General features: G+C 44.9%; 2 protein-coding genes across 2 annotated transcripts; one reads left to right on the top strand and one right to left on the bottom strand.

Moving 5' to 3' along the window:
• The first annotated feature begins 14,580 nt into the window (after nt 1-14,580).
• On the top strand, nt 14,581-30,438 carry LOC142564873 (acetylcholinesterase-1-like). The gene is made up of 4 exons (XM_075676063.1): nt 14,581-15,065; nt 19,706-19,895; nt 25,311-26,318; nt 28,686-30,438. Exons 1-4 carry the CDS (start codon nt 14,711-14,713, stop codon nt 28,831-28,833), a joined length of 1,701 nt encoding a protein of 566 aa, XP_075532178.1. The 5' UTR covers nt 14,581-14,710; the 3' UTR covers nt 28,834-30,438.
• Nucleotides 30,439-44,974: 14,536 nt separating this feature from the next.
• LOC142564189 (uncharacterized) lies at nt 44,975-71,770 on the bottom strand. Its single transcript, XM_075675090.1, has 5 exons — nt 71,650-71,770; nt 65,924-66,085; nt 64,181-64,233; nt 56,697-56,834; nt 44,975-45,243 (listed from the first exon to the last, which is right to left on the bottom strand). Exons 1-4 carry the CDS (start codon nt 71,723-71,725, stop codon nt 56,730-56,732), a joined length of 396 nt encoding a protein of 131 aa, XP_075531205.1. The 5' UTR covers nt 71,726-71,770; the 3' UTR covers nt 44,975-45,243; nt 56,697-56,729.
• Nucleotides 71,771-72,089: the final 319 nt, after the last annotated feature.

Genomic DNA, 72,089 nt, shown 5'->3' with positions numbered 1-72,089 from the left:
GAAGCTCCTGTGTAGCCAGCCGTTCCTGCAGTTTATTATGGGAGTTTGCTGCGCGTGCCACGTCGGACTGTGGCTGTTATCCCTGATGGAATTTGGTATGTCACTCATGACATGTTCAATTTCAAGTGTCATGGGTCCAGTCACACTGCCGCAGTTATTTCACCTTGCCAATATTGTTTTTAAATCTGCACGTGTCTGGTACGGCAGACGGCCAGTAACACTAAAAGAAAAATATTGGTAGAAGTGGGCGCGAACTTGCAGGACGAGGCATCAAGACCAACAACCAATCAAGAAACGACACGGGTTGTGGAAGGGCGAGCAGAAAAAGAGGAGGAAAAATGCGAGGTACTTTTTTTCTTAGAGAAGAAGGCCGCTGTGCGGAGCGGAAGAAGCGAGGCTCTCTGGGTGCGGGCCGGTGCTTCAAGACGTCAGCGACGACCTAGCTTCCGTGCTACCTCCAGCCTGTGGTCTTCACTAATCCTATGTAGGTGGGGCTCTATACAAGAACTTTACACTCCGATGAGGCGACGCCCTGGCCGAGATGCGGATGATCCTCCAGAAGCAAGCAGCGACTTATCATCAGAAGACCTCCTCATATACCGAGTGGCAGATTACCATTGACCTAAGTTTGCTTGAAAGAACTAAAATATGGATGCGCCTAGCCAGAGGCGCGTGAAGTTTCCAATAATACAGTACGTGTATTCGCAACAATATTATTAGAAATAATAATATTAAAAGACAAATTACCACAATATTATTCGCGTGAGAAAGATTGGTGGCGGATGCATACTTTCGAGATGTTTGGTGACTTTATTGCGATTAGCAATCAACCTATGGTGGGTTAGCTTTATGGTGGTTACCATAATAAGCTGCAAATACATAGTGACACTTAACCAGAGGTACAGACCCCGTGTTCGAAGTTTGCGTAAAAGACGTTCGTTGAAAAACGGCATATATCCAGTGACGCAAACTCAACGACACAGTCTGCATTTGGCATAAACGATATTCATTGGAGCCCGCGGGTCCCAAGTGCATCACTCAGTTTGGTCGCAGACTTATTTCTCAATCGATTCCTTAAGAACAGCTGCCCATAAGACCCTGCTCTGCCCAGTAACCCAAACTGGATGATGAAACGGATAGAGGCGCAGATAGGTAGAGAGATAGCGAGCTGAAAGCATTTGAAATACTGTATTTTAGGAATGCGAATCGTATTCGAAACAGGATTCAATCGCATCAGAGAAGCACTAGAATTTTGAGGCGTGATGGAACAAAGAGGACATGTGCGTATAGATGAGCAAATATTCTTTGTGTAAAATATTGTACGCTGTTCTATGAAATATTTTCAGTATCAAACAAATATTTTACAGATGAGCTTTCTATGCTAATTTTTTCAGAGGTACCTATTCCTACGAATACGATAGCGCCTCGTCCACAATCAAAATAAGTAATTCTGGTACGTACCCGTGATTTACTTATTTGTGATGTCTCTGTCTATCTTTTTGCGCAAAGTGTTTCAAAATACATTTGCTGTCCATACAAGTAGCATTCGTGAGAACGACTATGTACTGCAGAATGTCGTAGCACGTGCAATTTTTCTGATGCTCGCAACATAACCACCGGCATATTCATTGGAGGTTTATTGCCTGACACACATTAGCTGGTAAAAATAGGCGTACATTTCTCCCTTACCAGGAGAGAGAGAAAAGTAGATTGAAGATGTCAAATAGAGACGTGTAGCTTGGCGGATGGTTGTTGTATTGTGCACTAAAATGTTTTAATGTTGAGGAAAAGTGGGCAAAGGCAAAGCGATAGCGCGTTATAGGCCAAATCTCATACCCAGTCTTTTCCCAGCCTTTGTTTAATGCCCATCGCGATTTGGCGTATATAGGTGTAGGCGTAAATTGTTTCGGTTTGCGTTGTCGTGCGGTTTGCAAAACTGTCAGTTCAAGACGGTCCACAGCAACAGCCATACTCCAAGTACACGAAGAGTTCTGGCCGAGGAATGAACTAGGCTTTGTGCATCCACTGCAATATTTTCAATTTTACTTTAATAACTAAACCCCGAATCTTTCGTCAGGTGTCAAAGCGAGGGAGCTGCGATTGGTGATTCATCTTCCTGTGGTGTGCGAACAGTGAAAATACTCTTAAGGTATATCTTAGATCTGATAAACTGCTATAGGTGTTTTCTGCCATAGTATTGAACAATTTATGTTAAATTTCAGGAAAGTACCACCTATAGGATATGGCCTCTTTGAACCAATTCACCTTGCAGAGCCTGCTTCACTCGACGAATAGCCTCATTCCTTTGATAGCGCATGGGCAGCCAAGCAGCTGCAAACAAAATAAATTTCGAACACTTCGTTAAGAAAATTTGTGCCCTATAATCTAAGGTAGCTCAGTGGCAGTGATAGCAGTCATTGTAGCTAGCGTTCATCCAGTCGAATCGCGGTTGTGTGCGACAGGCCTGCTTGTACATTTACCATAGAATCCCCCAAATGCTTACGCATAGAAAAGAATAAATCTACAACATGGTAAAATTGACCATGCTACGAACTGGTAACTCATAAATGCGTCCTTTTGAAAAGCGCGACTACACTTCTGAACCATGCGTAATCTGGGGCGCTATAATGTAGCAATATCTATTTCTTGGTTTTACGTCTTTGCTATCATTGATGGCTGAAAAACGATCGATCTTTGTGATAAGGTAGCAGCAGCGCCGTTCAGATTGCTGGTGAAGCAACATAGGGAAAAGATCTGGAATGGAACGTTCACATCATTGCTATCCTGGTATTGCAAACAAATGCTTAGATGACACCAAAAATATGATAGAAATGCGGCCTAGACAGCGAATGAGGCTACCATGTGAATATAAGAACTGATCGTGACGAAACGCGAAAATGAGCAAATTTAAACCAAAATTAAGGTTGTTAAACATACATATACAAAAAAATTGTACAGCTCAGACAGTCACTGAAATACTAGCTATTAAATAGCAATTATTTACTGCTATTGAAATCCGAAGCTTCAGTGGCATTCGGTGGTACCATTGGAACTAGGCTGGAAACAACCATGAAGCAAACACGACCACATACCGAGTGGCCCAAACCACAACTTGCGCTAATGAGTCGGCGTAGCAGGCTTGACAACCACGTAATGACGAGAGTCAGATATGGAAGCCGTAAGGACGAGAGTGTAATGACCACACTGCTATCACTACCCCAAGTCCACACTTAGCAGCCCAAACTATTAGGCTATTTGGGATGCTGTCAGCACGGAAGGTTTAATCACGATGCCATGACGAGTCAGTTGACCAAACAAGAATCACGAAAGTAAAACGACCACGATGGTCTCAGAATGACGAGTATATATAGCTAGTCGTTCAAGCTGGCAGAAAACTTGGGCCACTGAGTTGGCGTAAGTGACAGACAGACAGACTGACAGACAGACAGACAAAGAAACATACAGCCAGATAAACAGATAGATAGATAGATAGATAGATAGATAGATAGATAGATAGATATATAGATAGATAAATAGGTTACCTCAAAACGCGTGAATAAGGCAAAGAATTCTAATCCCATAAAAACGAAGACAGTTGCACCGCGACCACACGCACACTAAATTAGTCGCATATGGTCAGGGACGTAGGCTATCTTCTGGAGGGTAACATTATAGGATATGCTGTGAAAACGCACTATATGACAAATATCGTGATTAGTTGGACTTTCAGAACTTGTGCGATAAACCAAATAACAGTGGCTTATATAGGTTTAATTATTGATAAGCTCCTAAACAAATTATCATTCTAAAAATGTTTACGTCGTGGAAACGTGGCAGTGTAAATGTGTCCTCTACAGTGCTTCCAGTTTTCTATGGTTACCATATATATGTGTATCATTTAGTACTATGTTTTGGATGTTACATTTTTCTACTATAACCAAACTTAGAGCACGTTAATGCATTGGCTGTAGCCTGAATCCATAAAAAATTGTGAGCCTAAATGCAAAACAACTAAGCTGTTTGCGATTAACTAATACTTTCTTTGCATAGCTTGGCAGTGTTCGGAGTGCAAGTTGATAATTAAATTCTTCACGTTTATTACGCGTGGACGCTTCCTAGCTATGAGCCGATTATAACATATCTTAGAGGTGTTTACGCAATCTTCTACAGCAGCTTTCTTTACAAAAAATCGTCCAGATTTACCTTTAAATTGCACTGAAATCACTAATATGGGAGAATTTACACTCATATTGTGCCTAATCAGTTGTAAAGAACTGGTAGAACTGTTGCTGCACCTTTGGGAACATTTGAAACATTCTCTGGCTGCTTTTTCCGAATAGGGTTTCAGGTCACTAAAGGATGTGCACGCAGAAAGAAGAGTACATTTCGCAAACCCTAGTTCAGTTAACAAGCACTAACCATGCGTGTCCGAGACCATGAATTTAACACTGATTCTTTTTTGTAGACATACAGCAACACCTTTACCAGCTGCGGGAGGCTTACGACGACTTGGCTTACTACTGGAAGCTGAGTATGTGGAAGTTATTTGATTGTTAGTAGTCTCTTAGATTGCGTGCAGTCGGCGTCACAAGTATCCGCAACATGGGATTTACAAAAATAACGAATTTCTTTGCGGCTTAGTGCGGTGGATAGTAAAAAATTACCGACGATTACGTTACTTCCTAATGCGAAATTTGAGCGCAGCAAATAAGCTGTTTCACCTTTTCGATAGATTGAGGCAAAGAAATCGAGCAACACATGTATGCGCTATCACAGAATTTTTTTTTTATTTTTCACACGTATTCCTTTAACAAAGACTCCACTAGGTAAGCTTCTGCTTCGGCGGCACGCACCTCTGGATTCTGACGGCGACGGCGCTGGGCCTCTGCTCTGGCAGCTCGTTTAGCAGCAGCAGCAGCAGCAGCAGACGGAGGACTTCCATCGGTCGTCTCGCTCATGGCTCAGAAAGAACTGGCAGATAATTTCGCAGTGGCGAACGGCAGCGGCAATTTCGGCTCGGGCGGTGCACATATACAGATCCGCCGCCACCGATCTGGCTCTCTGATTGCCACCGCACAGGGCGAACGGCAGCGGCAATTTCGGCTCGGGCGGTGCACATATACAGATCCGCCGCCACCGATCTGGCTCTCTGATTGCCACCGCACAGGGGTTGCATTGGAGGAGGAGCGAAGAAAGGAATTAAGTTCGAGCCGGCGCTTTGACAACCGGAGACTCGCAGGAAGAGGGGGGAGGGGGGCGGCGTGTACACCCAGCGGCAAACGATGGGGGCAGAAGCGCGCGCAGCAAGCGGACAACACGATAAAGGGAGGAGGGAAGAGATTGCAGCGACTGACTGATGCCGCTGACGCCGATAGTGAGTCAACCCCAGCTGCGGAGTTGGTTTCAGGGACAACGCCGCCGATGCCGACACAAACAATATGATACCCTCGGTTCCGCAGCGCTAAGAACCAGGTCTAGCCGTGGGAAGGTGGTCACGTATTCGTCGACGTGCCGGGGCCTACGTGAAATAACCGGCGCGTCGGCAACTGAAGAGCACCCTATCCGCCACACAAGAACAGGGGGGGGACCCTTTCCTCCTCTTTCTGCATGGCGGCGACGGTGTTCTACGCAGTCACGTTATCTTGACTCTCTAGCGGCGTCAGCGGCATCCAGCGGTATCAGTCGGTCGCTGCTAGCGCTGGGGGGATGAAAGGGGGGCGGAGCTGGTTACGAGGCCGACGACAACGCCGACGACGACGCGAAACCCAGGAACGGACGCCAAAGAGCTGCGCTCTAAAACGTACCCCACTTGGGTGGTCCGTATACTGTATATGCTTGAAGTTCGCAGACAATGTTGCATGCCACAGTTTCGGAATTATAGTGCGTTTTCGTCGCAATTCGCGGTAAATAGCTCACTCCGACTGTATATGCGATGCTTTATGAATTTTTTTCAGAAATACTGAAGAACTTTTTAAAATAGGCAGTTGATATATGATTGAAAAGTGGGTCAGGCAGGATACGTCGCAAGAAAAGGAGTTATTGCCTGAAAGGGGGGTATCAAGCTGCAGCAACATAGCTTACCTTAAACGCAAATCAATGAGTGCTGATAATTTTGGTAAATAAAAAAAAAAACAATTGCAAATGTCAACATCAAAAACACTGTTCCATGGGAAAATGAGAAAAAGATATACGCAAATACTCGTACACTGAGCACCTCGGCCGGCAGCAACAAATCGGTGACTTCGTAGGGTGTACATGTACTATTAGGACATTTATCGATAAGGCGCCTCATCGTAAGAGAAATTCCACTATACAAAAAGCCGGAAGGACCTTGCATACGCTTGCAAAGATTCTGTATAAACAATGTCGTCGCTTTCTACGCTGACGACTATGTCGTAGTGATGACATCACAGAAAATTATAGTCGGGTCCAGCCTTACTTTCTTCATACATTTTACGTAAGTTCCCTATCAGTAAAACATTGGACCCGTTACGATTAGCCAATAAGACGCAAGAATAGGTGCGTAAACACGCATTTAATCAGGTCTATAACATTAGTGGTATACCTCAAGGCCGTATTGGTTTTCCAGGTTTAGCGCTAAAACCACGATTTTCTTCTTATGTCGACGCGCTTTTTTCAGTTATAGCGAGAGTACAAATAAAGCCAGAATAAAGAATTTTTTGTTTCCATCGAAGCACTTGCAAAAAATACGCATTTTTTAGTCGTAATGTCACATAACACTTTAGGTTTTTCACTTTTTAATTGAATCCTCCACATCCTAATATACGCACAAGTACGGGGAGGTATTTGATACCAATAGCTCATGTTCAGTAAAAGTTCAACGATGCCGGTTACCTTCACCGGCACAATTTCCACGCCGCGAAGAAATACCACGGCGTGTGACTTGTGCACAAGCGCATCATGACGAATTGTTGCCGTATAACGAACGGCGCTCATTGTTGGTTACCGCCAACTTTGATATCATTTATTTTTCGCGTTTCTTACGTCTGTGATGTTGCGAACCTGTACATAAATGCAATGAAATGGGCTTGATGAAGGCAAAGCGCTAAGTACGTCCGCCTAGAGATCCAGGCGAGTATGACTATATGAATTTATTCGATGTATTCATTCCCTCTGACTGCAGCCATCACAAGTGACAATGACCGCGTTGTCTACAAGGTGTATGACATTGACGCGCGATGTGGAAACGCAGCCGCACTACTGAGCAACATCGACCGCCAGATCCGGGAAAGAATGACCTTCTCGAGAGACGTCCGTGAGCCGACAAGCACTTGCACGAAGCAGACGATGTGCGCGGAGTAGTTGGGAGCGTGATTGGTCTTTGGTACGATGTCCTTGTCACTAGAAATAGAGGATCTCTCCTGGTTGCACACATATTTTGCAACATGACCCTCACTACTGCGGAATAGCATGGTGCTGTGGGTTAGTACCTCATTGTGGTTGTAATAAGACATAACGTTGAAATAAAGATTCTCGCCTCTGCTATCGAGCGTAAACGTTTTCAAGTGGCAGAGCTAAATTAAGCATCAAAAGCTTCCGTTCTGCAGTTAGTGCAATACAGCGACGTGGTATCTGAAGCGACATTAGGTTGAGCAAGACCTTTTACTTTTTCAATCGGTATCGGGTAGATTGCACACTAGCAGATGTGTAAGAACAAATTGTTTTGAGAACACGAGAAAATAAATTATTTAGGATTGTCTGTGAAGTCTGCACAGTCTAAGTTGTCTTTATTTTATTCTGCCGACGGCACTCTCGCCTGCTGGATAACATATTTAGGTTATTGACGCTTTTCTAGGTGATCCCGTGGGCGCTGCAATGTTTGATCACGAGGTGAGGCGTCCATTGCTTGCCTTAATTGCATCTGTTGCCTCCGCGTTAAAAATGGGTGTGTCAAACCACGGGTGTGGTTTAGCAAACCTCTATTTCGGGACATATCGTAAATGGTGACAGTTCTGACTACACAAAGCTTTGGCCACAGCTTCAAAGAACATGAAAAGGCGCTTTAGAAGCTGATTAAGCTATGTCCCAACGGCGCGAGCAGCGTATATGGTGCTTGTTTTAAAAGCTTCGCTAAATAGGTATGCAAAGCTACCTAATCTTTCCGCTCATGAATTGAATGGGGATTAGTGTTTTTTTGCTCTTGATTCTTTATTTGGCAAATGGTTTGGAGCAGCGGCTTGTCATATTTCTGACTCACTAAATTCGCCTGGTGCGGTCACTATCTTATTTTTGCCTAATCGATCGCGGGTGTACTATGTTTCGAAAAACAGCCGTTTTTATATGGTAATGCATTGTATTAAAGATTTATTTTATTACCCCAGTAACTAGCTTACTCTTGTGGAACGTCAGGACACATTTAGCTTCGTCTATTGGTGTGTTATCAGTGTAATCAGTCGTTTATTGTGCACGTATGGCGCGCATACATTCATGTGTGCACCCATTGCCGTATTGGCAAGTTGGCGATATAGTCGGCATAAGATTCCGTTCCACTAGAGGGTAGATGCGCGTAGGCACTCTGCGCTAAACGTACTATGACAGCAAGCGGCGCTACTTCCTTCATCGTCGTTTAAACTAGCGGTACTCGCTCTTCCTGTCGTTCCTTGACTAAAGCAATTTGTTTGAAGGTTTGCGACACAACGCTGGCGAATGAGCAAATTTCTGTAATGTTGATGAAAGCCGTGCACCTCGATGTGGCGGAAACACGTACGGGTGGTGTCAGTGAACTTGCCACATTCATTGCATTCCATTCATTGCAACACATATTAAACGCTATAGCGTAAAGGAGCTCGTGTGTCGCAGAAAAGCCGGTGTCGTCGGTGTCGGCGACGTTGGCCGCGAGCTTTAAATCTCGGAAGGCACTTCATAAATAAAAGCAACTAGCAAGATGGGCCGGGTGGGAATCGAACCAGGGTCTCCGGATTGTGAGGCGGAGACGCTACCACTGGCCACGAGTTCGATGATTCAAAGAGGGCTAAAAGTGCCTCTAGTGAATGCGGTGTTGCCTTAGAAACGTGCCGCAGAAACTTATACTGCGGTGTATATCGGTAATTAGGAGCATGTAAATTACAGAAGTGGCAGTTACACGAGGAGCGAAGTACGTTTCCGGTGCATTTCTTCTGCGCTCTGCGCACACGCAGAGCCATCTTGCGGTAAACACAGAAGACCCCCTCCTTGCAATGTGCGGCGCTGCCGCGACACGTGGCATGCCACTCGCCCGCTTCTCCCCTTCGGGCCGTGCTGAAATCGGTGCGAGAATGCCCCAATACCCTTACGTTTCATAAGTTTACTCGCTCTCTCCCCTTCCAACTTTCAGCGTGCGTCACTCGAACCCTCGTGGTTAGACGACGCGGCTCCTCTTTCCGCTCACAGCGCAATTCCTAGGGGCAGCATCCGTTGTGAGACGCCTCTGACGTGAACGCTGCGCCGTTGCGCGTCTGATGGGAAAGCGTCCCCTGCGATGTGTGCCGAGCCGCTTCCGAGGAGTCATGCGTCTGCGTGGTGCTCCCAAGCCAGATAGACGACGATCCCATCGAGGCGTAAGCGCCATGATCGCGTCCGCGTTCATGGCGCGTCGCGGCCCGGCTGTCCGTGCTGATCACGACATTTGGCTCGCGTTGATCGTTTCTGCCTCTGAGATACCGAGTTCTTTGGTTTGTTCCGCTTGTTCAGGCGCACGTTTCTTTGCCGCGCCGAACGCTGCGTGTGACTCACGAGCATGCCGAGCGAATGAGCTTGCGGTGCTAACGGGGTGCGATAACGTTATCGTGTTCCAGTCTTGAAGGCGAAGCGGAAGCGCCTTCCAAGTTTTCATTGCATTCCTTAAAATATCAGTCACTGCGTTTGCAGCCAACTACTGCATGGTCCTCAGTCTACATGACTCAATCCAGCATGATTGGATCACAAAACGTGAGCGAAAACTAAGATGGATTTCCGACAGCTGAAGCGTGGAAGTGGTAATGGTTTCGTAACCGAGCGCTGTCGCTGAGGCTACGCGTGGCACACTGCCGAATGCGCTATCTCGTTTCTCTAGAACAAACTGCTCCGTGAAAAGGGTCAATAGGCTCGTTGTTAGAGCAAATTAACGCTTTAGCATTAGTCGGAAAGCGTAGACACAAAACTCGTTGTACATATCATTGCCTATGTTGCGCTTCAATTTTTCTGGCAGGCTTTTCGCATGTCTGTTCTCTCTTCGAAGTCTTTCATTCCATGCACTCAGGCCCCACATTATATGCATTTAATTACTTGTCTATATAACCCTGATGGTTTATCTGTTAATGATTAAGGAGGCAAATGATACTCTTTCTGTGTAAATATTTTCTTCTGTTTTGTGTCTTTCTGCGAATAGTCTATTGATAACATTCCCGAGTACGGCATCGGCTCTCATTTTAAGGAGCGATCAAGAGTTCATGCACAGTAATGTCCACGCACAGTAGTGTTTCATGCACCGTTAGCATGGTGGCTAATAAAGTTACATCACCCGCCGTAGTTGCTCAGTGGCTATGGTGTTGGGCTGCTGAACACTGGTGTGGGCCGCATCCTCGCACTAACTGTGCTCGTCAAATGTTGTATCATCGCTTACCACGCCTGTTAAACACGCTTAAATGCAATAACATAGATGTCACTTCTTGTCCTATATCGCATTTATATCAGCATTTCAGTGATTTTTGAACACGAATTTATTTGTTGTTTGTTACTGTTTCTGAGGTAGACTGTCGTTACACATCTGCGTTTGATATTAGTCTCTGTCAACGGCTCACTGATATATTATTCTTTCCTTACAATGATTACTTGGTTAATGATCCTATCACTGCTTTTGTCGCTCTAGTGTACACTGGATTGCGTAGTTTTTTATGGTTTTGTAACGTTTTTTTTTTACATTGCAATTCTGTTTGCTGGCATAATGTCTAAGCCAACTTGTCATTTCTTTTCCTTATGCATTGTTTTTGTCGGTCCTTAGTCTGTGCCTTCTGCTGCTGCCGTCAGACCGGGTTTAAGGCCCGTCAAGTTGCTGCGAGGAACGTTTCCTTTCCCCATAAATTGTATGTTTATGGAAATAAAGGCATGTTGTATTGTATTGTATGGTATGTCGCGTTTGTGCAGGTCGTGCGCTTACAAAAACTGAGACCAATTACAGTGCGACAGAAAAAGAATGCCTTGCGAATATTTGGGCTCTCACCAAGTTCAGGCCTTATTTGTGTGACCGTCCATTTGATGTAGTCAAGGACCACGATGCACTACTTTGGCTGTCATCTTTGAAAGATCCCTCAGGGCGTCTTGCTCGATGGGCACTTCCCCTCCAGGACTGCAAAATCCGCGTGCTATACCGCAGCGGACGCCCGCATCCTGACGCCGACGCCCTGTTACGCTCTCCCTTGCCTGAAGACTATGCCTCTTGCTCGCTATCCCGCTCTACCGTTTCTTAGCTCGACGTTACCACCTGAGCAGCGGTGCAGCACCTTAGCACCTGAGCAGCAGTGTCCGAGCAGCGCAAGGACCACTGGATTATCTCTCTTACAGACTTGCTTCCTGGTTAATGAGCACCGCCAACACCATGTTGTAAAGCTCATCCTTTTGCCAGTCATGGCAACCTGCTGCTCAAAGGCATAACCGCGACGGGCGCAAGTGATTATTAGTAGTACCTCACAGTCTCTGTTCCGACAAATGCGCCGCTCTCTAGGCCAATCCACAGTGCGCACACTCGATAGTTTTCAAGCTTAAGATTGCCTTCGACAGCGGTACTACTGGCGAGGGATGCACAGCTACGCTCAGAAGTTCGTTTACTCTTTCCCGGATTTTAAGCACCGGAAATCTCCACCCTTTCTCTCGCCAGCCGGTCTGCAGCCTTTATCTTTCCCTACCAGGTCGTTTGGGCACGTGGGCTTAGATTTCTATGGGCTCCTTCCCCTGACATCGGCTGCAAACCGCTGGGCAATTGTGGCGCTGGGCAATTGTGACGCCGAAGCTGCCGCCCTCCCGTCGGCTACAGGGCGCGATGTTGCCTCCTTACTGCTTCGTCCATTCCTCCTGCGTCATGGACCACGTGAGGAACTGTTGAGTGATCGCGGATGTGTCTAGCCTAGAGACCTCTACACTGTCACTGCCTCAGCTCCTTCACCTAGATGATGCCGCTCTCCTCTTAATTAGAAAGGAGCACCTCCAGCGCCGCATATGCGCTCTCATACTTCCGTGTGCGCTAATCCTCCCCCGAGGTCTTACCCGCGCAGAGGAGGTTCCGCTTCGGAGGATCCGTGCCAGGGTGGCTCTCACTCCTGCCGTGACTCGGAAGTTGTCGCACCTTTGCCAGTTATATAACCGCCTTGGGTACCCAGTCTGAAAGTCATGCAATGCTGAACCCGACATCCCCCAGCTGCCGTGGGTTTGCCCTGCGTTGAAGCCGACGAGGCTCCGGCATGTCGCAGCAGTGTGACTTTCGCCGCATATTCCTAGCCTTTACACGTCTTGGACGCAGGAACCAAATTAACTATCCCCACTGATATTGATCAGATCGGCAAATCTTCTTTCAGTCATTTAATCATCCTTATTGACCTTCATCCCACACCCGTGTATGCCCAGAGGAATTAACTTTCGCAATGAAGAAACAGATACCTGGCGTTCGTGTCCACGTCTCTTCTCTTGTGTCCTGTCTGCGCGCGTCACCTTTTTTGCATAATAATTCCTTACCGACTAGCTCAGCTTTCTGTCGTTCTAAATATAGCTCAATAATGAAAGCACGCTACATAGCCGTTTTTCACGGTTCCGTTTCAAAGGCAATGCCAATCATCATCATCAGCAGCAGCACTGGCATCCAATCGTGAAATTTGACACACGATGCGACATGTGCGCCGCGTAGCGTTGGTACATATAAACTTTGCGTTTCAGTTCCGTTATATTCCACCAGGTGCGCCGATATGTAGCAATCACGCACCGCAGTTGCGTGCTGCATGTAGCTGGACCTAGTTAACTCAAGCAGGTTAGGCGACTATTTGTGACCACGCCATTTTGAAGAAGATGCCAAAAAATATCACTACCGGAATCAACAAGAGCAGTAATGTACTGGGCCACGCGTCAAGAAATGCGTCATGTGCGCCACGTAGTCGGGATACCGGTGTTCACTCTTCGGTACAGGTTATAGCGCCATCTCGCAAGGTACGAATAGATGGTGGAGAAGCCAATGGTAGAGCTACGCGTGCGCCTGGAATCAGCGAATACCGGGTTTAGCAGACCGCTGTGAAGAGAGCAGCACAAGGCGCAACACAAGCCCCAGCTAGCCGTCAACGCCGGGCAGACAGTTGAGGTCGTTCTCGTGAAAACGACGGGAAGAGACTTCGCCCCGAAGACCCTGGAGTGCATGGTGCCGAAAATGGAGTTCATATGAAGCAGCTTCTCCAGCTTACGCTGTGACTGCTGCACGTACCGCGCAGGCCTGTGACTTCTTTGTATAGCTTTACTAACGGGGTCGAGCCGAGTTTCGTCGCCGCCAGCAATTGGACTTTCATTTGACCACAGCTGCGCCATAGCCTCGGCAACGCTCCGCGCCGAGCCCCGGCGCAGGCTCCGCCTTGGCTCATCCGCTCGCCGCAACTGGGTCGTCACCTGACTGGCGATGTGCCTGGCTAAGAGGAGCGCCGCGTTCGCGTAGTCATTGCGAGCTTGGCCATTGATGTGAGGGAGGCCGGGCCGTCTTCTCTGAGCGTTGCGCGTGAAGAAATACAACCAGCCTTTGAGCGAGCCTTCGAGCCGTCGTCGCCAGGCGTCGTCTGACAACCGCGAGGATATCAACCGGCAAGCTGCTTCACTGGGGAGGGTCCGGAATGCAACAGGCCTCGCACCGTCGAGATCAATGCAGCGACCGCGGTCGCGCCCTCTCCATTTATGCTTCGACGATGCGCATTTTCGCCTTGTGTCTTTGCATGTGGAGCACTGGCGCTTTCGCTGTTGCAGAACAGGTGTCGCTCCGTCCGATGAAGCGTCTCTACCCAAGCCGTATCCTAGTAATAACAATCACCTAGGCACAGCCACAATCTCTGGCTTAGGAATAATTATATATCTAAGTATAATAATTACAGCTAAATCAAAGGTTAACCAAATGAAACCAGGACTTAACCAGGCTAAACCAAGCTTTCATTTTGCATATCCAGTGTTAGCCGAGCTAAGCAGCAGCCAAATTTTCTCTCCTCGTTTTTCTCTTTTTTGTGATTTGCCTTTTTATGTTTTGTTATTTCTGTTTTTTCGTTTGTTCTTTCCCTACCAACATATATGAACGGACTGCTTTGCCGCGATATTTTACTATAGCCCTTGAAAATGGTCGGTGCGCCGATCGCAATTGTTACATAAGTAAACCATTCTACCGTGAAGTTGTGCATATCATATATATATATATATATATATATATATATATATATATATATATATATATATATATATATATATATATATATATATATATATATATGTGTGTGTGTGTGTGTGTGTGTGCGTCACATGTAATGCAACAACACTGCAGCCACAGTCGGTTTACCGGAAGCGTACCACACACAGTGTCAATAGAGCATAGCAGCTGCAACAGAGGAGTGTAACTCCCACCTGCAGGAAGTAGCGCTATGAGCTGTTTATTCCGATCCCCAGTTTTCTTCAGCACGCAGTATTTCTGATCTAGACCTCGACCGTTAAAGGCTGAAATTTGAAAATAATGGCAACGTTTCTGCAAACGACTACGTTCTGCATAGCTGCTATCTATATTCCCACGCTAGTTCTTGGAGCTATGAGGTTAAATATTGCCACCGCATTGCTCCCCAAAGAGACGGCCGTAGTAAGCACAGCAGCGGGTAGTATACGTGGTGCCATACGCATTGTTGCTGAAGGCAGAAAAGTGTATAGCTTCACCGGCATACCTTACGCTGAACCACCGCTCGGAGAATTACGGTACAAGAAACCACAGCCGCCAGCACCATGGGGTGATGAAGTGCTCGACGCTACGAAGACGCCACCATCTTGCATGCAAATCAACGTGTTCTCTCCAAGGTATCAGCTTTGGGTCCCCTATGGTGAGTCTGAAATTCTTTAGATGTAGTTTCGTATTTTTTTTCAACCTTAAATTACTTAATCTCGATGGCTTCATGGTGCCTCGCTGGAATTTTCACTTTTAAAAACACAGAAACTAGTTGCAGTTACAAGTGTTGTTTGTACGACAGTCGACGATACCTGCCAATTTTGCGGCACGTACACTGCTCTCAAACTCAATGAGATTTTGTAACAATAAAAGTTATTAAATGATATTAAAAAGTGATGAAGCATTTATATACACTTCCAGTCAACCCTATCAGCCATATTGGTTACTGAGCGACAACAAGAACACGCTCGGTTCACCGCATAGGAACACGCATGCATGCTGTTTTCGCCCTTGTTATGTGAGGTCCTCCCAGTGCTCTCCGCACCAATGAGAGAAGCAATGGATCCATGGTAACACAAGACAACAACCTACGGCTGCACTTTTAGCGGTGGCCTCAAGAAATTTAGCGAATGATAAGCATGCTGACATGGTGGGTGAAGACTGGGGGCTGCTCCTACCATGCAACAATTGCATTTACCTTATGTGTGATTTTCTTGCGTCTGTCTCGGGCACCACGTATTATTTGCATCTCCCTGCACCCCCACCTGCAAACCGCTTCTGTCAATTTATGCTTCGGTATCACATGAAGCTGTCGCAAGCTTTTCTACAGCTATTCCCTTAAGCTGTCCTTGAATTTAAAAAAATATATATATCTGCTTTCCCTATCACCACACCTTTCTTCATTCGGAGGCACTACTCTTGTAATACGTTAGCGTATGAATTTCTATTTTCTTATTAAAAATATATTAGCCTTGCTTAAGCATTATATGTGGGTAAACAACCGTCATTTTCTAAGAAGCGTATGGTAGCCATTTTATAGCGAAAGTTCTTGCGTATAATTTACAATACGCGATGAGGATACGGGCATGCTTTACGACTACGGATGATACAACCAAACTGCGGAAAAACTACAAAAATATCAGTCACTGGAGAGACCTAGCAGCACGCTACATTAAAAATGGAGTATATTTCTCGCTGCTCCATCTAGTACAAGTTTCTTTAAAATACGGTGAAACATTCTTGATTGACTAATTGATAAGTTTGATTCCGAGCCCTGATCATTTGTGGATCTCGTTTATTGGTGAGTTTTCCGTTGCCTAGTTTTTAGCATCTTCATGCAAGCCAAATATGTGAATTCTTCTTCCTCACCTGAGATACTTTTGATGCTGCTGTTTTTATAACCTCTTGGAACATGGCAGGCCCCTCATTATCCTTATTCTAATGATACCGGTAATGTTGCTCTCAAGCGGTATTGTCAAGAATATAGCAAATTTCTTAATACAGTTTATTGCTTTGCGAGTCAACAAATAATTGCTATCCCTGTACCAAGAAGCTGTAGATGCATCCTGTATCACATATAATACAGCAACTAGTTGTTGCCTTACAAAAAACTTTTTTTCTAAGCTTTAAAGAAACCCTGTGAAACACAGAAAAGCGCCGCCCGACCTTTCCCGCGGCACTTTTCACGCGCTGTTGCGGACTCCTTTGAAGTTTTGAAAAAACTTTCATGTAGCACGTAATGAGCAACAGAAAGGTATATAGGGAATTTTCCATGATGGCCTACACTTTTCTCATTGGAAATGTTGCTCTGAATATAATATTTCGGAAGGTAATTTTTAATAAATAACTATGTAAGTGGGCGAATTACAAAGAAAGTCTAACTTGGCCCAACTGATGGCACGAGACGTTGCCGTGATCCTGTACGTGACCCGTGACCCTCTGTGGCCCTCACATATATTTAAATTTTGGCGCAAATTACGTTCCGCACATTGTATATCGCACTTTGGTATGAATGTTTATTACCAGGCATAATGTAAACCGGTAGGACATATAGGGCGAATGGAGGCGGCCCGAAGATCGCACGTGATGTACATACGCACGGAAATGAGCTCAGGTAAAGTCGCACGGTTTTCATAATCTCGTAGTCGTTATTCCAGTGGCGTCATTCCATATCCCCCTTTCTGCTGGGACCATTCCTTCGTTGTCATGCCATCGTCATCGTTCTGATATCTTCACTTTGTTTACGTCAGTGCGTTGAGATTTCGGCGTCACCAGGACAACATCATCACTAGCGCTCCTTCGTTGTAATTTCACCGTCTTCATGCCCTTCGCATCACGCCGCCGTAAGCAGAATACCGTAACTCTACCCTGACTATTTACATCCCACCGTCGTCTTGATACCGACATCTTCATGCATTGGTGCTTATACCGTCTTTGTAGGTCGTCGCACTCGTTCCACAGTCGTCAGTCCGGCTTCACGACCGAATTGTGTTCACGTTTTCGACGTAATAGCAATGTCTTCATGCCACCGCCGTAATTCGACAATCGTCACTCTATTGTCTTCACGCCCTCGTCGCCATTTCATCATCGTCATTCCTCCTTCGTGAAACTTCGTCCTACTTTCTTCATGCCGACACGCTCGTTCAGCCGTCGTCGTTCTATCGCACTTGTTGCGGTGTCATCGTGACATCGTCGTAGTATACTCTTCGTGCAGTCGTTTTCATTCTATTGGCGCTAGGCCTTTATTGCAATGCCGTCATCCTCGTGCAGTAGTCACCATCCTGCTGCCGTTATGCCGTCGGCATTTTAAGTTTGCCGCCATGTCACTGTGGTGATGCAGTCGCCATCACAGCGCCGTCTTCACATTATCCTCGTTATTCAAGAATGGTCATGCCATTGTAATGTCAGCGTGTCATATTTTGGTCAGAATTTCCTATGCAGTAGTGTCCAGGTCGAGCCGATTACTTCAAGACGCAAACTGCTTATCACGCTATCCAGTGGACGAACAACCCGCTGACCCTGACCCCGTTGCCGACGCTTGTGCATTCTCCGTCTCTCAGCTGCTGCACGTTGCCGACGAGTAACGCTGTGATGCCACCTTGTGCGTCATCAATAATGGCTTAGAATCTTTGCCTTCTGATTCGTCCCCTCACCTGTTTGTTCTCGTGGGTGGTGTATTATACCGCCACAATGTATGTCTCGATGGTCCTGCCCTACTCCCCGTCATTCCTAAGCACGTCCGCTCAGCTGTTCTCCACGAACTTCACGATTTACCAAAGGCAGGTCACCTTGGCGTCTCCCGCACCTACGACCGGACTCGTCGACGCTTCTTTTGACCAGGCCTTGCCCGCTCTGTCCGGAAATAGGCTGCGGAATTTGAGAAATGCCAGCGGCGAAAAATACCGTCGACGCTCCCTAACGGGTGCCTTCTACCGCTCGATATTCCTTCGGAGCCGTTCTATCGCGTTGGCTTTGATTTGCTTGGCCCTTTCCCTCTATCCACGTCTGGCAACAAATAGGTCGCTGTGGCAACATATTGCGCCACGCGCTACGCCATCACCAGAAGGCTTCCAACAAGCTGCGCCAGAGAAGTCACCAATTTTCTTTTACGCGACGTGATTCTGCAAAATGGTGCTTCACACCAACTGCTCACTGACCATGGTCGGACATTTCTTTCTAAAGTCATCGCCACTATCCTGCAGTCCTACTCAACCAAGCGCACACTGACTACGTGTTACCATCAAGACTAATGGCCTCACGGAGCGTTTGAATGACACCTTAACAGACATCCTTGCGAAGTATGTCTCGTCCGACCATACTGATTGCTGCCTTGCCCTACCCTATGTCACTTCTGCGCATAATTCTTAGCGTCACGATACTGCCGGGTATTCCCCGTTACTTCTGTTTGGCCGAGAACCCCCATTGCCGCTGGACGCATCCCTTCCATCCGCCGTAGCAGAGACCAGAGAGTATGCACTCGACGCCGTCACCAGGGCAGCCCAAGCACGGGAAATTACCCACGCTCGTCTCCTGAACTTCCAAGAGAAGCAACGGCGTTTGTACGCCCGCCAAGACAGATACGTCCACTTTTGGTCTGAATCTCTGGTACTCGTGTGGTCCCCGACTCGTCCCGTTGGCCTGTCAGAAAAACTCCTGTCTCGATACTCAGGCCTGCATCGAGTGCTGCGTACCGTGACTGCAGTTACGTACGAAATTGTCCCAGTCGGTACCAGTGCCTCGTCGGCCCCGAATTCCAGTGACGTTGTGCATGTCTCACGCCTCAAGCCATATTATCCTCCTGTTACCACCGACATTTACGCGCACCGGGACGGTGCTTCTGCCGCCGGGGGTGACTGATACATGCATATTGCGTGGTTCTCGTGGACGATGCACGCGGGCGCCCCGATGAAGAGAACGAAGGTACTCTGGCTCTTGAGCTGTCGGCCGAGCTGGCCAGCGCTGCAGTTATTCCTTGTAAATGCACTTTGTAAATAGTCTCCAGTTCATAATCCTTCGTTCGCGTAACACTTTGCTCGCTGTCCCTGTTGGATTGTTCGTGTAACTTTACTAGCGTAAGAATACGGGCCCGGATCTGTACGCTTCCGCGGGCACTGAAGCATTTTAATCATATACTAAGCAAACGTGGAGCAAAGAGCACATGCCTAATTTGCGTGGCAGTACTAGGAGCCTGCCTGCATTCAGGACGTACCTGTTATTGACTAAGTATCGGATGTCCGTGGGTAATATAAAAATAAATATGACACTTCACCGGAAATTTCCTATTCCTACTTGCAGACAGACCGAAGAGCGAGGACTGCCTCTACCTTAACATATGGACACCGAAGGTGGACTCCTCAGCCCACCTACCAGTGATGGCATGGCTACACGGGGGAGGATTTCAAGTTGGTTCGGCTGCAATGTGGCTTGATGACGGCGGCAATTTGGCTGCCCTCGGGCAGGTCGTCGTGGTGACCATTGCCTACAGGTGGCCCGAAAAATATAACAATAACCTTATAATTGGAATGAAACATTTCCTGCCTTCGAGCATTCACGGCGTGACGATGACACAGAAGTGCACCGCTCTGTGAAGAGCGAATTTATTGGTATATTTGATTATGAAAAATAACTGCACAACTGTGTAAGTATTTTCCTGTCGCACGGAAGAGCACGAAAGGCCGTGTATTTGTTAGAAAAAAAAAGTAGAGGACTTCATTATCTGTGAGCTAAGCTGAAAGTTATTGTCTCCGATGTATCGTTGGAATATCAGCCTTCTAAACTCAACCTTGTGTTTCGCATAACTTAAACTAAACCTTAAAAATTGACCTGTACACATTACTCAACCTACGGTAATGGCACAACGTTCGTGGTCGTCTTCAGTATTGAGACTTTTTTGAGAAATGCGGTTGGTTGGTAACTTGTTAAGTTAAATTATGCAGGGCGAATAAATATTTGCTTTACGACACATCGCTTTGTAGAGATTGTAGAACCTGCAGAGAAGCAACCGATGAAGTCGATTCGACAGTGTTATCTTCCGCTTCAACCTTTTTCGAAGCTCTGTAAAGTGTCCAAAAAATATCGATAAAATGGACGTCACCGTGTGTTTGTGTGCATCTGTATTGCAGCACTCCGAACTATTTGGAACGTTCTTCCGCGCCCGCCAATCTTTTGCTACTTTCGTAACACGGGATCTCACCTGCGATATCAATATTCACACGTAGGCGCTGATGCGGACGCCATGCCCGATTTCTTTAATCTGTTTTGATGGGTTTGCGGGCCTTGTTCATTAGAAGAACTGTTGAGAAGACAGTAATTCAGAAGTGAGCAATTGACCGGTGATATAATGTTTATTATATTTTGCGTAGTTCGTCATTAGCTCTGAAGAATAGCTCACGAAGAAGATAACTATATCGAATCAAGTTGATTGGGGTTCTCACAGCCTACCTTCCAACATTTAGGATGCGACTTCTGCCTTAAACATTGTTTTTTAAGGTTCACTAAATTACCGTAAGTTTTCTATTAAGTATTAGTATTCAAAAGCTATCTGAGTAACTCTTGGTGGCTACCAACAATATGCCGTTGCTTTCACTTGTATTCGGTGTAGCACCAGGGGCGTAGCCAAGGGGGTCCAATGGGGCTTCAGCCCCCCCCCCCCTTCTCCGAAAACTTTTTCTAGCTGTCATGCACCACCCGGCCAAAACAACCCCTGGCCCCGGAAATCGTTCTGGAATTATTGCCGTGAATGCCTTTTTCACGCTCGAAAAGACATCTCAGCGTCTACATTGCGAACTGGGGCTGGATGTTCCGGGAACGCCCATGCACCGGCAGTCACATTACGCCAAGGAGCCCCATCGGAACACAAGCTTTCAAGGGCGTTTTCATTGCGATAGGGCTTCTCACGGCATCTCGCGGAGGCTGCCGAATCTACGGAGCTCATGAATTTCAATATCGTAACTTCATGGGTACAAAAATTTTATAGACTTTTGAAGAGAAAGGTGCCTTGACATCTCTAAAGTCGTATATCGGAATATAAAAAAAACAAGTCAAATCAACGCACTATCAGACAAGTTGACGAAGCGTGAGACGAAGTGTTCTGGTGCTTCATTTTTGCCGTCATACCACAGAAAAAAAATATAATTTGTTTCCCTTACGCCAACGCATCTATGGGAAGACACGAAAGCCAACAAAGATAACTACGTCCTTAGTTGTTTCTCTGCTTTGACTTTGATTCGCGAGGAAACATTAGGGCTCTTAAATTTTTTTTGTTCTTGCTACCCGCGGGCTGCCAGAGCCAGCCAGAGCACAAGTGTGTTTCTCGTGTTGCCCCGACCACCGCGCAGCGCACATCGATGCGCGTTCGTTTTTCTCTGGCCAAGTGTAATTTCGCCTGGCAAAGTTTTGGACGCTCTGTGGCTAGCGGACGCGAAAAAGAAACAATGGTCGCGCGCCGCCATCACTACGGAGACTCGACGGATTGCAACGTGTACGCTTGAGCGCAACCTCTCCTGAAAAGTTTGTCTCGCTGGTATAGGATACCGAGCAGTATGCGTATTGTTCTCTGTGGACCAAGCGCCTCACGTATTCGTCGAAATTCCATCGGTAGCCGCATTGGGTGCCTAAATTATGCATTCGATTGTGGCCAACATGCTTTCCTTTTCTTCATTTCAATGCCCGCGCCCCACAAAAGAAAAAGAAGACATTGTTGCGTCGCAGCAAAATGTCGCATGATGAACGTTTGATTTTGTTACTTCTTTTTATTTTGCGGAAAGTAGCGGGCAGAGGGGCGCTTGCTTCAGTGGCCATATACTCTTACTATATTATTGCGTTAGTAATTACATGGACACTCTATAACCATCCCTGCCGGTGCCGTCAACGTCATGTCCCGTTTAAAGTCCGAGGCGATAACATCGTTACCGGGCGTCGCATGCTGTGAGTGCGAGTAAAAGCAAAGGGGGGGGGGATTGCATGTGTGAGCCAGCGATGGTGGCTCAGTCTTCTGTGCGCAAGAGCGAACAGCGGGGAGGAGCGCTCCATCTCCTGTCGCGAGCGATAAATAAGGTGGAGTGGAGAGTCAGTGATCTGTGAATCTGTGGTTGCGCAACATGTTTATTTGCCTTGTTTGACGCAATATATACAGTGACTTCTTTATATATGTGAAATTATTGGATTCTTATACATATATTTAAATAGCTTGTTCGGGGGTTTTGTATATGCGCACAGCGGACTTTGTTTCCAGTGACACATTTCTGCCCTTTATCATGGTGCATGTTCGCATTTGTATATTTTGTTATTTATTCGCATTTATAATGTACGAGGACGACTCAAATGAAAGTGAGTTTACCCACCCCGCGCAATAATGGTTCGGTTCATTATCTGCGAGGCACGCGCGTAGTACACAGGCATCTCTAATTTACGAGAGTGTCACGCAGATGTGTGGATAAAAGTTTTGTAATGATATCATACAGCGCGTAGAACATGGTTGCGTGTCATAATGGAAGATCCGAAAGTTGAACAGCGTGGTGTCGTTAGGTATTTGACAGCTGAAGGTGCTTCCCAAAAAGGAATTTGTAGCCGTATGACTGCCTTTTATGTTGAGCATTACCTTTGATTGGCCACTGTGAAGCGTTGGAGCAAATGCTTCTAAGAAGTACGTGAAAGTTGGAAACAAGATCCAAGGCCGGACAAAAGCCACTGTGCAATCACCCTTAACGCGATTGAAAAGGTTGACACAATTAGAAAAGAACCTAGGATAAGCATCGGTGAACAGGTAGAGCATGTGGACATGAGTCACGGTTCGGTTCACACCATAATTCATGAACACCTCGGTTGTCATTTCTTGTGCGCGCAATTGGTGTCAAGATTTAGAAGCACCGCCGGAAGACGGAGAGTTTCGGCGCTGCCTTTACTCATCGAATGCTGTATCGCAATGAGGGTGACGGCTTCTTATCAGCAATTGTTAACGGGGACGACTCGTTGTTCCCCTACTACAAGCCTGAAACTCGCCGGCAAAGCTCGCTGTGGAAACATTCGAATTCACCACCGCTAAAGAAAGCAAAGGCCGTACTTTCTGTAGCAAAGGTGTTGTTGACTTTTTTTTTCGATTGTCAGGGGTCATTCAATACACTTGTATACATCCATTCATCCATCCATCCATCAGGGGTCATTACTGATCGAATTTGCTAAACCTGGAGCGATAATCAATCGTTGCCGATATTGTGAAACGCCGGATTGGCCACGTGTCGCGGTCAAGAACAAAGAACGCGGAAAATGAAGGAATGGGGCCATCTTGCTCCAAGACTACGCCCGTCCCCATGTCGCTGATGTGGTTAACAGAAAACTGGCAAATGGTGCAACAAACACCATATAGACAAGACATTTCGCCTTGCGACTTCCACATTTTGGGGCACTTTAAAAACAGCTCAAGGAAACTAGATTCATGTCGGGCGATGACTTGGAAGAGTCAGTTACAGAATTTTTGAAGCAGCAACCTAAGGAGGTTTTTGAGACGGGAATCACGCGACTCCTTAGTCAGTGGTACCAATGTGTAAATGCTCGTGGAGACTACGTTTAAATAAAGTACCCAGTTTGTCATATATTCGCATTGACTCACTTTCATTTGACTCGACTTCGTATATTTTTGCAGATATCCTGCTTTTTATATGTGTGCTCTGTTGCGACTTTAATTTCCGTGCGAATACTCAGAATACAGGACCGGTGACAGCTGCTCCTGCGCAATACATTGTAACAAGGGACAGCGTCATTGAGATTTTTACCTGGCCGTTGTATATGCCCAAAAATGCGTTCTTTAATGACAATGTTTCATTAGAACATTTCCCCTCAACTTGTTCATTTCATGGCCTTTACATCTTTCATATCAGTGGAATGCACTTCTTTGCTGGTTTCAAATTGATATAGTTCTAGAGTCCGTGTCATATTTTACTTACTTAATAAATAGACAGAAAACATGGAAGCATTGAGGTCATTTATTTCGGGTACAATTTTGAAGACATATGATTATATTCGTTTATAAAAAACATTTAACTTGTATTGACAGTGCGTAGCGTTCCAGAATTTGTTTGCAGCATCTTTGGCAATGGCAACGCATTTATTATTCGTGTATGTGATGCCTCAAAAAATTCCACATGGAGGAGGCCGAGCTGAAACGTTTAGCCCTAACGCTCCTCCCCCCCCCCCCGAACGAAATTTCTGGCTACGCCACTGTGTAGCAACCGATTTTTAGAATTTGGTTCGTGTGAGGGAAACATGCGGCATATATCGTGACATGACGTCTCATACTTAGCAGAAATATCCCCTATATTCTTCTTGGAATCACTGCTTTCAAATTTTTTGTCAAGGTTTAGGTAATTCTCCTCACTGTGCAATGTTGTTCCCTCTTTCTGCACGATTTCTATTGTAACAGGGAACTGCAAAGTACAGGATGCAAAAATACCTACAAATTGTAAAGGAAACACCAAGCCACATAATGTGAGGCGGACCAATGCATATATTTATTGGTAGTGACTTGGATAGTGTGGCTAGGAGGCCAAGTCTTCATGTAATGAATTGTACAAACTCTGGTAAAAATGTTCGCGTAACCATAAATATATCACACTAAGTTTGTGCAATTCAGAAAATTTGAATTGCTTGATATATGACTGACTGCAAAAAGGATACGTAATGCGTTTAGTAGCCATCGGGCGAGACATAGCTCTGCTATGTTATACGCTCAGTTTGCTTCCGCTTCGTTCTTTTGCAAAGCTGCGTAAATTGCGCTCGTATTGCTGGTAACCAGACGAGCGGAACATGGAACATTTCTTTTTATTAGGTGCTTTTTGTAACTGACAGAGAAGTCGTATATGTCCATTTTTTACAGGCTTTTGCTATATTTTTCTTTGTATCGCAGGCTGCAGTCGTACGGCTTCCTGTATGATGGAACAGAAAGCGCTCCAGGTAACCAAGCTTTTCATGACCAGTTATTGGCACTGAAGTGGATACAAGACAACATAGAGGTATTTGGAGGTGACCCACATTCCGTCACCTTGTTCGGATGGAGCGCTGGCGGCATATCAGTCGGTTTTCACCTTCTATCTCCAGGAAGTCAGAATCTTTTCAGGAGAGCGATTATTCAAAGTGCCGGTGTTACAAACAGTGATCGTGCACGAAGCACGTCGACGATGCTGGATTATACAAAACAATTCGCAAGGAAACTGGGTTGCTACAACGCAAGTTCTGACGGAAACTTTTCCTCAGAGAGCATAGCTTGCCTGCGAGGTCTCAACGCAACACTGGTCGCGTCAGTTGAACAGACTTTTGTAGATGAAGGGAGCGGTATGTTCGAGCCCATTTACGGAGATGATTTCCTGCCTACAAGAAACAGCGAAGCTTCCTTCCCAGGAGACAAAGACGTTATGATTGGCTACGTGGCAAATGAAGGAAGTATGTTGATTTACTCTGCCTTCAGAGACACTTTCTCTCTTGTACTGCCACCACGAAATATCAACAAGGCTGAAATGATTCACTACTTGGGGAACCTCTATAGTAAGCTACCTCTTTCGGATGTGTTGAAGCTTCAAAGCAAGTACATGGACAACATCTCGGACTTTGACTATGACCGACTGCGCGAAGCCTTCGTTGAAACGAAAAGTGACACCCGTGTGATTTGCGGTACATTTATCACGGCTTCCAAACTGTCCAATGCAACGGCCACTGAGAACACTGACAATGGTGTTTACGTTTACGAAATGGACTACGTGTCTCGCTGCAACAAAAGACGTCCGTGGTTTGGTATGACTCACGGGGACGAGATACCCCTTGAGTTTGGGAGACCCTTTGATGCCGACTACGGTTGCTTGGCTGACATTCCATTCAGTAGGAAAGTCGTCAACGTATGGACCAACTTTGCTAAGGGAAGGTGAGGCGCTCTCTTATAGAGACATTCAGTATACTCAGAGGTTCTCTAGACAAAACTTATTATGAAGTCAATTACCAGTCTGTGCTCACTCAGGAAGTTCCTCTTATATAGGGATATTTTTGCAGCGAAGCTGTTAGACTTTAGTTGTTCGGGATTTTTCATGTCTCGCCAAATAACAAAATTATTCGAAAAAAATGAACCATAAAAAGCGCACGCCTCCTTTGTTCTTCACCAAATAAAATTGAAACGAGAAAAGTGCCTAACTTTTTCGGAATCAGGCATACGGCACACACCGCAGTATTCATTTCAATAAATGACAAAACAAGCGTCAAAGCCGCATGATGGATGATAAGATGCCTGTGATCAACGCGAGGCACGTTTCTTCTCGCCGCGCGTGTCTCCCGGTAAAGATCACGGTTGCATAAGCTGTGGCGGTGGGAAAGGGTCAACAGCAACGTGCGAATCAGTGAATGATGCCACCAAACTTGATATATAGAAGGAAAACCTGCCTAGCAACTCGTTCAGTTCATTGGAAGACTGCTATGGGCACCCAACGCAAAGTTGAGACTCCGGAAGAGTAGCTGGAATACGGTAAGCGTCCACGTGTGCGAAATCGTAATTCCGCAACAACGGTGTCGTGCTATGTCTAGGCAGAACATTAAAGTGTTTCTTATCCCAGTGGACGGCATTTGACCGGTTTTCTAACAGTTTCGCTGGCCATTCACTTTAGCAGGGTCGCGATGGCGAGTCAATTTTTTTTACCTCACACTACCGCGTTATTGCACCATAAAAGAGGAGAGTTCAATCACGTGACGCAAGGCTTCCTTTTCCGCAACACTACCAGATAGCGTTGCCCTACGCGCAAGACGATGAGCCTAACTCAGCGTCTGCGACAACATTGTCTTGGATATTTCGCCGCGGCCGCTACTGTGACGCCTCACCTTTCACTTATTGAGCTGGAGGCGTCGAGAAACGTTTACCATCACTTAGCGTGAAATTATGTTCAGTGGTCGGCGTAATATCTTTTCATGGGAGCGCCGGTGGCGTCAGCTCAATAGCCCCGCTGACTGGTGCTCGGCTGTGCCAGTGTAAATAATAAAGCCGACGAGCACTGACGCATCTAAGAAGAGTGTTATATGTTTAAAGCAGAACTCTATAATATGTACTTCACGGTGAAATGCTGCGGAGGAAGCACGGCCTCCAGACTCTGCCGCTCGTCGACAATCGTGTTCCAGAGTGTAAACGCCTAGCCTGCAACAGAGCCGCATGGCTAAACGTTCGCGTTACCCATTCGTAACTATCGTGTCAATTTTTGGCGTTCAGTTAATCCATTCATCATAACTCGTCTTCAAAAGTCGTGGTATGGGCTACATGCGGTAATATATATATATATATATTTGCAGGAAAGAGACGACGAACTTTTTGGGAGACTTCTTTTTCTTACTTAACGTTTTCGGCTGGTGGACCAGCCTTCGTCAGAGTACAGTAACGGTTACTGTACTGTAACCGTTGGTTACTGTACTCTGACGAAGGCTGGTCCACCAGCCGAAAACGTTAAGTAAGAAAAAGAAGTCTCCCAAAAAGTTCGTCGTCTCTTTCCTGCGTATATATATATATATATATATATATATATATATATATATATATATATATATATCCAGCCTCTACAGCTTTTTGCGCCCATACTACAATACAATCTTCATAGGGAGCAATGTTATGATTTTAGCAGAAGGGTTGAAATCCGGGTGAGTTGGTACATAGGTGACGGGAAAAAAACTATTTACAAAAGACAATCTTTTCGTCTTTTGTCTTTTCTGACTGGCTTTTTCCTTAAACAATGATTTTAGAACTCTGCAGTCAGAGCCAGGCTAAAGAGTGCGTAAGACATTCAGATGAAAGGAAGCACCTTTGTTGTTTGCGGATTTTCCACTGCAGATTACTTGTGCGAGTGCACCCAACAGTTTAAATAGAGAGGAAATCAAACATCAATCATGTGAAGAGTTGGTTCCCAGCGTTACTTTTACGGGGGTACTGGACAGTAAATACATGTAGATGTGCCTTTCACCCTTGTAAGTATGGCGATGATGCGAACACATAAATGAAAGAAAAAGGCATGTCGTGTGCTAACAAATGGGATCTACAAAAATGTGCCGTCTAATGTTTCAAAATTTAATGTTTCCTTTGAAAACCTTGCAAGATGTTACACTTCTGCAACCAAAAAACAAATATTCGGTTTTCCTTTTTTGTCGCAATAGGTTGATTTCATAAGTACCATGTAATCAACCGACGATTTAATTTTCGTTTTCTAAGCTACGCTCTTCTAACATTCCCGAGCAATCACATTGTTTTATTTTTCATTCTTTGCAGAAAACCAGCCGGGCCATCTGGATCTGAGTGGCCGAAGTTTCAAGCAGTTACAATGAAATTTCTTAAGATCACTGCACAGAAAAGTGAAGTCTACAGCTTTGATCATGAAGCACGGTGTGCTTTCCTTAAAGATCTTCAACTGTATTAGACAGCCTACCTTTACTCAGAAATGAGTGTGCTCAATATTACGGCCACGAGAAAAGGTATTCCTCTCAAGTAAAAAACAATGCTGAGCACCTTTTGTGGTATTTCCTCCTGTATTTCTAATGTTGTCGATAGGGCCTGGATATTGTTGCGAAGCATAGTAAGCACGTGCTCTTCACGCTGGGCGGACATGGTTGAAATAAATATGATGCATATTACATAATATGCCGCAGCCGACAACCAAGTATTCACACTTGAGCATCAGACCTTCATGGCACGAGGCTTACTCAGGGAAAGTATGCTGATTAATTTCCATTCAAGGCTACGGTACAACTATTTGGTACAGAAGATCTTTACACAGGTGTTTCATGAATTGTTTCGCGTTGTCCTATGTCGCCGTGGCATATGACTGCTCTAATGCTCGGTTAAAACACGAAGCGTATAATGCGATGCCAAAAGAAGTGTTTGGATTACCCCAAATCGAGAGGACGTGGCACTGACAATAAAGCAAAATGCACGTGCCGTCTTTATTCAGAGCGAAATTGGCACATGCTCAATAAAGTATGATGAGCAAAATGTGCCAGCCAGTCCTCCACATTCAGTGCATCACGAGGTAAAGGAATTCCTTGTTATAACTACAGCATGGCAATCACTGCTGCCGAATCACCGCTGCAAAATCACCGCTACCGAAATTTTGAGAAACATCAATGTTGTTGTTACATATCAGCAAACGACAAATGAGTGTCGAAAATTTACAGAATATATGTTCCAGCTAATGCGCCCAAATCGGCGGCACCTTCTTCTGCGCCTTTCTTTAGGTGTTTGCATAATTATCTCTAGCAAACTGATCAATAACTACGTTGTTCCAGTAGTTTTAATACGCGCTCTTTTGCAAAGTCTCGCGTGCACTTTACATTTAGGTAGACGTAATAAAGAGAGTTGTCTGGAAAGAGAACAAAACGTTCTGACCATTACGTAGGGGTGTGCCCCAGCCAACAATAGCGTTTTGGCATGTTCCATCTCCAAACCACCCGAGGCACCACACAAACCAGCAAACTTGCTCTACTTTCATCGAAGTCCCGATTGCAGCCCTTGAGTCGAGCGAAAATATCATCCGTGGCTTTGAATTAGGCTTCCCTGTGGTTGGCCAACAAATTTTGCTTGGAATAACTGGAATAAACGCTTACATTTGTAGGTACCTTGTTTAAAAAAAATCGGAAAATTGTGATTTTGATTAATGTAAATTGTTTGTTTAAACTGTTCACTAAGTTTAACTACAGGGTTGTTAGTATCCACCGCATCCTTATGATGTTAAATTATTCAATTGAGAAAAATGTATAATGGTGCTGATTTATTTTCGCTTTACGCACTGCGCAAGTCAACAAACCACCGCAAATAAAGAGTAGCCTGCTAAATATTTAAAGCGCAATCGTATTAAGTATATACTTGAATAAGCGCCAAAAACAACCATTTCGAGAAATCAATAAAGGAAAAGAGGTCCAGACGTATGAGTGATTTATTTTATAGCAAGTTTAAGGTCCCTTCAAGGCGGATTTTTGCTGTCGCCATCATCGTTATGTTCCGTATTCAGTGCAAGAGCCTAGAGATCCAGCCTGTCTCGCACGCGGCACCCTGTGGATGCGAGGAAAAGTGGGCTAGGGGGAGCTGAGAGTAATGTTGTTGATGGTAGCTTGATGCCATCCTTCCGCCCGAGAGGCCAATACTAAACAAACGCGCTTGTTCTTCGTTAGCCCGGCCGTGATTGCGCAAGCCATCGCTGAGCGCATGCGCAATCCCCTGACCTATTGCGTACTTAATCTGTGGTGGGTGCAACAATTTGGTTAACCGAGATGGCTGGTGGCTTCGTATGCGTATCCTTCTTGCGCGTCTAGTTTTGATAGTCGCATAATAAAAGTGTTTGGAGGTGTGTTCACAGGAGACACATCGACGAAGCGTTCTCTCTCCGCTGCCGCCACTTTTCCTGAAGCCAGCGCTGTGACAGCGAGCGTTCGCGGTCACCGAGTGAGACCTGCGCATGTGTGCTTGTGCGCATGTCACGTTCATGACCTATAAAATATTTATAAGGCGAACGTTTACTGCAGTTTCTACGGCCGATAACATTACATACCTCACTTCATGCACTTGTTTAATACTTTGCTATCGCTATCAATACATACCCTTTGGAGATACTGCGATATGTATGAGTATAGGGTGCAAGAAAAAAACACAAATGGGAAGTTGCAAATAGAATAGAACGGGGCGGAAACATTGGCTTATCAGCAAAGATTCATCTAGCATTTATTCCTAGCGCTTAATGAACCAAATCAAACGATATCGTCAGGAGTTTATAGACTACAATTCAAGGGCCATGGAACGCCCCACGTCCATATTTTCGAATAGAGCAACATTTCATACGTCTTCTGTACTTCAACGGCCTGTGATATTTCTCATTTTAACATTTTCACAAATTTTTGGGACATTTCATGTGAATCGGAGATATTAACGAATGTGTTGTGAGCGCGATAAGCACATCGAAAGCACGTCGAAAGCACTTCGATAAGCACGTCGAAGGCCCACAACCACGATTCGTACATGAAATACAGGATCCACAACCTCACCTGCCTTGGTTGCTCAGTGGCTATTGTGTTAGGCTACTGAGCACAAGGTCGCGGGATCGAATCCCGGCCACACTAGCCGCAGTTTCAATGGGGGCGAAATGCGAAAACACCCGTGTACTTAGATTTAGGTGCACGTAAAAAACCCAGGTGGTCGAAATGTCCGGAGTCCTCCACTATGGCGTGCCTCATAATCAGAAGGTGCTTTTCGCACGTAAAACCACGTAATTTAGAGACCGCAATCTCATATTGAGAACGCAAAATCTTGATTCCTTCCTGCGTGATACAATAAAATGTGCGTCAATAATCACAATATAAATAGAGTTATTACAAACTGAAGACTAGCTCTCCGGGGGTTGTACTTGCCTCTACATGGGGGCGCCATGAAAAGCTAAGGGAAACAAGTTTCCTTCAATTTGAAAGAGCCGCAGAATGAGGTGCTCAGTTCGTAGATGCGCAGGGTGTTAATTTTTGGGTTTTATAGAATTTTTAATCATGCTTGGGGCCCGAAGCATATTTCCTGTTCTTGAGCAGGATTACTCGACAAAGCGGACATTACTAGCATGAGAAACACATATTCTACTAATTAGTAAAAATATATTAATATATTCCTAAATACATACTCTATGGCACATATTGCGTTATACCTATTGTAGCCGGTGAGCTTGCAAGACGTATCCACTTGAAATGAATTTCCAGGGTGACGCCAGTTGGGGTATTGTATTACCAAAAATGTGTAAGTGAATAGATGGGCCTTCCAGTTGTTTGCTTCAGTGCATGAAAGATGGTTTCGTTAAAGATTAAGCGGAACAACGCATTTTTGGGGAAGGTTTGATGGCGCATATCTCCAAGCTAGCGTCAATCTAGAAATAATTTCAACTGAATACCCTTGCAATCTCACCGGTTACAATCCCTAATTTGTGATATGTGCCGTGAAATATTGATTCGAAACGTAATTATTGGGTTATTCTTATTTAGTTGAATATGTCTTGTGATTTCTCGTGCAAACATTGTTCGGCTCTCTAAAAAATCCAGCTGAAGCAATAGAATTATGTTGTCTGCAACAGACTGCTTTCGAAAATTTCTCAAAACACAAATAATCAAGCTGTATACAAATAGAAGTATAGCATATGACGTCATTTGGAGGTACGGTTTTGTAACACTTAAAATCGCATGCAATTTTAATTCCCAGCTCTTATAACAGTTGAAGAGGAGCATCTTCTTTGAGTCTAGCTAAGACAAACTAAGGGGACACCTATGCAGTGCTGTTGTCACCGCTTCTCCGTTTCTAGCTGCCTCCACTGCCGCCATGCTCGCAGCAATGCTGTGGCCACCGCCTCTCTGCTCGTAGGGCACTTGGGGATGAAGGTTGCCTCGGGGCACTCAGATATCACCATCAGACTCCGTCATCAAAGTCAAGCTGCGACAAATAATCGAAGCCCTGTGACTGCTACTCTCCGGTTTAAATACGCCTGTGGCGCTCACAGCGGCAAACAATATAAAGGCTATAGACAGTCTAATAGCTACACTGCAGTAACTTCTACCTCTGCCCGCGAAGATGACTGTGCTGTGCGATGAAGTGTGCAGGTACAGAGAGAGACAGCGGAAAGGGGAAAGACAGGGAGGTTAACCAGAGGGGAAGATCCACTTTGCTACCCTACGCTGCGGAAAGAAGAGAAGGGAGGTAAAGTGATAACAAAGTAGAGATAAAGAGAGCAAGGAGCACAGACATAAAATCACAGTCGGTCACTGTCGCCGCACATTGTCACCGCATAGCACAGTAGCACTTGCAGCACTACAAATTGCACATAAACAGTATACTGTGCCGCTTTCATTTTCACTATACCACCACCCTTCTTCCGCTTCACATACTATCTCTCTTATTCCCTAAACCGCTTCCCAACCATGGAGTAGCAGGCTAGAGGCACTTCCCTCAGGCCAGCCTCTCCGCCTTTCTGCCATTAAACATTATCTCTCTCTATCTCTCTTGCGGCAGCCACTGCAGCTCGGCCTGCTCCCTCCGCAGGCTCTGGCTCTGCCTTTCGCGTTCGCCGAGACTTGGGTGGTGAAAGTTGTTTCGCTGTAGCAGCTCTAGTCGAAAGTTTGACTGCGTTACAATTGTCTCGTACTTCGTCTGGATGTGAACCGGCACTTCCGGCCGCGCTTTGCTGTCTCACCTGATGATGGAGACGCGAGCGATTCGACTTCGGACGATGAAGACTTCAAAGAGGCGCCAGTGGTATCGCACGACACCTAGTGAATCCTCCGCCAAGCAGAGTGCGACCACGTGTACAGCCTCGGAGATATCCATCACTGTCGCCTGTTGTAATGGTGCGCAATGCAATGGTGGTGAAGGGGTTACTGCGCTCAGCTATGGGACGGCAGCAGTGGCGGTGGGTTAGAGGATTGAATCGTCACCGTGGCCGCTTTGTTCTTCGGTTAGATGATGTAACTTTGGAGTAATTTCTCCGCGAAGCTTTCTAATGATGGCGGAATCTTACAATGAGACAAGTAATGCTCTCTTACTAGAGGGAGTGCTACAAATTTTTGCATTCTAGGCTAGTTTCCCAACTAGTTCACTAGATCGGCCAGTCCAGGCCAATTCAAAATCCAGATAATCCTCACAACGTGTTTATCTCTACGTGCACAAAGAATGCGGTCACGAAAGTGCAAGCCGCTTAGAAATGTAGCTTTCATTCTCCATGAGCACAGTGTTTCCCATAATGTAAATAAATATGCCCCAAGGTACAGAATAGGAGTTTCTACTTCAGCAAAGAACCTATATTGCGCAGTGTGCGCTGAAACGGTCCGTAATACACGTTGGCGCAGTACTTTTGTAAATGCAGAGATATTCGTTCTGCGTCAGCAAGATGTCCTGGACTGCTCGTTTACATCTTGGCAAGAATATGGGTTGAATCTAAGATAACAGGTCAAATATTTCTGAGTCATCATTGCACAGCCTTCTCGCAATGTACTGCCCTTAGTAAAGACGAGTTCTAATTTTATAACCACATATTACATAAATGCACACAGACTGTGTCCTTACTATTTTTAATTTACATCAATGATATCGTCAATAACATAACATGCAGCATAAAGCTTGTGTAACCGCCGTTATAGTAGAAGTCTTCAGGTTAAAAAAAGAAATTTGTGATTGGCAGTGCTACCAGCATCTAGAATGTCTGATTGTGACGCGAATTTTCTCAACGGAGAGTAAATTTGGCGTTGTTCTGGTGTTATTGTGATTTCCGCCAGTTCGTTTTATTACGCGTGTCGTGCGCAAAGTTGCATAGGCGCGCGGTAAGGTGCGGCGTGTGGAAGCACACACACACACACATACATATATATATATATATATATATATATATATATATATATATATATATATATATATATATATATATATATATATATATATATATATATATATCTATATATATATGACATTCAAATATACGCTTTAGTCTTAAAATCAGCTCAGGTCCCTAAGTTTCAACGCTTTGCATGTAGAACTCCGTATATATTATACACGTAGCTCTCCCAGTTTCTTCCGTGGAATGGATTAAAGAGGTGCGCAGCTATAGTTTGCAATAGATCTTCCATCTCGACGCCAAACGGCGTATCAGTAAAATTGGGAGGTAGTTTTCGCACTGACGCACAAGGGTGTTTGAAAAAAGTGGAACACATATGTTCCAATGACCTTCTTGCATCAATGGACAACTATTTACTTCTACATTCTCCGCGAAGCGAAACGCTCTAAAATCTTGTGTAGCGTGAGTGAATTACGCACGTGGGAGTAGGTTTTGTATAATTTGACTTCAGCAAAACAGGCCGTATGTTGAAAAGAAAGCGTAATGTATTTGTCACACAATGCTAATTGACGTTTTCGAAACGCTGGACTCATTTTTCCCCATTCTACTTCTAGGTCGGTATGAAAAAATAATATTGTTACCATTTTTGTTACGAAACTAATCTTCGCACAATCGACAAATCTCACCCTCCCCAACCTAACCTACCCGACCACCAAAGTTGGGGTTCTACACCAAAAAAATTTTCTGCGACCTTCTCACCAATGAATCGAAGAATAATGACACAACGCCTTTCAGAACGTGCATGTTTTCGAACATATATTCACAAGGGCCTTTGGGGAGTAGGTCTCGCCTGAAGATACAAAATTTGGTGATTATTACAAGCTAAAGGTGTAAATAGAAACGCAAGAAAGAGGAATAACGAATCCCGCATCTAAACAAATTCCTTTTCGCGAGCGAATGCGGGCCCAATGCAGGAAGTGTTCCATCAAGGAAATGCATTTTTCTACCGCTTGCACCCTGGTCGCCATCTAATACCTGCTCCCAAAAGTATTCGCGCACGAAACATTCAAACCAAGCGTTGTTTGGGCAGCGCCAAACAATTTAGTTAAATGCGCCTTTGTGCCGCTGCGAACCGTCTTCTTGCACATAACGTCTGAAGTATTTTTCCTACTTCTCTACAAAGGCCAAATTTCACTCACTGTTGGGATCAATGGGCGATTCGTTTTGCCCGGTTAGCCGGGTAGTACGGTTACTCTGAGCAGCAAAAGTGTGCGAGTAAACGCACCTCTTTCTGAACAATAAAATAATGAATCAGAGCATGAAACTAGCACATATAATCTTTCCTTACAGGCTCCTCCAAAAGCCACAAAGCTCTAGTGTAATGGCTCAATAAAGTGCAAATTAAAACAAGTTACAAAGGAATGGAGCTCTTAGCAGCCCGTTCGCATTCGTGGTTTACTCGAAAAACAAAAAAAACACGTATCGCTGTAGTCTTATGAGCAACACTTCAATTTCCTTTCATATGCTGTTCTACTGCAGACGTAAAAATTAGGATACAATATATTTTTCTTTGTAAGGAGCTTCCTGGATTCTGCCGTCACCACAGTGACAAGTCAAATTGCTTTACTGGCGCGTAAGCGAACTATGAAAGTTGAAGGTACTCAGTGTATATCCTCACGCTTACATAATAAGTCTTTATATCGTCGTGCAAATCGAAAGGAGCGTCAACAATATTTCCGGGTGAGACAAGAATAGGAACGTACTCTCTCTGCTTCGGGAAATAAGAGGAAGCTCCACATGCCCTATGACTAGACAAGGCAGAACGAGTGCTGTCTGTGCTTCGGGAGCATCATCATTTCGAACCGAATGAACAGCTTGTTTCTTGCGTTCGTGAAAGAGACACTGAACTTCGAATTCGCAAATTCGGACACAATGCCAACGCCACGCCCAGGCAGCGTCAATCATATATGGCCGTCACTATTTCAAGATCGATGGTAACGTTTCTACTTCAGCCTTGATAGGCGGCTTTACACCCTTCTCAACCGGCTTCCAGCTCATGGCAATGCCAGCTAGGGCATCTCAACATAACCGCACTAAACGCACGGAATGAATAATTCTACGGGGGAATAAATGACGTTTCATCACCGCTTACCGATACTCTCAATGTCTCTTACATTTCGCGTACATGAACCCTTATGCTTCCCACTATATCAATTAGCTCCAACTTGCCTTGGTATATACGCATTTACCATTCCTTTATTATGCGTATCATGGGCAGATGACTTGAATTAACACACAATCTTATGCGTGTTATATGCATGTTTTTCTATATCATGGAAGTTTTGCATAGCACTGACCGGATAGCACTGAACGGATCGCTAATACCGAGTTAAGTTTGCCATCTTAATTTGATTTCGTATTAGGAATATACTTTGGTGAATGTTGTAGCAGTTTAAGCACATGCATCATCATAGTGACCTAACATGCACAGATTACGACTAAAAAAAAACTAGACACGAAAAAAAAAACGAGACGCATCTGTGCAGCGCGCCACTGCAACACTACATTACTTTATTCTTATAAGCTACCTTCTCCCCTATGCTGTAAATGGGCTAGCAGCTGTAATCGCCAGTCACAAGGATGTTCTCAAGGTCAATGGAAACACAGATGTTCTAGCTTGAACTGTCGCACACAACGTTGGTAGCATATGTGTCAGTCTGTTTTCCTGCGCCCCTAGACAGATGCTGCCCAATGCTTTTTGTCACTACTGGGAGCTGCAGAATGTGCTACCCACACCTCAATAAGATGACCTGGATTTTCGGTGCCATCAGTGAGCCAAGTTATTGCTGCAGTTTTCGCTTGGTGCGTTCAGTGAGCAATGCTCCTCGCATTTGTCTTTTTTTGTTTCACTTTCACAGAACACAAATAATATGTGGACTAGACTGCTGTGCCAAGTTGATCGAGCTGTAGAGTGGACAAAAAGTTAGTTTCGGCTTTCCTTGTGATAAATTATCGTCTACGTTCTCCTATTGGTCATTCACAAAACGCTGTTTAAACATGTCTGATTGCAGTCCCTTACAAGAAGAAATGAGTCGCTTTTCATGAACAGAGTTTTGAAAGTAAACGTTAGCATAAACTAAATTTCACATTCAGGTTAGGAATATTGAAAACAAATTGGTTGCTAAATTTGGTATGCGTGGTCTGTTACCATTGTATTTGCGCCTGCTCCATATTACCTGCAAAACATGGCGCGTGTTTTTACGTATGTGACAGCGCCGCGTGAAAAGCCATGCACAGCCATGGTAGAGTTTGAGGAAGAGATACGCGCTCTCCAGACCCCTCCTCCCACCACATAACACGCAATTGCCTCCTGTGGCTGCAAGCACGTGCTTGATCACCGGATGGGCACTTGTTAAGGCAGCGCGCATAAAACCAAAGTCATTCTTGGCTCCTCCTCGCATGCTTTTCGTCACATCCATGACATACTGTATATGTGGCGGTGCCGTGGCTGCAATGTTCCATTCCTAGAAAAAACTCTTGCGAATAGTCTTTTTTAGGCGCTTCAGAGGCGATCATGTTTCTCTCCGAATTGTCTTCAAATCTCCCGAAACGACTGCCCGCAAGTCCCAGTTTCTATTTGGATAACAGGATGAGAAGTCTGAGGGACTGAAATCTGCCAAATGAGCAGGCTTGTGAGCATTATAATGGTATAGCGCTCACAAACTAATGCACAATTCATACAGAATGCAGGGGTACATTGTAGTCGGGCAGAATCCAGCACTCCTATTTCGACCAACTAGGTTGAAGGAGGCGCCGCCTTTCTTTGAGTTGCTTCAGGCCTCCACGTAAAAGGTGCGTTCACAGTTCGACCTTCACTTAGAATTTCGTGGTGCAAAAATCCATTCCAGTAAATAAGAATGACACGATAAAGAAGAGAAATATGTTTGACCAGTCTTTCTTCTTTTATACCTGGCTCTGTGTTTCAGCCAGCAATATCACATATGTACGAGTAAGTCCAAGCTGCGTTAGAAGTGACAGCACTTCGGAAGAATTCATTGTTGTTGAAAGTTTTCCAATCAATGCAGCTTCCTTTTACACCGTAAGCTGTTATGTACTCATTAAAAAGTGGTTTCGATTTGCGATGTTGTCCGCACCGCCACCGGTGTCCGAAGTCCGTGGCAGCTATCACCAAGAATGAGAAAAGAAATATGCTGTTCCCACCGGGATCGATCCTGATCTCGCAGCACGGAGATCAGCTACTCTACCACTGAGCCACGACGGCGCTAGCTAGCACACACAAGAAACATGGCCTATGCACGTGTCCTAGCGCACGAGGAGACACTCGATGGGACATGCGCGCCGCGTAGCGTCGACGCGTGCACATTTTGCGTTGTGGTTGCATATTATTTCACAACGCCATGTACCAATGTACACGTAGCGGTACACGGTAGGTAAAGGGACACTAAAGGCAAATATTAAGTCAAGCTAAAGTGGCAAATTAGTGCTCGAAGACCTCTAAGGCGTCACTATCATTGTGAACAAAGCCAGAATAATCCAGAAATTGAGGTAAATGCAGGACATGATTAGAGACTACCCCGGGACATTCACATACTTGCTAGATGACGAAAGCACTCCTGAGTTAAGTTCCGTTACTAGTACCCAACCACTAGTTGAAAAAAAACACCCTTGTATTCTACTATAAGACGAAATAAAACGCTACTTGTCCAGAACTATTTAATATTTAGAAAAAAAATGACTCGTTGAAATTAACCTTGACAATGATGCGGGTAGTCGAAAGCTTTAATCTTCGCTCGACTCAGCGCCGCCTACGCTTTCGCGTTTTAGTAGTTTCATTATCGCATAGTGCTGCGATGTATTTCTGGCTCACCAAACTCGCCCCTACTGCAAGTAGTATATTTCGCAGAAGTGTAGTGTTACTGGTCTCACTGTCATTGAGTTAATTCTTAGGGTGAGGTGAATACATAGCATTAAGTATTATGCTCATTCTTTCTTCCTTGCACTTTTCACCACGAAGAATTGATTGCCTATTTGGTACCCTAACATTCTTAGTTGCAAAGAGGTTGCAAGCTGAAATTAAAATCTTAACAGCTTGCTTTCCATTATGTGAAACCCTCTGTTTTCCAGACTTCGCCATGTTTCTTGTTCCAATTTTGGCTCTTATCACGGATTTTAAAAGACGCGGATTTGTTCTTTTTTGTTCACGGCTTTTTACATTTAGTCGTTCTTTTCTTCAAATTGAGCCAGCCGAAAAACGCTGCTTTACGAGGTGATGTCGCCCTTCGCATAATCTGTCGTAGCCGTTGGCATAAAGACTCTCCGCACATGATGAAAAATCAAAGCCCCTTTCTTTTAAAGCAAGATCATTGAACGCGAAGCTTTCCCCCAATGCAAACTGAATAAAGGCCAAATCCAACAACCCCGCAATGAACCCTGCATGGCGTTGCAGATACCCGGGATCCGCCTTACGGGCTTCATCGCGATCGCACCTACGTTCGCGTACGGCAGCCTCTTATTGTGCCGGGCGCTGCACCCGCGGCCTACCCATGGTGACAGCCGGGAATGCATTGCATAGCGCGCGTAATGAAATGCACATATATACAGTTCGTCTGGGTAGCGTGGCGTTCAACCTCCTGTCTTTAAGAAAGGAGCTTTGATTTTTGTTTTCCAGATTCTAAGACGATCCCGTATTGACGCCCACTTGCTGTTTCCGTTGAGCAGGGAAGCTGAGATAATCGCGAGAGGGGTGGTGTCGTGCCTCGTAGACGTAACTTGTTCTTCTAGTGAACATTGTGCGCATGCGCTAGTGTTGCTGAGCTTGTGTCTTCGCGCGGTTATCAGGCACTGACCGGCCGGCTAGTCGACGCTGGCGCGGAACTGCAAGTGTAAAGTGTAGTGTTAAGTGTAGTGTAAAGTGTAGAAATGGACGTTGGGTTTCCTGCAGTGCCTTTTCGGCGCTCACGGACGAATCAGTGAGACAGAGAGCTTTGCTTTAAAAATGTTTATGGTGTAATGGCATCACCTTTGTTTATTTTGCTCAGACAACTCTTGAAAGGGAAAAAAATTGGCATCCACCCGAACTGTAGCACGAAGCTACAACGGTAACTCACAACGAACGAAGCTAGAACAGAAATACGCGTTTATCAGAAAAATGTCTCACAGTTGAAGAATAATTCGGCAGGGTTCAGGACTGCCACTCGAGACCAACGCCTTTCCAAGGTGGCCGCGCTACCATTTGAGCTAACCAGGACACTGAGAGATAGAAGAGCGAACGCGAATTCGTCAACAGCTGGAGGCAACGGGACACGAATAGGGCAAATGGCTTCTGCAGAAGTCTGCAACATGCGGGAAAGTGCATGAAAGCGAAAATTGGCATCCAACCCAATTTTAGCACGAAGCTACAAAGGAAGCACATACGTGTTTTTCAGAAAGAAATCCTCGCAGTTGAAGAAAAAAATCGACCTGGTTTGCGAGTTAAACCCGGGACCAACGCTCTTCTAGGGCGGTCACTCTACCATCTGCGCTAACCAGGAAGCAAGCCGATCGCAGAGCCAGGGCGAACTGGTCGACAAATCGATTGGGCAACTGGTCAATAAACCCACACGTGCTACCTGAAGGCATCAATGTTTCTGGATTAGAAACTCTCGTTATGTAATGAACGAGAAGAGAAGCGCTTAGCCGAAGGGCTCGATTTTTATTAATGATATAAGAGAACAAGTAGCACGTGCCTTCAGGTAGCACGTGGGGGTTTATTGGCCAGTGGCCTTCACCTAAAGAGATCACCTACTCGTGACAACTGCGGCAGAAAGCACGTTCTACATCCGCGCCAAGGTTTATGAGTGGTGGCACTGGCTAAAACTCCAAGTGATAGATTTAGTAGTAAAACACAAATATCTGAGAAAGTAGATGGGAAGACGGCGCCGGCGGTGGCTCCAATGGCTCCAATGGCTCCAATCGTACACGTAATGCGAAGACGTAGGATCGTTCCCAATATGCGGCAAGTTCTGTTTATGTACACTTTCAACTCCATTAATTTATAATTTCTTCAATTGAATTAGTAGGTACAAGTAATCTCCCATGTGTTGTCCTTGGAATCTTTGTTTGTTGGCTTCTTACGATATGGAAAGGCAGCAGTAGTTTCGTTCCACTGTTGTTTCTCTGACGCGACTCCCCCCCCCCCCCCCCAGTCGACTTTTCTTTCTGCTAAATGCGTACGGATTTATATGCTTGACCAACGATAAAAACTGTCCGTCCGTCCGTCCGTCCAATCATCCGTCTGTCCTGTAAGGCAATCGCTTTCAATATAGTGGCCCCAGCAGTGAGCTAATTTACCTCCCTGCTGCTTCTCGCTTAACGCCAACAAAGCGGCGAGAATACAGCGCTCACAGTGCTATCAGCGCAAGCCGCAGTCTACGCCTTTCGCAGATGCGCAATGTAAGCGGCGACAACACAGCGCGCGAACTCTCTCAGCACACGGCACTGTCTGTCGGCATCGCACATCGCTTTCAATATACGATACGCGCGGTCATGGCTTGAGCAGCAGCCGGCGGAATGCGATAGGTAACGGTTCATAATACTTCGATGTAGCTGGATAAGGCGCTAAAGAACGATAACACCTTATGATGCTCGGAACGAGAACAGCTCACGTGTCCCCGCCGTCTGCAGCAACTTGCGTCATCAATGCACCTTGCGACGCCAATCTGTATTGGTTCGTGTCACCGTAGTGCTGTCGTTTTTACTGGCCGGATGAAGTTTCATATCGTTGGTGATGTCACCGGGCCACGGGAAGATGAGCAGGAGGCGCAATGCATACGAATACTTAGACAACTCCTACAGGAGTTTCTGCGTTAATTCTTTCGTGGTCGTGTCTGTTTTCCTTACCTACGCCGAGCAGATGTAAAACCTCCTTGAGCGATGAATCTACGCGACGATATCAACACTTCGGCTATATACATTCGTGATAGTACGCGCCATCTTACTTAGGGCGGTGACACTGTGACTCGAGGAGTGTTCGCATTTGCTTTAAATATTAATTTTTCTTCGCAGAGGTGGATGTGCGTAGATGTTGCTATTCCGTCAGGGGCTGGTCCCTGGAGACACTATATCAACCATTTTATTTCTCGCTTCATGAAACGTTTCAGCTCCTTAAAGGGGTAGGTAATGCCGCGAGACCTATTGCTAGGTAAAATCATTCCTGGGATTAACTGAGACCAATCCTTGCGTATGAGTACGAGTTACTCAAGGTAAAATTTTCATGAGTCAGTTCCAGCGTGTACAGATGAGTGACATTTTGGCCAAGTCTGACTGTGATCGAGCTCCGCCGAGTTGAATTTCTTGAGTCCGATGGACCCCCAAATAAACTATAATATATGAGCAAGTCAAAGTGACTGTCGTTTATTCTTCAAGGTAAGTTGAAGACCATTTGGCCCTTTGGCTCAGGCCCTGCCTAAGACGAAATGTCCCAATGTAGCTTGCCAGTTATAGATGCTTCCTAAACAGAAAGCTTTAAATGTACTATGTATCACTTAGAGCCCACAAGGCAGGCTAACAAATGTTGGAGCAAGAATCATACATGTAAACGACGTTAGCCTTCCCAGTTAGCATACACCACTGAGAAGCATTTTCTTGTGGTATTGGAACTGAGCCCTGCAGTGCATTCTTCTCGTTGATTCACATATGTCTGGTAAGTTACAGAAAACAGATTCAGGCCTATGCAGTGGAATGTTGATAGCTCGGCGTAATGCGTGTTTCTTTCTATATTTTTTGGTAGCTCCACCCGTGTACGTTTCAAATTATTTGAATATCCTTTTTATATCAATGGATAACATTTTATGACAGGCATATACTGCCGCTCATCCGAGATCATACAACGACAGTCCTCTGTAGCCCAAAGCAGCGAAGGAATCCAATCCAGTATTCTCAAAAATAGCATGTAGCTACATGGCATTCCGGAACGGATGATAAATTTGCCTTTGAAGAAGCTCCTATGCCTTGTGAATTTCCGCAGAAGTCATTTCGTAACACATTCGTTTATAGTGCGATTATAACAACTAGTTCCTAAAGTTTCTTACAACTTCCTCGAACAGCTATTTCGGTTTCTTCTGGTTTGGTGCCGATAAAGTATGTTCAAAGAAAAGTCGCCGGTACGAAGACACTAGCTCAATAAATAGCTACTTTTACATGCGCCATCAGTGAAGAACTTATCTGTCTGTAGATGGTCACGCGTTTCATGTGACTGGCGCAGACTACTGAAAATTTTCCGCTGGCTGCTGTTCTTCCGCCTTTATTCTGGTTTTTTAGGTACGTTGCTTATCTGCTTCGGTCCTTCTTTTCTATCCTTCCAGTATCTTTTATAAAGTTGTGTGCGCAAGAAAAATTGCTTGTATATGTGTGCTTTGTTCGCTTCCTTATGTTCGTCCTGTCTGATGGGCCGTTACTCTTGTGATACGTTTCAGTAAGGTGGCCTCCGTATGAAGTACAGATGACACGTGATCATCCGCACAGTCCTGTGTGGCAGTGTGCTCATCGTGCTGCTACTTGCAGGTATGCCGATGACAAGTGTAGAAGAAAGATGCTATACGTCCGCTCTTGGTCGTGCAAGCGAAACAGGTCAGGCAACAGATCTGCCATGAGGTAAGCTTAGCAGTGGTTGTGAATGGCTGCTACTATTTTTGATCTTATGGGAAATGCGTTCAGTTTGTGTGTCCCGGCACGTATACTGCCTGTCCCCCGGCTTGCTGATGGATTTTGTCGGGTACTTGTCAAAATGTGCAGATGACGGTACTGCTTTAGTTCTTAACAAAGTGTTTGCCTGTACACATACTTACAGCAGTTTTGTTTGATTTTCGATGTTTTTTTCCTTGACAATCTCAGCCTCTCTGGCCGAATCAGTCACGTAGCCACCCTTTACCCATGGTACCTCGTCCTGCGTACCCACCTAGGAGTAGCCTGGGAAGGTTAAACAGCAACGTTTGGTCCTTCAAGTGTTGCGTGTTCTACTGTTTCAGAGAATGCGAAATATTTTGTAGCTTTGTTTGCAGCGCTCATGATGGAAAACACTCTCGTGCAATTATGTATACAAGTGAGAGAAAGTATATCATCGGGCAATAGATATTCATTTCTTCATGTAGATTTTCTATCATGAACTCTAACAAGCAGTAGCTGAAAGTTATAGCTACCGGTATGTGTATAGCCACAGAAAAAATAAGTAAAACTAAATTTTATTGTGCCATAATTGGAGCTGCAGTACGTTGTTTGATAGTTTCTCCAAACCGGTCACGGTCGTTGTAATTGCAGCGCCCTTACCAAAAGTCACTAAAGGAATGTGATTAACCGAAAGCGCAAATTAAATATTCCTGCGCTCGCCGAATCCAGTCTTTCCGCAGGTGTTCAAAAAAGTTTTATTGATTCTGTCGGGATATGCAGGATGCGAATATATCCATAGCATAGTAGCACCCACAGCGATGAAACCTGAGGAAAGCAACAAAAGGAAAGGTACATAGATTATAGGCACTAATAAATCGATTAGTACAGAAACTCCTTGGTCTTACTTTTTATAAAGTGACAAATTATTATTCTGGATGCAGAATATTCACAAATATAAACGATAAATTGTAATATAATAGGCAGCACTCTCTCGCGTTGCAAAAAAGAAAAGTGACAATCTGGAAGAGCGGCTGCATAGGAACTCCATTTTGTGCACCACGTACTACAGGGTTTTCGCGGCGAAGTCTCTTAGTCTCAACGGCCCACCGGGCGTCGATGGCGAGCTGCGGCTTGTGCTGGGGTTTGTCTTGCGTTTTCGCACAGCGGTCTGCTGAGCCCGATATTGCCTGGTTGAAGCCTCGCGTGAAGCTGTAAGATTCGTTTCTTCAGCAGCGGCTCGTGCCTTGCGGGGAGGTGTCACAGCGTTTACCAAAGAGCAAGCGCAGGCATCCGACTACGTGGCGTCCATGTGATATCCCTTCATTCGTCGCTCTGTACGTTACTGCTTAATATGATGATGATAAGACTGGTTTATTGGCATCCCCTTCGAAAAGGAACGGTGTCAAACAGTCACCAGGCATGCTCGTGCTAACCAGGTCGCACTAGATACAGTGCGGAACTGCTATATGCAAGTGCTACATGCCGGGACACCTGGTGGAACAGAATGAAACTGTAATGCAAAGTTTGTACGTATCAAAGCTACGCGGCGGGCATGTCAAATGGCACAATACGGTGATAATGAGGATGATGGTGATTTAATAGCATTCCCTTTGAAAGGGGACGATGGAAAACAGTCACCTAGCCTGCTTGAATTATACCAGGTAGGCCATATACGTTTTTCATCAGAGCAATATTTATGCATCTCCACAATCTTCTTTTTCTTCCCCAAGACTTCCCTATCTACATTTTACCGCTATCTACGCAAGTGCTACCTGGTGTAATAATATGCAGCTGCATCGCAAAGGGCTCACGATAGACGCTACACGGCGGGCATCTTACATCGCAAGGCGAGCGGCATGATAGGATGCGAGTTATGAAGATGATGGTTTATTGGTATCCACTTTGAAATATAGCAGTGATATAGTCACCCAGCCGGTTTGGTTTATTCAGCTACACGATCTATGTATTTTTTAGCATTCTTGTATACATTTCCTTAAACTTTTTTCATCCTCAAACGTAATTTAACTGCCTTGTATCGCTATCTGGGCATCTGCTACACGATGTTCTACTGGGTGTAATAGTATGCAACTGCAATTCAAATGTGCACGCATCGACGCTACGCGGGGCACAGGTCTCATCGTGTTTCTCCTCGCATGCTTGGGTGCGTTTACAGGGTAATTTTCCCCTGCGTGCTAGTAAGCGCTGGCGTAGCTTAGTGTCAACCACTAGGTACTTTATTTCCTGTGCCACCAAAGAGAAATCTTCCCTTGTGATATTACTATGGCATTGGCTGTGCATAGTGTTTGGACGTCACGCATGGCTGTTCGCCATGCAGATTTCGATGCTCGTCGTGCTACAGAGCACTTTCGCGAGTCTCTCACTTCATTTCTGGAAGTGAAATAAAAGCGCGAAAGTGTGTACCAGGTTGGGTGCTCCGTATGGAATCTTTTTTACGTATGAAACAATTGTAACATGTGTATTTGACATTACGTGTTTGATTATTATACGACCGCAATAAATAAAAGAATGCTGTCAAGGTTCAGTGGTAGAGTATCTGACTCCCACGCAGCGGGCCCTGGTGCGATCCCTCCGGGAAGTGGGCTTTCTTTTTTGTCATTTCCGGCGGTGCCTGTTATGGGCACCGGACACCAGTGAAGGCGACGGGCTCATACAAAACGAATAGCATTCCTGCACTCTTTCAAATTCATCAGGTTTCTTTTTGTCTGTGCATGGGGCCGAAGTAATCGGAGTACGATCAAGTGTTGCTAGTAGCACCAAACTATGCTAACACATGGATTACGATGTAATTAGTTGTGCTCTTGGAAGGAAATGCAGTTTGGTGCATGAATTGCTGGATGAAAGATTGATATGTCGAGTTGAATTACGGTATTGCCAATCAACAAACAGAAAACCGCAATCTCGGTTACTTTAGAGAGGAAGACACTGTTTCCATAAAAACGGAAAGTACGATGGTTCTTCTTTCTTTTAAGGTAATGGACATTTGCAGGGTTTGGCGCAATGAACAAGTTTACGTAGTGCTTCGTTCGGTACTACCTTGTCAGAAGAAATTGGGAAAGTTGAATACAACCCACATTCGTCCGCAGACACTTTCAGGCTAACGGGAATATGACGTAAAATGTTAATAAACCACAAGACGCTAAAATATTGCTATATAAATTGAAACAAACAACGAATAGGCAAAGCCATGGCCCAAGCACTGAGGCCGATGGGACGCCAAAATGAGCAGCTGCTTGGTTTGATGGGTAATTTCTGAAAACAACATATGGTTGCTTTTCACTAAAGTTAGCTTTTAATCATGTTGTAAGTCGCATGTTTTTAGTCTACTTGTTGGGTAAAAAAATGCCTGACAATCCTTGTTGATTTAATAGGTTCCATGAAAGTTGCATCAATTTCATTTTCATAATTTACTGAGTTCACAAAATTAGGCAAACATCTAGAAGCTTTGCAGAAGTAGATATTTGTCAGCAAAATCCGAGCTGGTATTGAAATATGTGTCCAGTTTTTTATTACCTAGGTATTGTGAGTATGAATACTGCGCTTATATTATTTACCGAAAGATGTTCATTATTTATAAATAGACTGCTGAAGAACACATCGACATGGAATTCTACAGATAAAAATGTTAACAAACGCATTGTAGTTCTGATCATTGAGCTAAATGTTGCATACTTTCAATTGAAGTATGCTAAAAAAATATCTTGTTGCCATTGTTAAAAAAACTATCACGCATAATATTTGTAGCGGTATATGCAAAATAAACAATCTTAAATGCATGGCTAACAACGCTTTTTTTTAATGCCAAACGTGGAAAATGTCTCGAACAGTTTGTTCCGCAAATTAGGGGCATTGGATGGAAAGGTTCATTTTGTATTGAGGAGTGACTCGAATAATAAGGCGATTTACTAAAACGGGACGTTCCCGGGCCAACGCGGCTCCTTCTTCCGGCGTTAACGACGTATGGCAGTAGGGGGCCGCTTTTAAATCTGTTTCATAAAAACGGGATGGGAGCTTACATAGCTTGCCTGGAGATGGCAACCTGTCCTTCCATTCTTTGGAGAGGAAAGGTCTGAGGGAAAGGATAGGAGCCTAAGGAAGATGTGTGGATCAAGTTGCGGTGGTGTCAGTGCTCGAAATAGGGGCCTACTTTTGCACCATGGCGTTATATTTTTTTTACTTATTGCCACGGTATGCAGGCCATAGGTATTCAGATTTTCTGGACATCAGGATTTAGTTCGCAGGAGTGCCGCCACGTGGTGTACTTTAATCTTTTCAAACTTCCCGTACGGATGTAGTGATGACGTCATGAAAGCAAAACTGAAAGACCAAGAAGTTATCCCTGAGAGCTGAACTTCACCACAAAACTTGTCCCACCAGAGTTATCAGTTTTCTCGACAAAGAGTAGCAGCTCGTTGGCTAGTAATGACTTATCATCCTAAGAGCGTTTAGACGCGACCAGGCAAACCCAACGATTGTTACTTCCGGATTTTTCTGAGGCTGCGTGAAAGGCAGCCCCGTTTTTTTTTCTTTTTTGATTTTTGTAATGCTGCGGAGTCAACGGGCGCGAATAATCGACGGTAAGCACTCCGCGGCAGCGTTTCTTCTGTCGTAACACATTCTTTGCGTCCGAACGTCTCACAGCATCTACGAAAGACGCCGTCGTCGACGGCTTTTCATTCTGACCGATCGGTTTCGTTAAGGTGCTCCAATTATTTCCCCAATAATTTTTCTATTCGCAATCATGTACTGTCGCAGCAGTTGTAAACCAAGAAAAGATGTACATATGTGCTAGGATGGACAAATGAACAAGTTGGTTTTGCAGCTTGAAGAAAAAGGCACGACACGAGAATTGTGCGACTGTCTCTGTCTCGTCGTCTGTTAGCATGCTTTGGCCGGAGATTCTCACATTATTACCACCAATTTGCTAGCCACCCGGCCAGGTACACTTTTGGCGTGACATGTGCAGTAATTGCAGTTACTTGTCAAAGCACTGTCTTGTCACGGTTACACACGTGCGTGAAAGAAGACCGCCATATAGGGTTATTGTGCAGTAATACACGTAGTATTTGTCTGTTCTCCATACTCTCTACCATGTTGCCGTTCCACTATTACAACACAGCCGCAATGCAGACCAGCAAGTATCCAACACCGCAAAGGCTGCCCACGTAGTCAAAAGCCACGCGCACAACTCCTCTTACTTTCTTGAATTCAAAGGTTGTGCGACTGCCGAGGACATCATTAGGGAATGTTGACAGTTCGTGGAAGGCGACATTTGGCATATGAGAATATTTGTTCGCACTGTCAATGCGCGAGAATCTGTACGAGCCGTCGAAGGATGACACTGTAGAGTATATTATGTTTAACGGGATGGAGTCGGCGTCCCAAATGCAGACCCGACTCACTCTGTAACGACTGACGACCTGGAATCTGGCTTACATGTGCAGCCGCGCGATAGTTCGCGGATTCTGTCGTAGGCCATACGACCTACTAGACCTCTCCTCAAAACTTGCTGACGATTCTCGCTTTATTTCGTGCCATCAGCTATCATATGAACTAGTCCTATAGCCACTTTATTTCTCAAAGTTGTCTCAAAATTGGCCACCTTGTAAACGTTATGGTTTTTTGTCTTTATGTTTTATATTTTTGGTGAGTGCTCTCATGAAATTTCCAGTGGTTTCACTTCTGCCAAGCTGCTCGCATTATAATTCGTAAGCATTCTTTGGCGAGTGCTCAAGCAAAATATGCCACGCGAAATGTGTAATATCTTGTGGCTGCACAAAAATGCGTAATTTGAGAAGTTAATACATATAAAGTTTTTAATAGTGTGAATATTGAGGATTAGTAGCGTTATAAGCCATCAGAAACAATTTCAAACAAGAAGAATTGAGCGGAGAAAATACCAATATGATCAGATTTAAGCATATCCATAGGCATGCACAGGGCTCAATAGAAGATGCATAGGAAAGCGTATAGTATGGGTGGATCAACTAAGTTTTCTGGCTTGACCAACCTGAAGTTTGGGAGTGGGGCAACCAAAATTTTGAGGCAGGCCAACAGAAATTTTGGGGATGAGTCAACTTAAAATTTCGGCGTGGGCCAACTTATACTTGGGGGTGTGCGAATTTCAAATTTGGGTTTAGGCCAACTCAACTTTGGGGTGGGTCAAATTGAAATTACAGGTGGGACGACTCCAGGTTTGCGGGCGAGCCAATTTGAAATTTAGGGGTGGTTTAACTGTTTTTGGAGTTTGGGTAACCTGAAATTTGGAAGTGGGTTAACCGACCTTTGTGGATAGGCCAACTTGAATTCAACGGGCGGACTAACTGATATTTGAGGGTGGGATTCTATAAATTTGGGGGTGTGCAAACCAAAGTTTGGCTGTGGGCCAACCTAACATTTGGGGGTGGGTAAAATTGAAATTTGTAAGCGTATTTAATGAATTTACGTGATTTAAAATTTTCCTAATTGTCCTTCGGTTGCTAAAGAAAATAAGTAGTTTACAGCCTGTCCTCGAGGTTATCTAACGGCGCAAAGAAAATAAGATTGAACATGTTCCTGTAGGATCTATGCGAACAAAAATATTCTAAATAAACGCTCTTCGAAAGTGTAACTTACGCAGAAAAAGAACGTCTGCAAAGTCGGCGAAAGAACAGCGCTTCAAAACTGGACACAATCAAGGAACCACAAACACATTGTGCTGAGAAACACACTGCGCTCTTCTTTCTGTGCTAATGAACCAACTAACCCGTGAATGAATCCTTGCAAACCTCTAAAGTGCCCTTGACCACACACAGCCTTTTGTGATGCCATCATCAGTAGTGGGGCTCCGAGAACATGTTCCTGTTCGCCAGTCTGCTTTCGATTTGTTTTTCGTGCTGTGCTTTCGAAGACAAGCAGTTCAAAGTTTTAAAGTCAATATAGCAGCCAAATTCTACCACCGAAAGCTTGCTTGGACGCAGAAGTGATGTATTACGCAGTGATAGCAGTGATGGTGAAGATTTAGTGAGTCGCTGGCATCAAGACAATGTGCTGCCTCCGAGAGAAGAACAATAACGAAAGTGAACAGTTCAGTAGCGGCTCACGTAGCCGTACTGGTGGTGACGGGGTCATCGTGACCAAATTTAGGGCGGTGATCTGGATGGCTCAGGGGTTTTCATTTTTCGTTGAATTCGCTTTCGGAAAGAGATATTGCTATAAATGCAGTGTCATTCGTTGTGGTCTCTAGATATATATATATGGACCTAAATAAACTCTATATCTTATTCATTCGCGATAGTTGGTGTAAGTGGGAAAATGCTCGCTCACACACACACACACACACACACAAACACACACACACAAACACCCAAACACACACACACACACACACACACACACACACACACACACACACACACACACACACACACACACACACACACACACACACACACACACACACACACACACACACACACACACACACACACACACACACACACACACACACACACGCACACACGCACGCGCACACACGCACGCACACACAAACATACACACACTCACACGCACGCACGCACACACACCGATACGACACATTTTTGCCCGCGTTGCCCACGCATGCAGACACGCCCAAAAATTTACTGCCACACATACACGGAACTGTACGCACACATAAACACGTGTATGCTAGCACACGTATGGGTACACTCGTGCGCACGCATATTCAAGTACGAGGATACAAATACACGTGCGCACGCAAATGCATGTAGAGACGCACGCAGGCTCTAGCCATGCACAAGCATATAAACTCCTTCTCCTACCCTGTTGCCTCGCAATAACATGCGTCTGCAAACAGACTCAATGACACTCGCTCTGCAATTATCGTTCAAACTGCAGCTGTAATATGTAGCTTTACTGTTTAAATTTGGCGCTGTTTCAAGTCCGTCTGCCCTCTGCTGAGAGCGTCCAAGCCTATTGCTGCTGTCGTGGGACATAAGTGCCCTTCACCACTGCTTCAATGGACCACCAATATTCCGACTAACTGTCATAAATGCATGTGCTGTTACAAGGGACTACCCTGTCGGCGCAGCCAGTTGAAACTTGGTGATGCTCGGCTGATATATTAAAACTAAATTGTCTAAAATTTCGCCCATTCCGTTGCGCATGTGGATTGCCGTGAAGTTCCACAGAATGGTTAAGGTGCAATGTCCAGAGTTCCTGAGTGCGTCTGTGCTACAAGGTACGATAGTTTTTCTCTTTTTTTACGTAACACAAAGACATGAGCACGCTTGTTATTTTGTTGTCCAAGGAGTAAAACCTGATAATAAAAGTGATGACTTCAAAAATGAGCAACCCTTGCCGCGTTTTAGGAAGTACAAATAGAAAATATAATATTTGAAGCGCACTCCTGAGAAAACCAAAACCGAAAACAAATCTCGAGTTTTGCCTTTTGGCCATCTGGTGGCTGACTGTCAAACTCAGTCCTACATATATCTTAAAAGAAATTTCGTGCAACATGACGCGCAACAATAGGTGCGAGCAATCAAACCCCTCAGCCATTGCTTCCAACGTTTCCGCATGTGATACGCTCGGGTTATTATTGCGAAAGCAATACTGGGCTCGCACTTTCGGCCCTCGGTGGTAGTGGTGCCTCCTTACACAGCTACGCGTCACGTGACCATGTGACGTCATGCCAGACCGAGAGACGGGGCCCTAGCTCGCGGCACCGATGGTGGAGGCGAAGCCTAGCGCGCCGCTGCTGCGGCGCTACCGAGAGAGGGCGCTCGCTGGTGTGATGTCACGCCAGACCGAGAGACGGGGCCCCAGCTCGCGGCATCGATGGTGGAGGCAAAAGGTACGGACACACTGGCGTCAAAACGCGCGTGGCACGCCGCCGGTGGCAAGAACGCCGCGCGGCAGAGGCCACATCGGTTGTGCGCGCGGCGGCCGCCGCAGAGTCACGTGACAGCGCTGATCTCGCCTTGTCTCGAACTGCGTGAGCATAGGTGCGATATCGCAGTTGTCGCACGCTTTTTCCTTGCTCGGTTAGGAGATACCAGCTCCTCGTCCCTCGTCATCTACCACACTGATCGCGTTGATTCCTGCAATGGCAGATGCAGACGACGATGTTCTGACGACGCGCTGTTTGTCGCGGCTGGCTCGGAGCGCTCGGTCGTCGATTGTGGTTCCGCTGCCGCCGCTGGAAGTTAACTTCGGCAGTAGCCAAGAGGTGGCGCTTAGGAGAAAGCCCGGACGTCTCTCATTGGTTCGCGGCACGCGGCAAGCCGCCGAAAATGGCTCCTCGGCCCATCCTCTGCGTGGCAGGCTTCGCGGCACGCGGCGCGCCGCGCGCGTTTTGACGCCAGTGTGTCCGTACTTGAAGCCGAGAGCGCCGCTGCTGCGGCGCTACCGAGAGAGGGCGCTCGCTGGTGTGATGTCACGCCAGACCGAGAGACGGGGCCCCAGCTCGCGGCATCGATGGTGGAGGCGAAGCCTTGCGCGCCACTGCTGCGGCGCTACCGAGAGAGGGCGCTCGCTGGTGTGTCGTCACGCCAGACCGAGAGACTGGGCCCCAGCTCGCGGCATCGATGGTGGAGGCGAAGCCTTGCCCGCCGCTGCTGCGGCGCTACCGAAAGAGGGCACTCGCTGGTGTGACGTCACGCTAGGAGGATATATGGGGCTACAGCTCGGCTCCTCGCAGTGGTCGGCACGCTGCTTTGAGCTATGTCGGATGATCTATAGCCATAAGTTTAACAAAGGGCAACCATGTCCACACCATCAGCCTAACCAAGGCGCAGCCAAGGGTATTGCTTTCGCAATCTTCCACGCTTAACCAAGCTAAGCCTTCAGCCAATTTTTATAGATGCCACGTCAATTTGCACGACTGTATTTCAAAAATTGCTTTAGGGTACACTATGTGTACAGCATCGAGATAGGCATCAATCGAAAGCTTAATCTCCGCCCTACGTACGCTATCGCGGCTATTACAAAAGCAGCATTTCTTTTATCACTGGTGCCGTTTTTGTCTCAAAAATCAAGTAAACATTTGCGTTGTTGCCCTAGGCTTCCATTGCTGAATGTTTAACCGCTCTGGGAACGAAATTACCGCTTTCAACAGCGTGATTACTGTATTTGGCTCCTGTGGATTATCTTCGATAACTTATCTGTCATCTTCCTTTTTATATAATCGACCTGCAGCTTTAATTATTTGAGAAAAACCGGCTTGTTCCGTTGAAACGTGCTAGCTTCGTACCGTGGCCGCTTGGAGCGCTACTCGTTACGTATCCATAAAGAGCTGAATATGAGTGTTAAATCTGCCATATCGACAGTTTGATGTTATCGGTCATGTTCTCTACGTACACTGTCTCCAGTACTGGATTATTCAGGGCTTTCACTTTCTCGTTAAGGTTTGAGCTTCTTGGAATGCTGTTTTGTAGTCGGTGTCTTCTGAATATTTGGTGATGGCACTGCGTATTCCACATGAAGACCGTGACGTCTTTTTTGTCATGCCAGAGTATTTAAAGTAAATTTTTATTGCCCCCAAGTAAGTCTGCACAGTCGCTACTGTATATCTCACAAGCGTCGCATTGATCCTTCTCTCTTGGAAGGCGCCTTTGTAGATGCAGCAACAGCCACGTCCACGCACCCCTCTTCGGCGCTCTTAGCCTTCCTCGTCCGTCAAGGACGCGTGGAGAGGTTGCATTCTCCAAAGAAACTTCCTGTCCGCCTTCGGCCCCTATTAATACGATTACCATTCTTAGGGTACCTCACGCACATTCCTGGACTGTAAGTTTGTCTTGTCTACTTTTCTGTCCGTGTCGCTTACATTTTTTCAGTCACCTTGCGTACTGGGTACGACATGGCCCGATAAGGGAAGCATTGGGCTGCAGTGATGAGGGAAGTGAGTTCGACACGAGTCGTCAGGCGAACTTGGCTCAGTTGTATGTGGCATTGTGTAAGTGCGCTCATCACTTAAACCGTTTTAGGCCAACGTCATTATTGAGTATGTGTCACTGCAAATGTGCGGCTCTTCAATGAACCTCGTTCACCAAAACTAGCATCACTGGGTATGTGGAACTCTTCAGTAGGTGGCTTTAACGCCTGCTTTGGTCGCTAGTTTTGTGCAACTAGGTATGATCAATGTTTTATTGATCCTCTGTAACGCCAGCCTGGGTCACTGGGTATGTTCTACTGGGTGTGTGCTACTGGGAATATACCGCTCATTAATAAAAAAAGAATAATTGAATCTGACAAGTGCTGAGTGGAGCAGAGCGCCCGTCAATAAGATTCAGATTATCGTGTCTGACTATACACTCACGAACATACCAGGCGATGACTCCGTTGCGGTAGTGCTACATGACCAAGCGAGCACAGAGGGAAGCACGAGAGAGCAGCCGGGCTGCATCATCACTTCATATATTACGTGTTTAGACAATTACACATCTGTGTTTTCATACACTGCTTAAAACATTATCGCATCACGTCGACGTTCATTGTGATATGAGTTCTTTCATATCTTATGGACGGTTTTTGAGAACAGCAGCCCGAAAGCATTCGTTGTTTGTTCCTGAGTATTGTGTCTAGTGGGGACAAAAACGTCGGCTTTAATATATCTACTTTTTGGTTTGAACTTACTTCTAAGTTTATAAACAATTGCCTTTACCAGATAGGCAATACTGACAAATTGTTTACCTTCAAGTGTACAATACACTGGTGCTCCACTATGTCTGACCCTCAGAGCCTACTTAAGCTTCGGGGAAAAAGTGTGATATGGGGAAGGCCGATACATTCTGCCTCACATTGCCCCGCAAGAAATGTAAAAAAGTGGTACTGATTAATTAAATGTCGCTGTAACACGGACTCCATTGTTTAAATTACCCAATCCACAGGAATCACCACGATTGCAGGCATTTGTAGCAATCCTCAGCGTAGTTGTCTAAGTGTTTTTTGCGTGCTTATGCTACCGCAAAACTTGGGTTTTACATGTTCCAATATTCCAGTACCTGAAAACGACGCAATATGCATATTTTTGGAACATGCTGCGAGATTGCATAAAATGCATATTCAGCATGCATGAATGCAATGGCCAGGGGCAATCCGCCTAAAGGGTTTGCACAACTTATGTACTTTTGAAAGCCAATCTAATCAAGTCCACGCCATATAAAATTATATAGGTATGAAGTTCTCTCTTCCAATTCTAACGATTACGTCGAAGATTGTGTTTAGAACAACGCCCATAAGTGTGTACTATTACATCAAAGAAGATAATCATATCTCACCTTATATGCGGCCTTTTGATGCGGTGAGATTCCTCAATAGAAGAATGGATACCTTACATGGGTCGTCCATGATATATACGGGTTTATGTATGGAGGCGCGTAGAAACCTCCATAGGGGGAAGGTTTGGCATAAAGGTTCTGAAAGATGCGAAAGTATTTCTAACATATGTGGAAACATTTCTTAACATAGTATTTAAGCAAAATTCACCCTGTAAAGAACATGCCCTGTAATAAACCGCGTGTTAGATTTTCATTGCACTATATGCATGAGTTTCGCGCGAAAGGTCGGGTCTCGGCTCCCGTAAAACACATAATAGACACAAACCAACACCCACGACCAATCCAGATCATTTGGGCACCAGCACACACCTCCCTACTCGGCAACGATGCCGCTCACACCGCCGCTCGAGGACTCGCCAACCGAGCACCCGGACGGCTCACGCTAGGGTCAAGGAGGGATCGCATGGTCAGTTACCAGGAAATAACTCAGCACTACAGGTTAGGCAGGGCAGTGTACCCGCCAGCACACAAATTGCTTAACAAGCGACAAGAAGTAGCTTGGAGACGACTTCAGACGAATACCTACCCCATCCCCGTAGCCTATCACTACTACTACCCGGACCAATACCCTAATACATGTAAGCATTGTAAGCAAAAAGCGGATCTATTCCATATTATGTGGTCGTGCCCTGCCGAAAATCACACAAATCACGAAATAAGTAGTACTGAGCAGTGGGAGGCCGTGTTGCTCAGCTCCGACCCTGACCTGCAGGCCAAGGTCATCGAGAGAGCTGAAGAAGCCGCCCGGGCCCAGGGGCTCGTGGCTGCCTAACAACAAGGTCATCCGTCAATACCTTGTTTTCAAATAAAGTCTTTACTCACTCACTCACTCACTCGCGTGAAACAGCACAGCCAGAGGCTATCACTGTTAACTAAACGTAAAAACAAAAGCAAAATATGGGCAGAGCAAAACCATAGAAAACCTGCTGTCGTAAAGGACCACAGAGTCTGAAAATTATGGAGTGTATGTATGCAGTCTTAACCTTCAATTATTCCACATCGGCGCAAGCAAGTTTCTCAGGGAGCTTCCTATTCCTAAGAAACCAACATTACACTTTTTGTACAGGAGTTGTTATTTCTTAACTTTTCTAGGGCCGTTGTTTTTTACTTGAAGAGTGTGCACAACCTGAAATAGTGAAATAATCTGAGAAACTTGGAAATGGTTTCTGTGGTGATCTCTTAAAACTGGAAGACGAACTACGCAAACCATGTTCGAGTGAAATATTTAAGAGCTGCCAAGGGACAGAGGTGATATGCGTCTGTGTTGGCCAAATATATGTTGCGATAAGTGTAACTATATGCAAACAGGTATTGAACACTTCAAGAGTAACATAGAGAATCAAATTAGAGAAACGGACAAGACATAAAGAAGCAAGAATACTGCACTGCATATGAAGCTTTTCAATAAAGTACTCGGGTGTTTTAAAGCGGTGAGCAGCTCAGACAACGATATCCGCAAAATTGCGACATTGAGATTTAGGTGCCGGTAAAGAAGAGGGAGACATTCGCGCAGACATGATTTAACGTACACATTGAGAAGGGTGTGCTTCCATTTTGAGATTTGTCACCTTGTGCTAAACCGTTTGCCAGTAAAAAGCGGTATATCTGTGCGACTCGAGTAACGGTTCTATGTGAGCTACGACGCTGCATTAGCCGAGCAGGCACGACCAATAAACATGGATGTGATCTTTGACACGGGACCTGGGACGCTATCTTGTACGCCTTCGAAATGCTGACGCTCATTTCCGCCTCATGCTATCGTCCTAAGCCACGCCGACATCAAGGCTTAGGCCACCCTTGGCCAATTGCGTGAGGCGAAGCAGAACGACGACTTTTTCAACGCGTACAAGATAGCGGCGCTGAAAATGTATGTTCAATGAAGATTTACCGCACTATAACAAGTATTCTAGAAACAACAAATGCCTCAAGAAAAATTATTGTTAAAGGTAGGTACGGATAAAATACGGCGTAGGTCTTGCCCAGAATGCGCGAATCCACACTGGAGCTGATTATTTAGACATATCTGACACATTGCGGCTGAGCACTGACGCAGCAATGTTCTATAGCATTCCTTTTCTTTGTATATAATATGCAATACCATCATCATCAGCCTGGTTACGCCCACTGCAGGGCAAAGGCCTCTCCCATACTTCTCCAACTACCATGGTCATGTACTAATTGTGGCCATGTTTTCCCTGCAAACTTCTTAATCTCACCCGCCCACCTAACTTTCTGCCGCCCTCTGCTACGCGTTCCTTCCCTTGGAATCCATTCCGTAACTCTTAATGACCATCTGTTATCTTCCCACCTCATTACGTGTCCTGCCCATGCCCCCCCCATTTCTTTTTCTTTATTTCAACTAAGATATCATTACTTCGCGTTTGTTCCCTCACCCAATCTGCTCTTTTCTTATCCCTTAACGTTACACCTATCATTCTTCTTTCCATAGCTCGTTGCGTCGTCCTCAATTTAAGTAGAACCCTTTTCATAAGCCTCCAGGTTTCTGCCCTCTACGCGAGTACTGGTAAGACACAGCTGTTATGAACTGTTCTCTTGAGGGATAATGGCCACCTCCTTTTCATGATCTGAGAATGCCTGCCAAACGCACCCCAGCCCATTCTTATTCGTCTGATTATATTAGTCTCATGATCCTGATCCGCAGTCACTATCTGTCCTAAGTAGATGTATTAACTTACTACTTCCAGTGCCTCACTACCTATCGTAAACTGCTGTTCTCTTCCGAGACTGTTAAACATTACTTTTGTTTTCTGCAGATTAATTTTTAGACCCACCCTTCGGCTCTGCCCCTCCAGGTCAGTGAGCATGCATTGCAGTTGGTCCCCTGAAGTACTAAGCAAGGCAATATCATCAGCGAATCGAAAGTTACTAAGGTATTCTCCATTAACTCTTATCCCCAATTCTTCCCAATCCACGTCTCTGAATACCTCCTGTAAACACGCTGTGCATAGCATTGGAGAGATCGTATGTCCCTGCCTGACGCCTTTCTTTACTGAGATTTTGTTGTTATCTTTATGGTGGACTACGGTGGCTGTGGAGCCACTGTTGATATCTTCCAGTACATTTACATACGGCGCGTCTACACCCTGATTCCGCAATGCCTCCATGACTGCTGAGGTTTCGACTGAATCAAACGCTTTCTCGTAATCAATGGAAGCAACATATAAAGGTTGGTTATATTCCGCACATTTTTCTATCACCTGATTGATAATGTTAACATGGTCTATTGATGAGTAGCCTTTACGGAATCCTGCCTGGTCCTTTGGTTGACGGAAATCTAAGGTGTTCTTGTTTCGATTTGCAATTACCTTAGTAAATACTTTGCAGGCAACGGACAGTAAGCTGATCGGTCCATAATTTTCAAGTCTTTGGAGTCCCATTTTATATGGATTATCATTATGTTAGCGTTTTTCCAAGATTCCTGTAAGGTCGAAGTCATGAGGCATTCCGTATACAGGGTGGCCAGTTTCTCTAGAACAATCTGCCCAGCATCCTTCAACAAATCTGCTGTTACCTGATCCTCCCCAGCGGCCTTCCCCCTTTGCATGGCTCCCAAAGTTTTCTTTACTTCTTCCGGCGTTACCTGTGGGATTTCGAATTCCTCTAGACTACCCTCTCTTCCATTATCACCGTGGGTGCCACTGGTACTGAATAATCTCTATAGAACTCCTCAGCCACTTGAACTATCTCATCCATATTAGTAATAATATCGCCAGCTTTGTCTCTGAACGCATGCATCTGATTCTTGCCAATTCGCAATTTCTTCTTCACTGCTTTTAGCCATCCTCCGTTTCTGGGAGCATGTTCAATTCTATCCATATTATACTTCCTTATGTGAGCTGCCTTATGCTTGTTGATTAACTTCGAAAGTTCTGCCAGTTCTATTCTAGCTGTAGGGTTAGAGGCTTTCATACATTGGCATTTCTTGATCAGACCTTTCGTCTCCTACGATAGCTTACTGGTATCCTGTCTAACGGAGTTACCACCGACTTCTATTGCACATTTCTTAATGATGCCCACAAGATTGTCGTTCATTGCTTCAACGCTAAGGTCCTCTTGCTGAGTTAAAGCCGAATACCTGTTCTGTAGCTTGTTCTGGAATTCCTCTATTTTCCCTCTTACCGCTAACTCATTGATCGGCTTTCTATGTGCCAGTTTCTTCCGTTCCCTCCTGAGGTCTAGGTTAATTCGAGTTCTTACCATCCTATGGTCACTGCAGCGCACCTTGGTGAGTACGTCCACATCTTGTATGATGCCAGGATTTGCGCAGAGTATGAGGTCTAATTCATTTCTAGTCTCGCCGTTCGGGCTCCTCCGCGTCCGCTTTCGGCTATCCCGTTTGCGGAAGAAGGTATTCATTATCCGCATATTATTCTGTTCCGCAAACTATACTAATAACTCTCCCCTGCTATTCCTAGTGCATATGCCATATTCCCCCACTGCCTTGTCTACAGCCCGCTTCTTGCCTACCTTCGCATTGAAGTCGCCCATCAGTATAGTGCATTTTGTTTTGAATTTACCCATCGCTGATTCCACGTCTTCATAGAAGCTTTCGACTTCCTGGTCATCCCGACTGAATGTAGGGGCGTAGACCTGTACAATCTTCATTTTGTACCTCTTATTAACTTTCACAACACGACCTGCCACACTCTCGTTAATGCTATAGAGGTCATGTATGTTACCAGCTATATTCTCTTTATTCAGGAATCCGACTCCTAGTTCTCGTCTCTCCGCTAAGCCCCGGTAGCACAGGACGTGCCCGCTTTTCAGTACTGTATATGCTTCTTTTGGGCCTCCTAACTTCACTGAGCCCTATTATATCCCATTTACTGCCTTCTAATTCGTTCACTAGCACTGCTAGACTCGCCTCACTAGATAACGTTCTAGCGTTAGGCGTTGCCGGGTTCATATACCAATGGCGGCCTGTCCGGAGCCAGAGATTCTTAGCGCCCTCTGCCGCGTCGCAGGTCTGACCGCCGCCGTAGTGCGTTGCTTCGCAGCTGCTGGGGACTGAAGGCCGGGGTTTGATTGTTGTGTTCACATAGGAGGTTGTGGCCAAGTACTGTACCAGGGTGGCCTATAATGGTCTGGTGAGGGAGTGCGTTACCGGTTCTGGTCACCGGGATCAGGCCACACTCCAGGCCTGTTTATGCAATATTTTTTTAATCTGGTTGAAAATTGCGCTGCACCGGGAATCAAACCACGGACCTCTTGCACACGAGGCGGGTGTTCTACCTCTACGCCACCACTGTACGATGATCTATTTTATATTTGATCAATCACAGAGCTTCAATTTAACGGTACAGCTATGGTTATAATAATGGGTTTGAAATAGTGCCCTTGCATTTACAGTTGAACGAAGCTGATGTAATGAATTTTCTGTTATCAAACTTCCGTCTCTGTTTCGGCGTAGCATTACAATTTTTGCAACTTCTGTGAAGCGTGATGCTGCCGATGTATTACAAGCGAAGGAAGGCTGCACGGAGGATTGTGCTTTATGAATATTTTTTTGTATGAACTACATTGCTTAGTGCTGATAATTAATTGAATTGCATGTAACTGTGAATTCGTTTTTGTGACGCTTGCACAATGACAGCGCTGCATTTTTATTCTTCCCTGTCCTCTACTTTTCTTTTGGAACCCTTTTCTTATTCCCTGTACAGGGTAGCCAACCAAAGATATGCTCTGACTAACCTCCCTTGTGACTCTCTTGTTTCTTGTTTCTTTTTTAAGCCATTCAAAAATACTGCCGGGATTGCGGACAATGAAAATAAAGTTTAGGTACAATGATTGGTCAAACTTACGCATTGTGCATGGTCAAAAATTTGTTTTCAAGCAAAGACAAAGCAACTGTGCTTCAAACCGGAGTCACGAAGTGAAGAGAAACAGGCTTCAACGTATGTCACGACGGAAAAGCTGCTCGTCGGTCACGTAGAGCCTTACATAATAAAAATTACGGTAGGACTCATCTCACGATAACTGTGGACGGTAATGGAAATGACAGTCTACCAATCTAAGGCCAGACACTATTAATCCTAAAAACTTCGTTGCCTTACCTATATGCCACAGAGATAATAATATGGATCAAGTGACACATGCGCCTTATGATGACGGCATGAAGACTATCAGATACGCTTATAAATTTCTGACGATGGTGTAAGCACAACAGTGGCAAGACATGGACGGTATGTCGACAATTGGCGTGAAGACGACGCTATGGTGACAACAGTATAAGGAAGCAGGAACGACGACGATGGCAGCACCAATACGGCATGAGGACAACACTATGGCAATGGACGCAAGATAGAATCTGTGTGAAGACTACACAATGACGACGGTGGCATGACAATCGTGACATAATCACGGTTGAGTAATGGCAGCACAATTACGGTAGATTTAAAAAGAAGGAATAGCGTCGATGGATCAATGAAGGCGGCGTGACCCTAATGACTTGAAGACAATGAGATGATGATATTGGAATCGACGATGGTGACACGGCAGCGGCAAGACGATGCCATGTCGTCGACGCTATGACGACGGCATTCATGTAAATTCTGCGTTCTGACGCACCACAACGGCGACTTCATCATGAGGCACGCCGTGGTATAATTTTCACCACCTGGGGTTCTTTACCGAACATCAAAATCAGAGTACACTAGCATTTATACGTTTCAAGCTCGACAAAATTCGATGGCCGCGCCCAGGTTCACAAGTGCGACATCGAAATAAGCAATGCAATGCCCCAGACACTGGGCTACCGTGGGTTGTCACGGAGCGCCTGACAGATGAATTTACCAATAAGGCTTAGTAACAAGTGTCCAAAAGGAGTCGGTGGTAAACTCTTAGCGAAAGAAAGAAGTAGCGAGCCACTACATTCGACACAATAAAAGAGGTTAGTGCAAATGAAGATCAGGGCCTTAAAGATAGCGGAATTCCCGTTTTGCACTGCATCTGTCTGACAGAAGACACATGTCAATGGCTTCTCGTATGTTCTTTGAATTGTCGGCTAGCCTTCATTTACTATACTGGGCCCGCTTTTGAGAGAATTCTAAAATAAGCCTCCCAATCAATTCACAAATACTAACAAGTTATTAGTCATATCAAGGATTTTTGTACATTCAACTTCTAAGCAGTGTCTGATAGAAATAGAAATGCTGTGGAACCTGTGGCAAGGTTGGTTTAGCGACCGACCGCTGCTTGGTTTGAAGGATACTTTTATTTATGCGTAAATGAATTTCCACACAAATATCTTGTCACTAACATCACTATAAGCAATACATTGGTTCAATGCTTCGACAATAATAACGGGATATGAAGAAATCGTATTCTTGTAATAGAGCATTGTTTGCATACGTGCATACACCACCATTTGCTTGTTAAACAATTCTAAGTTATAATAAACTCACCTTACGTAGAAACAGCGGCATTCCTTTGCCAACAGGGACATTCTTTCCTTTTTCTGAAAATATACATATCGTCTGAAATAAACGTGCGCTCCTAAATTGATAACGAGTGCGAAACTCTTCCTTAATTTAAGGTGCCTCTCCTTTTTGGTTGCTTTCATCGAGGCTATATTAGACAGCACGAAATTGTCGTACCGAATGTCAACGCTAATTAGCACATTTGTGTGTTTAATTTCTCCAAATTCGCATCAGTTCCGTTACTGAATAGAACTTTCTTTTTTTGCCTTCTCCGTCAAGTTACAAGATATGTTATTGTTTTCGTAATATTGCGTTGTCACGGCAAGCTGTCTACTGTGACAAATACTACCCGTTATGATATGTACTATGCGTTACGATAGCACCCGCTGAACTACCTTGTTATAAGCTTTCCAACGGAACTCCGAACTCTATTGTGGTCCTTGGCAAATCACCAATATAAAGAACCTTGCCATTTTAGGTTACCACTAATAAAGACTTATTGAGTTTTTAAACCTGAAATGAAGTTTCGTTCCCCTCTGGCATGACAAACAAGTAGTTTTTCTCTGCATAAGCGCACGCTCCCTTCATGACTGTAAAGCTGTGCGTTGGTCGACTATAAACGCAATAAGGTAGCATGATGACGCCAGCGAACACTGCTTGTTTCCAAGCACCAAAGATAAAACAGGCTTGGAGAACGTGGATCTGCTTTGAATTTTATCCAAAGGGAAAATAGAGAAAGGAGGGTGTTTCGCTTGTTTATCTGGGATTAGTCGGCGATCGGTGATGAAACAAGAAAATGGAAGGTACGGGCGTGTGAAAATACTGTAAAGTAGCTTTCGGCTTTGCGGTTCCGGCAGCATTGCAAATGCGGAAAGCAACCAATTTAGCTAGTGGGTAGCGATGTCCCCTGTCCTGGTACTTCAATGTTTGCTGGAGCACTCATCTAAGAAATCGATCCATAAGTGATCTTTAGGAATGCTTTATTGCCCCTTCTTGTCCAACGACAGACGGCCTTGTTCTGTATCATCCGCCACGGTACTGCGAGGCAGATTAGACTGGCAGCCGGTTACCTATTGGTAAATTGGCAGGAACGTGCTTCCGGCAAGGTGATTTGCTACTTCCGCATTTCAACTCCTGGAAAAGAGTGTAGCTCACCAAGCTGAGGCATTCTAAATTGGAAGTTGCCATCATGTCAGCGGCCCAGACAACCTAAGTTTTTGTCACCACAGCATTTACCAAAAATGGCATGGCGTGGCCTGCGTTTCTGGGACAGTTAATCCCTAAAGAATGCCGAATTCTGGGCCGTCGGACGCCTGCTCGCCTTTGGTTTCCCGCCGATGACAGGCAGCAGAGTGGTTTGGGACCTGCGCTCTGCATCAACTAAGACAAACACTCCCCTACATTATGCTTTCATTAGGCCTCATCGTCTGGAGGCTTTTGCGTTTGTCTCTTAGAACATTTAAGCTCTTTCGTCCCTTTCTTCGTGCTCATTCGGAATTTAAAATATTCAGTTGTTGCCATGGAGGTATATTTGGCGTCCCAGTCGCTCTTTATCGTAAATTCGACCTTAATGATTCAGTAAATTGGAACTTAATGATTCAGTAACTAATAGCGTATAATGGCAGCGCATAATTTAAGGTGTAATTTATGTTTATTAATGCAGAAGTCTAATCAGCGCATCAGAATGGGGTGTCTCATATTTACATGTAAAGAAAGAAGAGTACTCACTTCTTAGACATGTTTCCTGGCACTCTTCTAATGACTTGAAACTGTCTGCAGAAACGCATGTTTCTTCAGGTAGGCACTGTTCGGTGTCCGAATCGTAGTAGTAGACCCTAAAGAGGTTACCTGTGCACGTTGGCAGCATGCGTGGACTTGTGCAGATCTCGGCTGAAGAGTTATTGAGAAACGTTTTAAGGATCATATATTTGGGTTTCATTTGTCCTCCAACGCATGACCAATAAGAAGTATTGCAAGAAAGGGGGATACAAAACATCTGTTCGTTTCACTGAGAAAGATCACAGAATGTTGGGGACCTGTGTTTTTTGTAAAAACCTTATCGAGCCAATTGACAATGCAACGAACAAAACAACCTCTACAACTTTAATCGAATTGAGAAGCAGCTATGACTGAAATTGAAAGTAGCCGTAGGCTTTGTTACGAGTAATGAACTTGAAACAAGCAGCAAATGCAATTTGTCAGCGAATGAACGCACAATCTGTTCGTTAGGCCTGCGGTTGCTATGTCATTTTAATACGGCGTGGCTATCAATCCGTGCCATCTTCGATTATCCGTACAACTGTAATGAACATAGCTTGTAAAGCGATATAATGCATCATTCAAAGCAATTGCATGCACGTCGAATGTCCTTAAACGGCCGGCGAAGCATCATAGTTGCAGGTGAATGAATAAAAAAAAACGTCCGTTCCCAACATTTAGCTATCACGGCTGCCGAAAACTGCATGGCTGATTGTTCGCTAATTTTATCGCAAATCTCTTTACTGCGTCAACCTTGATGCTTTGAGGCACCAAATACATGCTTATAGGCCAGTTGCGAGACCCATAAGGTCGAAAGCGCGTTCTACACCTGGCCGCATAATACAGAGTAGTGCAAGGTTACATTTCAGTTGCACAAATACACTAACAGGTGGACGGTCCAAGATGGGTGATTAAATATCGATGTGTATTTCATCACACATATTACGCGAACGATCAATGCGGTCCCTGCCGCGGTAGAATGTTCTGGTTCATCCCGCTTTCATTTTCCAGCGAACTGTTTATGGCTAGGGGTCCGAGAAATTTTCATGTGTGTGACCAAAAACTATTATAATCAGAAATGACTGTGCTAGTGCTCGCGCATTTGTTGTCGTCTTCGTTGTCGTCTTCTGTCACAGCGGGCTCTATTGCAGATCATCATGCCACTGTTCCCTAAGGGCTCCTCGTGCTCATGCCACTGCTCGCGTCTTCGTCGTCGTCTTCTTCGTAGCTGGTTCCGATGGCGGTCATCGTGCCAGCGTTCCCATACTGCGTCCCGTCTGCGAATACACTGATGGTAATGGCCCACTGCCAGTCAGTGTGGTGATTTCGGTCTGAAATTCTTTGGCTCAGTATGTCACGAAATGAAAACACCGAAGCATATAACGAAAGTATCTAGCGAATGTATACCATGAATGAACGCGAATGTATAAACACAAACATGTGGACGTAGCTTCGGTCACGATGACTGCCGATCAAGTCAATAAATGTGTTCGTGCTTTTGTTCGAAAGTCTTTGTCAGCTCTTTGTCGTGTGCTGCACAGCTTTGCTAGCCATCCACCTCCAAAGAGTGGAATGGCTCGTGATTTTTTTTTTTTTCATAAAGATACGAAGGTTACTTGATATGGTGAATATTTCTTATGTGTTTGTCATTTAATATGGGAAATCCATTCTTTTTCCTTCTAATTTCCTGAGTGTATACGTGGGCTTCTTATAGCGACTTGGTATCCTCAATGTAAATTTCTTGCAAATCTCCGCGGAAATGTGTGCGTTTAAAATTGTTAGGTTGGTTAATAGGCTGGTTCATGCATCTTGCCGATTGTCGAACGTTCTGTTGCCTCACGAAATATCTGTCTGTAAGGAATAATTGTTAAAGCTTGGTTGTGATTTTTGTTCGTTGAAATATTAGGTGCAGCCTATGAAATTTTCAAGAAATGAAGGGACTTCATTTCTAAGGGTACACGAAGACTTCCAATAAAGAAATTGCAAGTTAACGCCCTGTTGCTTCCTTCATGTCCGTTAGTTCCTTGAACTATGTGCGCGATTTTCATTGTTCTCCTATACGCGATGTACGTCTTGAATGACTACATCATGCAACAGACTGGAGAAACAATGAAAGTCAGTACTCATACTGTCTGTTCCTGTTTCTTTCTTTTGTGTCATTTGCGTGTTCTTCGAATGCATAAAATGTGTCCACTTGCCGAGTTTTCTTTTGCAGAGTTCCCCTAAAACATATTCTTGCTGCTGAACTAAAATTGCTGGTTCATGAGTATGGCATCAGAAGGCAGCTCGGAGAAAGTTCTTCCAGTTTGTGTTTGAAGTCCTATTGTTGTGTGGGCTGCCAACATGTCAAGCGCAATGTACCATCTGTGAAGTGTATAATGTCGCCGGTAACAGTACGCATGACATCACTTCATAGCTAAAATTGCTGGTTCATGAGTATGGCATCAAAAGGCAGCTCGGAGAAAGTTCTTCCAGTTGGTGCTTGAAGTCCTATCGTTGTGTGGGCTGCCCACATGTCAAGCGCAATGTAACATCTATGAAGTGTATAATGTCGCCGGTGACAGTATGCTTGACGTCACTATGAAAGCGATTTGTTTTGCGAAGTAGGCTTGTTGTTATGCTATCAAGGAATGCTGGTGTAGGAAAAAGAAAATGAGTACATAAAAGGCCGCCATGTCTCGGCTTCATGCAATCTGGTGGTGTGGTCGTCTTTTTTGGTATACACTAGCATTCTCATAGCACTACGAACACTATTGAGACTCGTCTCCATTCCACATTTGAGGGTTAGTAAGAATTTACCCCGTTAATTGACAATTGTTTCACTGTAGTAGATTTACTCATAAAGATTGTTGGCACTAGTACACAGTTTTAATTTTTCAGCGTGGAAGACAGAACCCAATTTTTAGGTGCCACCTCTTGTGTCAGTTAATTTCAGGTTAAGACAAGCATTAGTGCGGGTCGACACAAAATCGGCGAAATTTCCCTCAGTCCTTGTTCGACACAATAGCACTAAAAGGCTCTTCGTCAGCACATTGTGGATTTGACTAGACGGGTGATCGCAATACAACAACACCTGCGGCAGAACGCATTTCTAGCAGAGAAGTGCTTTACCAAGAATTATTTCCAGTGCATTTCATGAAACTGGCTCATGGGGGTTATTCGCTTGCAGTAGAACATGTTATTGTAAACTCGGTGGTTCGACGGAATATGAATTATTTCATTGTCGTCTTGTGTGTATTGCAAGACCACAAAATTGGTAGTAGTACTGACATTTCAAAGGTGTATCGTGAAAAAAAAATCTATTTTTGAGTACTTTTCCCTGCTTCTAACAATTTCGAGTAAATTGGGCAGGCACAGTTACGCCCAGGAAGGCAAGACGATGTCTTGTGTGCGATCAGAGAAATTTCAGCCGATTTATTCCAGGCCACGATTAGGCACCAGCATTGGGAGTCCTTAATATTTATTTATTGAACAGAAGTTAATCTGGTATATTTATTCAAATGACCAACCTTATTAGCGGTGTGCATGTAGAACATCAAACAGTGACCGTATGAAAGAGAGAGCGCTAATGTTAGGAACACTTTTCTATATAAAGTGTATAACGAATACAGAGTCGGTGCAAGATCCGTTCAGGATGAAGTGCTACAATGTGTTTATACTTCACTACAACTTCCCTAAATATCAATGCCTCCACCAGTATGCTAAATTAGGCCACGTTGGGTAAATTACCATTTTCCGCTGGGACACGAAAAAAGGGCAGAATGTATAGTAGTGCCCCTCATAAGATCTTTACCAACAATCACTTGAGCCGCTGCGTCATTGCAGCAAACACACGGCCGCCACACATGTGAAATGCCCCTTAATTTGGATATTGACCCCTGAAAGATTATGGCAGGTTTGGTGCCGGTATAGCAAAGAGACATATTATCTAATGAAACACATGCAAGTTATTTTTCTGGTGCCCACATACAAGGGCGTATTTTAAGAACAGCGTTGCGTTGCATTTTGATGATACCGCTAGTCCACATGCCATCAGTGTTGCAGCGTGCGGTTGCCATGGAGATTCAGATTGCAAAATGTTACACACTTGTAGTTCGGAAAAAATAAAAAGAATGCATCACACCTTGAGCAACGCCAAACTGTTGAAACTGGAACTGACCACTCTACTAAACTGCGAAAAATATTGCCCGGACTTCTAATATGTTCAAACATATCTGTATTCATCTCGCTTTAACTACTTCCCAGAGCCGTATATTCAGCATACCGTAAGATTCAGTTGATTCTGATTCGGTGTAACGCCAGTGCTTTGCTGGCTGCGTAGGAGTTACAGAAAGTCATTGTTTCTTCGCACGCTTCCCGATACCCCTCATTTACTAAGATCAGTAGCTGTTTTTGCCAAGGATCGGTCAATTGAAGATAGTTAGTTGGTTTTTGAACAACGTTCATGTTCTTCGCCAGGCTGGAACAATAAAACAAAATTTCATAGAGTACGCCTCAAAGTAACCTGCTTTTGTTGGTTCATACGTTTACGATTACTTTATTATGGAAATTTTCTTCATTATTCTTCATTATAGGAAATCATACAACTTAAGACGCATGTAAGGTAGTGACACAGCTTCAATACATCTTGAATTTCTTCCATCAAGACAAAATTTACAACAGTTTTGGGATGAGAATTTTTGATACCGTAGAACTGTGGACTTCCGTCACTATAGTAGAGGTTATCCGGTGATATGTTCACTGGCATTGAGTAATGATATGTTAGAACGACCTCAGTAAACTCCAGCAATATTCCACTTCCAAAACTGAGAAAACTGCATGTATGCACGGAGTTTTAACAAGTATACGATCATTTTGGTCAACGTCTCTAAAACCAGGTAATGACGCGTGGTACCAACCAGGTTTGCGCAAAGATGCTGATTAACATGTCAGTATATCTTTGCAAACTACAGTGTGCAAACTAGTTTAAAGCGTTCGTTTTATGACCTAAAACAAGATGCCTATAGCATTGCGAATCACTACAAGAAGCCAAACATCATTTTATGTTTACACTACACGAGCTGAACTAGGTCAACAAAGTTCACTAATGCCCTACACAAGTGCTTTATAGTCACTGGGAGAAACGCTGATATCCCTGTATTTAAGTAAGTAAACTTCTGCTCTGCGTTTGCGGCATGAGCATGTCTATATTTATTTTTGTCTCAATATCAGTGCAGCAACCATTTTCGCATTATGGTCACTTGCTCACAACTTGAGAAGTCTGCTTTATAGGGAGGTAAAGAATATCCTGCTGAGCTCTTTTGTAACCTTGGGATTTCTAGGTACACCTAGCACAATGACAGTCTAAAGATAACAGCTGCTTGAATGACACTAGGCTACCATGTTTTCAAATTATTTCCCATAATTATTTGAATGACGTGACAATCTTTAATCAATATTAGTCTTTGCCTGCAGCAATGGAGTAAAATTAAGTGACTTCTTTGTCATTTACACGTCTAAAGTAAACGAGAGATGATACCAGTAAAGGCATAAACAGATAATCCGGATAAAGAACTATACATCGAATTCGCAAACATGGAACATCGGATATTTGCAGTTTCACAGCGATTCGAAATAGCCCTGCTCTGTCCGTTCATAAATATAACTGCTCCAGTTATCCAAGCATGCACTTATTTTAGGTTTAAATGCATACATACGCAGTTCGTTTGCGCTAATCTGCAGGCCGAAAATGGTCGCAAAAAAGCACACGGAGATCTTCATGCTAGATTTCATGTTGCCAAGAGCACACACGGGATCCCATTCGCTTTTGACAGCTGCGAACAATGCACAATGTATTAAACGCAGTTGAGGATAAGACAATACAAGCCCACCGACTCGAACAAGTGTCAGTGTATGGAACCCCAAACACGCTGTTCTTTACATAAAGATAACCGAGCACAGCTCTGTTTGCACCAGATAGAAATCACCCCCACGTGTGTTTGGCAAGTTACATATTCTTTATACATATAGATACACTACCAGCCACTGAAGCCCAGTGGCTTGGGCTTCGCCCTACTGATCCCACTTGCAGCAGCCGTATTTCAATACCGGTAAAGCAAAGGCATTCATGTGCCGTGCTTCACGTGCACGTTAAATA

The sequence above is a fragment of the Dermacentor variabilis genome, chromosome 11 (genome assembly GCF_050947875.1).
Source record: "Dermacentor variabilis isolate Ectoservices chromosome 11, ASM5094787v1, whole genome shotgun sequence".
In the NCBI taxonomy this organism is placed as follows: Eukaryota; Metazoa; Arthropoda; class Arachnida; order Ixodida; family Ixodidae; genus Dermacentor; species Dermacentor variabilis.
The sequence above is the reverse complement of the archived record's forward strand: the minus strand, read 5'-3'. Positions and strand labels throughout refer to the sequence as shown.

What these genes read in the sequence shown, in the direction of transcription:
- LOC142564873 (XM_075676063.1), top strand. Translation starts at nt 14,711, where the DNA reads ATGGCAACGTTTCTGCAAACGACTACGTTCTGCATAGCTGCTATCTAT. An exon ending in GTGGTGACCATTGCCTACAG is followed by an intron (nt 19,896 to 25,310) that starts GTGGCCCGAAAA and finishes TTTGTATCGCAG; the next exon opens with GCTGCAGTCGTACGGCTTCC. An exon ending in ACCAACTTTGCTAAGGGAAG is followed by an intron (nt 26,319 to 28,685) that starts GTGAGGCGCTCT and finishes CATTCTTTGCAG; the next exon opens with AAAACCAGCCGGGCCATCTG.
- LOC142564189 (XM_075675090.1), bottom strand. Translation starts at nt 71,725, where the DNA reads ATGAAATCTAGCATGAAGATCTCCGTGTGCTTTTTTGCGACCATTTTC. An exon ending in CCAGGAAACATGTCTAAGAA is followed by an intron (nt 64,234 to 65,923) that starts GTGAGTACTCTT and finishes GTATATTTTCAG; the next exon opens with AAAAAGGAAAGAATGTCCCT. An exon ending in TGCCGCTGTTTCTACGTAAG is followed by an intron (nt 56,835 to 64,180) that starts GTGAGTTTATTA and finishes CGCATCTTTCAG; the next exon opens with AACCTTTATGCCAAACCTTC.